This window comes from Cervus elaphus, chromosome 10 (assembly GCF_910594005.1).
Source record: "Cervus elaphus chromosome 10, mCerEla1.1, whole genome shotgun sequence".
Lineage (NCBI taxonomy): Eukaryota > Metazoa > Chordata > Mammalia > Artiodactyla > Cervidae > Cervus > Cervus elaphus.
In genome coordinates this window covers 51864931-51934283 of record NC_057824.1, presented here as the reverse complement: position 1 = coordinate 51934283, position 69353 = coordinate 51864931, and the positions used below count along the sequence as shown (strand labels likewise).

General features: G+C 53.6%; 2 protein-coding genes across 5 annotated transcripts; both read left to right on the top strand.

The window, feature by feature from the left end:
- Positions 1–12326: 12326 nt before the first annotated feature.
- Positions 12327–39357, top strand: LOC122701912 (Grid2 interacting protein). Of its 4 annotated transcripts, none has more exons than XM_043915347.1 (21): positions 12331–12396; positions 19133–19381; positions 19601–19686; positions 20403–20472; positions 20930–21024; positions 21306–21489; positions 24355–24509; positions 25908–26045; positions 26280–26377; positions 26529–26646; positions 27394–27752; positions 28121–28540; positions 30693–30780; positions 31535–31612; positions 32434–32630; positions 32947–33102; positions 33228–33314; positions 34100–34229; positions 34323–34441; positions 35144–35308; positions 35511–39357. In XM_043915347.1, exons 1-21 carry the CDS (start codon positions 12383–12385, stop codon positions 35580–35582), a joined length of 3078 nt encoding a protein of 1025 aa, XP_043771282.1. In that variant the 5' UTR covers positions 12331–12382; the 3' UTR covers positions 35583–39357. The 4 variants fall into 4 exon arrangements, with proteins under 4 accessions (XP_043771284.1, XP_043771282.1, XP_043771283.1 ...); XM_043915346.1 differs by lacking the exon at positions 12331–12396 and adding an exon at positions 16486–16594; XM_043915349.1 differs by lacking the exon at positions 19133–19381 and having other exon boundaries at positions 12327–12396; positions 19601–19672.
- A 12665-nt stretch (positions 39358–52022) lies between these two features.
- On the top strand, positions 52023–68497 carry KDELR2 (KDEL endoplasmic reticulum protein retention receptor 2). Its single transcript, XM_043915343.1, has 5 exons — positions 52023–52253; positions 60574–60674; positions 63681–63839; positions 64823–65075; positions 66428–68497. The coding sequence occupies exons 1-5, from the start codon at positions 52163–52165 to the stop codon at positions 66460–66462; spliced, it is 639 nt and encodes a 212-aa protein (XP_043771278.1). The 5' UTR covers positions 52023–52162; the 3' UTR covers positions 66463–68497.
- Positions 68498–69353: the final 856 nt, after the last annotated feature.

Genomic DNA, 69353 nt, shown 5'->3' with positions numbered 1-69353 from the left:
CCCCTGCTGGTGATGACCTTGACCACCTGACTGAGGTCATGTCCATCAGTTTTCCCCGCTGTAAAGTACTGTCTCCGAGCCCCGCATCGGTCCTCTTTGGAAGGAAGCCACCAAGCACAGCCCACACTCAAGGGTGGGAGTTCCCTTTAAGGAGAAGCTTGTCCAGGTGATTGTCTCTTTTCCTCACTTATTTAACCCATTATTTATATTAGTGTAAACTTGTTGATATTTATTTTATACTTTAGGTTACAACCCAAGTCTATATGATTTACATTCTTGCTCAAATTGTTCCAGTTTTGACTATGGGAAGCACTTTCCTTTGGCTTCTGTGTCCCTCTGACAAACCCCATGGTGTGTGTGTGTGTGAGTGTGTGTGTGTTTGCACGCACATGTTTAGCCCTTCCTTACTCTCTGGCACTAGAAGATGGTCCAGGCTCACCTCCTGTATTTCCCGCCCCAGCCCTGAAATCAGCCATTTCTCCAAGGAGCCTGGGCTCCTTGTTCTGGGCAGAGATCTTAGAAATCAAGTTCTCACACTGGATGTGCTCATTGCTGGGGGGACCGTCCTTGCTTCTAAGCCCTCTCAGCTGACAGAGCCAGCGAACTTATGTGCAGATACTAACCTCTGTGGGCTTCCCAGGCTTAGTGGTAAAGAATCCATCGGCCATGGAGGAGACCCGGGTTCGACCCCTGGGTCGGGAAGATCCCCTGGAGGAGGAAATGGCAGCCCACTCCAGTATTCTTGCCTGGAGAATTCCATGGACAGAGGAGCCTGGTGGGCTGCTGTCCATGTGGTTACAAAGAGTCAGATCTGACTGAGCGACTAAGCCCTGCCACTGCCACTAAGCTGTGTCTATGTGCATATCTAGAAACGTTTCTGTTTCTGCCTGTCTGCTGTAGGCTCGTCTGTAACCTCCCGCTACAGCAGAGAGAAATCCGGCTCCCATGATCTACTGACTTAATTGCTCAATGCCATTGTGCACATATAGTGTGATTTCAGAATTGTTAACCTGAGCCCTTGTAGGGAACAGCTTTACCGACTAGAGCACAGTGTTGCGCATGGTTCCTTTTGCCTTTCGTTTCACAGACTCCGCTCCTTTCCATAATTACGTAAGTCAGCATCTTTTCTCCCATCCCAAGCTCTTTTTCTGGCCTGGGTCTCCCCTTCTCCCGCCACTAAGCCTGTCCTGTGGGGCTCAGGCAGTGGTGTCCTCTGTGGGGATCAGATCATGCCTCAGTGAGTCTCAGTGGTCCCCTCTGCCATCACTGGACTGAGTGAACCCCCCCACACACACCCCAAAACAGCCCAGCTGAATCCTCCTGACCCACCTGCCAAGCTCTGCAGCCTCGGGGTGGACCCAGCCCCAGGCCCAGCTCCCGCCAGTCTTGGCTCCCGCCTGAGGACCACTGTGCATCCCCCCAGGACCGTGCAGCAGGAGCCGGCCGCTCTGGGCGCTGGCCAAGCTGTCCAGCCATGCTGCTGGTCCGCCTGGTAACGGGGGCCTTCTCAGGTTACTCGGAGGATCACTTTGCCTTAGAAACTCCAGCTGTCACCTCCGATGCATCCGTAACCGACGCCAAGGCGCTGAGCAGCAGAGGGCTGGCAATAAGCAAGTGTCCCCAGGCGTCCCACCAGCGCTGTGCTCCGTCACCGCAGCCACTGCCGTCACCAGGGAGGAAGGTGAGCAGACCTGGAGGGAGGTGCGGTACCCAAGATTCTGGGACGGGTACCCTGGGATGCCTCCCCTGGTAAGCCCTGTCGGGAGCCTGGATTGCTGTTTCCAGGTGAAGGGGAAGGAGGGGAGCTCTGCATGCGTGGGAAAGGGCTGAGGTCAACCTGCAGGGCTGAGGACGCCCTGGAGGGCTGGACACCTGAGGGGTTCGAGTGCCGGCAGCCTCTTCGGCTCTGTGGCTTCCCAGGTTGGGTGCAGACAGGTTAGGAGCACGCTGCTCTGGCCTCTGATCCGCAGCCCTGCCACAGGTCGCTGGTCAGAACCGGTATGCACATGGAAGGGGAGCAGGTGCCTGGCCCCGGATCAGTTTCCAGCCGTCCCGTCTTTGATTGTGCACGAGCTGACTGCTTGACTCAAGGGGCAAGAACTGATCTCAGGCCCCTCCAAGACCCAGGGATGCCCCCACCCCACCTGGGCCCAGTGGACCCAGGAGTCCCACGCTGCCGCCTTGTGACAAGCTAAGTGTCCCTGAGGCTCCATGGCAGCACCACTGCCTGGCAGAGGAGGACCAGGGCCCCCACGTGGGCCTCAGGGTGTGGCAGCCCCACCCTACCCAGTGTGAGGAGTTCTCACACCGAGCCCTCTGGTGGCAGGTGACAGGTCCCACTGGATGTCACTCGAGGACTTTCCCACCCAGTCCATGATACTCTTGGGGGCCCCCTCCCTGCCCCCAACTCCAAGAGTGTCTTGGGAGAGGCCAGCTCCTGGGAGACGGCGCCAACAGGAGCATGACACCCGCCGGGTGGGTGGGAGGGCTGTCTAAACATCTTCAGAAGGCTGAGGGGGACCAAATCCAGGGCCTTCAAAATCCAGCCCCCAGAGGTTCGTCTAAGCCAGGGACGAGAATTCTTAGAACTACGGACTCTCCCCCAGAAAACGAAGCCTTTACATCATATCTTACCTACAGTTTCAGAGGCCATCCACGGATCCCTGCTCTCATCAGACATATGGAAAAATATACACATAGACTCTTCCATCCAGGACAGTCACCCTTACCCTTACCACCCCCCCCACCCCCCCCCCACCCCCCCCACCCCCCCCCCCCCCCGATACGTTTGTGTCTCCAGCCCACGCCACCATCTGCTTTCGGAGAACAGAGCCACCTCCCCTCCCCTGAGCCTGTCCTAAAGCCAGGAACCCAGAGACCACCCCCCCCCCCCCCCCCCCCCCCCCCCGCCACAAAGCAGCCATATCATGGCTCCTCAACAAGGTCAATTCAAAGGGCAAATAACCCCCGAAGTCTACAGGGGTTCGTGAACTCCTAACTACCAAGGGGAAGTCCTTTTGTCACATGGAAGCTGGTGAATTTCAGGCACAGCTCAATCCAGGAGGTCAGGCGATATCCTAAGAACCGATCGTCCGCATAGAGGCAGAGGATGACTAGCAGCTCAGACTGGCACACGTGTTGAGTCTGAGCGGCATGCCGCCCTGCGGCAAGGCCGCAAGGAGTCCCCCGTGACCTCTCTCTCCTCCAGCTGCACCGCCACCACTGCCATGCCGGCCACCAACCAGGGATGGCCGGAGGACTTCGGCTTCCGGCTGGCGGGCTCGGGTCCCTGCTTTGTCCTGGATGTGGTGGAAGGGAGCAGTGCGCACGTCGGGGGTCTGCGGCCCGGGGACCAGATCCTGGAGGTGGAGGGGCTAGCCGTGGGCGGCCTGAGCCGCGAGCGCCTAGTGCGCCTGGCCCGGCGCTGCCCGCGCGTGCCGCCCAGCCTGGGCGTGCTCCCCGGCCCCATCGGCTGCCCCGGCGCGGGATTCGGCTGCGAGCCGCTGACCACAGCCTTGCGGAGCCCGCGCTCAAGCCGCAGCCTCTATCTGGGCCGCGAGTTGCTACGCCTAGCCGGCCGCAAGCGCCCCGACGCCGTGCACCGAGAGCGTAGGCGCAAGGCCCAGGAGTTCAGCCGCAAGGTAGGGCGCGCAGGGCGGAGCAGGGCCGGATGGGACAGGGCGGTCTGGGGTGAGGCTCTGGGGGCGGTGTTCTGGGGTGCTGGGCACTGTGGGCCCGGAGCATCAGGAGTCGGGCAGTCACTCCTCAGGCCAGGAGTGGGAGCCTGGATCTAAGGAAACTTCTAACGAAAGATTCGTCAGAAATCTAGTGATGCTCAAGCTTCCAGTCCTGTCCTTAATTTTCGTAATTTTTGTTTGCTTGATTTGTGGGAGTTGCTTTTCTTTTTCTTTTTTTAATTGAGGTAATACAGATATACAGTAAAACACATTCATTAAGTGTACAGTTTAATGAACTTCACATAAGCATACACCCTTGTAACTGCCAGCCTGATCAAAATGTAGATGAATAGAATAATAATAGTAGAATGCAGAACATATAATGATTCCTTCAACCCAGAAGGTTCTCTCCATCTCAACATGAAGCTCCAAGATTCCCCGTAGAAGAAGAGAGCCTAGAAGATTGTGCATCAACTCTTAAGGACTCTGAGGGGGAGAGGGGGGTGGTGCTGGGAAGCAATCCCTGCATTTTCAGTGGATATTCATTGCCCAGGCCTAATCACACCACTGCTCCCAAAGGGTACTGGGAAATGTAGTCCTCTGTGTGTCCAGGAAGGCAGGAAGACCTAGAAACATTGGTGAGCCCTAGTGCTTATATGCAGAGTACCTCTCGAGAAACGCTGGCCAGGAAGAAGCACAAGCTGGAATCAAGATTGCCAGGAGAAATATCAGTAACCTCAGATATGCAGATGACTCCACCCTTATGGCAGAAAGTGAAGAGGAACTAAAAAGCCTCTTGATGAAAGTGAAAGAGGAGAGTGGAAAAGCTGGCTTAAAGCTCAACATTCAGAAAACTAAGATCATGGCATCTGGTCCCATCACTTCATGGGAAATAGATGGGGAAACAGTGGAAACAGTGGCTGACTTTATTTTGGGGGGCTCCAAAATCACTGCAGATGGTGACTGCAGCCATGAAATTAAAAGACACTTATTCCTTGGAAGGAAAGTTATGACCAACCTAGATAGCATATTAAAAAGCAGAGACATTACTTTGCCAACAAAGGTCCATCTAGTCAAGGCTATGGTTTTCCCAGTGGTCATGTATGGATGTGAGAGTTGGACTGTGAAGAAAGCTGAGTGCTGAAAAATTGATGCTTTTGAACTGTGGTGTTGGAGAAGAGTCTTGAGAGTCCCTTGGACTGCAAGGAGATCCAGCCAGTCCATCCTAAAGGAGATCAGTCCTGGGTGTTCACTGGAAGGACTGATGATGAAGCTGAAACTCTAATACTTTGGTCACCTCATGCGAAGAGTTGACTCATTGGAAAAGACCCTGATGCTGGGAGGGACTGGGGGCAGGAGAAGGGGACAACAGAGGATGAGATGGCTGGATGGCATTACCGACTCAATGGACATGAGTTTGAGTAAACTCTGGGAGTTGGTGATGGACAGGGAGGCCTGGCGTGCTGCGATTCATGGGGTCACAACGAGTCGGACACGACTGAGCGACTGAACTGAACTGAGTGCCTTAATCTGTTCCAGCTGCCATAACCGAACCACCATGGACTGGGTGGCTTATAAGCAACAGGAATTTCTCTCTCACAGCTCTGGAGGCAGGAGATTTGAGAACAGGGTGCCAGCATGCTTGAGTGAGGGCCTGCTTTGGGTTGCAAACTTCTGGTTTTGTCCTCACGTGGTGAAAAGGGCAAGGAATCTCTTTGGGGCTCTTTTTTTTTTTTTTCAAAAAAAAGTTTTTTTAATGTGGACCATTTTATTTCTAAGTCTTTACTGAATTTACAGTATTGTTTCTGTTTTATGTTTTGGTTCTTTGGCTAAGATACATGTGAGATGCCTTAGCTCCCCAACTAGGGATCAAGTCTGCACCCTCTGCATTGGAAGATGAGGTCTTAACCACCAGACTGCCAGCAAATCCCTGAGGCTGTTTTAGAGGGGCACTAATTCCATTCATGAGACCTCCACCCTCATAACCCAATCACCTCCTAAAGGCCCAACCTCCTAATACCATCACCACCTGGGGCATTAGATTTTCAACACATGAATTCTGGAGGCAGGAGGACACAAACATTCAGATCATGCAACTGGTAAAGTCTGCTGTGATCCCAGATGACTCACTGTAGACCCAAAAGTCTGCCCCAGACTCCATCCAATCCCTGGGGAGTCAGAAGAGAGGAGGTCAGAGCCCCCAGATGGGCAGAGTGGACTTGGTGAGGAAGCAAAATCAGGGTTGTGACCTAGGGAGGAATCTGACCAGCTTCCCAGGTCTGCTTCGGCGCATTTTCTGACAAGGGGGAACAGGGAGTGGTGGATTCTGATTAGAGCTCGCCAAGCAGCTCCACAAATCCCCAGAAAAGACCACCTCAGGACGATCAAGGGCAGCCGTGGAGCCCCCACCGGCTTCCGACAACCAGCTCTCGGGTTCTCGCCAGCACTCTCCCTGCCCCAGTTTTTCCTCCTTGCAGAGCCTGATATTTAATAGAAAATCCATTAGTGTCCGTGATGGTGCCTCATGCTTCGATGTAGGTTGAGAGCGTCTGGGTAATAGCTGAACCAAAACCGCACTGTGGTGGGGCCCCAGGAGGGAGGAGCTATTTTTTCCTCTTTCTTACATAAAGCATCTTTCCAGAGAGCCATGTTCTCCTTTGAATCGAGGCTGCAGCTGGCTTTGGCTTCAAAGCCGCGAACCTTCCTGGGCCTGGTGGGTTGGAAGGAGGAGGGGGTGACTGCTACTGCAGCCTGCCCCACGCACCTTGAGAACGGCCGGCCGCCTGCAGCGCTCTGGTTCAGCTCTGTAAACGCCCCCTGAGTGCACCAGGCCCTGTGCTCGGCCTAGACAGGAGTAAGATGTCAGGTCGCGTCTCGGGCCGTCTCGTCTGCTGAAGGAGATCTGGGGTGCAGGTGATCGGGCTCAGGCGTGCACAGAACGTGGCCTCGGCCCGGGTGCCCTCGAAGCCGCCTGCTGATACGTGCTCGCCCTCTGTGACGTCACCCCCTCTGCAAAGCCTTTCCTAATCCACCCGTGCTGCCTTTTAGGAAGCAGTTGTGCATACAGTTCTGAAGTTCAGGGGCAAACCGTGGGCTGGAGATCACCATCAAGGGCCGTCTGGGGTCCTCGGCCAGAGCAGCATCAGGGAGCACTTGTGGCAAGGGGTGGGAGGGATTGCAGCGGGTCAGCGCCATTGTATGAAAATAGCCAGGATCCACAGCTCTGGACAGAAAGAAGAGGCTGATAGGGTTGTGGAGTCAAGGGAGGAGTTCACTGATTCATTTATAGGCGGGAAGAGAGGTGAACAGTTTGTATGAGCCGAAGGGAAGGAGGCAGCAGAGTCACTGAAATCCATGCACTTTGCCGTTGTTGCTTAGGGCCCTCTGACCAGCAAGGACTGGGGAGACAGCTATGCACAGGACCAGGAGGGGAGTCTGCTGTCCCACCGTTGTGGGAAACAAAATAAGCACGTGGACAAAGCAATGTTGTTCAGCCGCTCAGTTGTGTCCGACTCTTTGTGACCCCATGGACTGCAGCACACCAGGCTTCCCTGTCCTTCACTATCTCCCAGAGTTTGCTCAAACTCACGTCCATTGAGTCAATGGACAATTCAATAAGCTAGCTACTTCAGATGATGATCACTGAACGGAAGAAATAAACAGGGAGATGAGAGAGTCATGGGGGCCACTTGATCAGAGTGGTGAGGAAAGGCTCCCTGAGGAGGGAACTTTCAAGCTGAGAGCTGAGTGACAAGTAGGTGGCAGGAAGGGAAGGTGGGGGGGACTCTGGTGACTCGGTGGCCTTGTGGGTTGGCCTTGCCCAGGAAGGGGGCCGGCTCTTCATCATCTGAGAGTAGGGGTTGGAGGGGAAAGAGGCGGGGCATGTTGATACATTTGGAGGTGAGTGGAAGAGGTAATAAACGCCCCGGCTCTGGCTGAAGTTGGGACCCACATGGGTCTGAGAGAGATGCTGGGCCATCTCCCGGGCTCATTCAGCCGCCCAGCCTCCCACCCCCACTTCAGGGTCAGCTCAGGATGTCGGCACCCAGAGGCACCCCCAGACCCTTGACTAACAAGGCAGGGAATCTGCTAGAGTGTGGACAGACAGTGGTTAACTGCTCCATCTAAAAAAGTAACAATGCCAGACAGAAAAGCCCACATAATATAAGATTTCAGTCATGAGAGATATTCAGTATAAGCAAATCCAAAGAAGCTGAAAAATAGATTAGTGGTTTCCCGGGGCTGGGGAACCGGGGAATGAGGAGTGACTGCTGAGTGGGAGCAGGGTTTCCATTTGGGAGGATGAGAATGTCCTGGAACTGGAGAGTGGTGATGTTTATACCACATGGCGAATGTACTTAATGCCACTGACCTGTACATATTAAAATGGTTGCAGTGATAAATTTTATCTTCAGTTCAGTTCAGTCGTTCAGTTGTGTCTGACTGCGACCCTATGGACTGGAGTACACCAGGCCTCCCTGTCCATCACCAACTCCCGGAGCTTGCTGAAACTCATGTCCATTGAGTCGGTGATGCCATCCAACCATCTCATCCTCTGTTGTCCCCTTCTCCTCCTGCCTTCAATCTTTCTGAGCATCAGGGTCTTTTCCAATGAGTCAGTTCTTCCCATCAGGTGGCCAAACTATTGGAGTTTCAGCTTCAGCAGAAGTCCTTCCAAAGAATATTCAGGACTGATTTCCTTTAAGATTGACTGGTTGGATCTCCTTGCAGTCCAAGGGGCTCTCAAGAGTCTTCTCCAACACTACAGTTCAAAAACATCAATTCTTTGGCCGTCAACTTTCTTTATAGTCCAACTCTCACATCCATACATGACTACTGGGAAAACCATAGCTTTGACTAGACGGACCTTTGTTGGCACATAAAATTTATGTTATGTGCATTTTTACAACAGTTAAAAAATAAAGAGGGAAAGGGAACAATGAAAACATGCATGCCTTTTCCTCACTGTATAAGTCATATAAGCTCACTGCCTAAAAAAATAAATAGGAAACCTGGGGACTTCCCTGGTGGTCCAGTGGTTAAGACTCCAAGCTTCCATGCAGGGGGCACAGGTTCGATCACTGGTCAGGGAACTAAGATCTCATATGCCAAGTGGCCAAATTTAAAAAAAAAGGAAACCACTGACGTAAAAATAATCAAAATCACTATAAACTTCAGTGCATATTCCTTATGCAGACATATGCATAATTATCTCTGATAAAAATGTAACACTGTGTGTTCCATTTGAAACCTTGCCTCTCATAAACATTTTCCATTATTTTATAACAGCTCTATCAAGATATATTCACATACCATACAATTCATTCATTTAAAGTGTGTTCAATGGTTTTTAGTATATTCACGGAGCTGTGCAACTATTACCACAATTTTAGAACATTTTCATCATACCTAGAATGGCTTCCCAGGTGGTGCTAGTGGTAAAGAATCCACCTGCCAATGAAGGAGACACAGATGAGGGTTTGATCCCTACGTCGGAAAGATCCCTTGGGGTAGGAAATGGCACCCACTCCAGTACTCTTGTCTGGAAAATTCCACAGGCAGAAGAGCCTGGCAGGCTACAGTCCATGGGGCTGCAAAGAGTCAGACACGACTGAGCATAATCATAATTACCCCAGAAAGAAGGCCTGCACTCATTAGCAATCACTCCTCATACTATGGTCTTTAAATAAAGACCTACAGCATCATTCTCTCTGACCAAATGGGACCACACTGTGTCAAACCTTAGACACTGTCAATTGCAAGGTGCACTTGTTTTATTTACCACTAAGAAAAATTCTAGCCACCTAACCCATGACACGTGCTTCCTCATCTTCTTGTCACTTAATTTGTAGTTGGTGATAGAGGGCTTTTAGACTTATTTGGACATATTTAGCAATGTATGTAACTCTGTGGAAGTAACAATATGAGACCTATGACCAAATTCATACGTGCACAAGAATAACAGCTAGCCACAGGACTCAAGGTGATCTCAGAGATGCTAAAATTTAAAATACAGGAACTTCCCCCAGCGGTCCAGTGGCTAAGACTCCACCTTCCAATGCAGGGGGTGTGAGTTTGATCCCTGGTCAGGGAATTAAAACCTGACCACATGCCCCACGGTTTGGCCAAAAAAAAAAAGTGCTCACCCTGGAATCAATTGTACCCAATATTGCAGAGTATGGAGTGAACTTGGCTACGAAACAACAGAAGTTGACTCTACTCACTTAGGCAGAAAAGGAATTCGGGGGAGGAACAGTTCAAAGGGTCAGCACTGGGAGACCTCCTCTTGTCCAGTTGCTAAGTCATGTCCAGCTCTTTATGATCCCATGAGCTACAGCACGCCATGACTCCCTGTCCTTCACTGTCTTCTGGAGTTTGCTCAGACTCTTGTCCATCGAGTTGGTGATGCCACCCCATCATCTCATTCTCTCTCGCCCCCTTCTCCTTCGCTTAGAAACAAGAAAGAATGTGCAGCCTAGAGCACAACTGTCCTAATCAGCCTTCAGGATGAGTCTGCTCAGGGCGAACTACAGGGCTCTGTCACAACCCTGCATCAGCTCCATGCCTCCACATCTCTGAACCATCCCTTCAAGAACCAAAGCTCTGGGCAACAGCCTCCAATTGCCCGAGGCTGCACCATTAGGACCAGGGTCTTGTCTCCCACCTGATTTGGGACTTCCTTCCATCTTGGCTGCGTAGCCAAGGAAAGACAAATATCCCCCAAGTGGATGTGCTACAATTGTTTAGCCCATAATGTCAGATATTTATACTACTTCCAACATCTCAGTATCATAAACCAGGCAAGGGTGAACCTCTTCACTCATACGTCATTGTGCGATTGTCAGGACACATCGAGATATGTTCCCAGGTGCAAGATGGTGGGGGTAAAATGACAGGTGCATTTTTAGGCTTTGGACACTGTCACCGAGGTGCCCACGTCCAGTGGTAGCACAGGATCCTCTGAGTGGATGTGCTGTGTTGCTTATCAGCCAGTTTGTACAGAAAGATGAAGAAAACAAAGGCCCGGAGGGAGCATTAAGGGAGTCAGAATGTACAGCGAGGCGTGCTCCAGCACTTTCTCGTGGCGCCAGAGCGGTCTCTGTGTGATCTCTCCGCTCACAGTGTGGTGGAAGGGAGTAGAGTATTACAACAACAGCAACTAGCAATTACCGACCGCTTGGCACGTGTTTAAGCTCACGGATGGATTCCTTTGATCCTCACAAAAGTCAGTAGATGGGCCGTCTCTGGGTCTGGGTCCTGACCCTATGGCCTTGGCCAGGTCACCTTACCTCCAGCGGCCTCAGTTCCCTTAGATATAGAAATGAAGACGCTGGCCTGGCCCGCCTCGTGGGGCCTGCTGTGGGGTCTGACGGGGTCTGGGTAAGGAGTGCGCAGGGGGACCCAGGCGGCATTGCCACGACGTCTGCTGTCCTGAGGGAGGAAGGGAGCGGGGGACTGATTCCCCAGCATTCTGCCCCAGCGCCCTCTTGGCCACTCATCAGACCCTTCCCCGCAGGTGGACGAGGTCTTAGGGGACCAGCCGACCGCCAAGGAGCAGGTGTTCGCTGCTCTGAAGCAGTTCGCGGCAGAGCAACGGGTGGATGAGCTGGTGTGGGCGCTCACCCTGGCGCTGCCCCCCGAGGCCCGCGAGCCCCTCCTGGAGAACCTCAGGTACTCGTTCGGGGTCGGGATGGGCGGGCCGGGGTGTCCGTTCTCCCGCCTCCACCCCAGGTGCTGCTGCTGCTGCAAGGTCAGCCCTTGAGCTGGACCCCAAACCCCCGTTGCCCCAAAACCAGGGTTTTGGGTCAGTGACCCCAAAGGCTGACCCTGGAAAGGGCAGCTGTTGGTGCTGCCGCTGCCAGGATGAGAAGGAAGGGCTGCTAACTGCTGGCCTGGGACGGGCTGCAGAGAAGATCCGCCTCCTGCTGGCCTGCTCTGTCCCAAACCCAGAGCGCAGAAGCCTCCAGCTCTTCACTGAGAGGGAATAATGGCACAGTTCGAGGACTGTGCTGCGCCCATCCTGATCCCCGGTACCCCACCTCTGCCCCCCGAATCCTATAAACAATATGTTCGCTCTGCCCTTTGATGATGCCAGCCAGGTGCCAAGAACCTCACCAGGGCACCCTTCTCACCGGGTGATTCAGTGATTTCTCACTGAATCCCACCAGTACTATCATCATCCCCATTCCAGAGGCAGACTGTGACTCAGAGAGGTTAAGGGACTGTCCCAGAGTCACACAGCACATGAGTAGCATTCACAAGAACATGAACCAATTGACAGCACTTTCTCCTCAGCTTTGGACTCTAAATTCATCCTTCAGGGGGAAAAAAAAATCTGGTAGGTCCTATGACACCTGAAATGGCCCGGGAATCTCCCCACCCCCCTGACCTCCACCCCCATCCTGCCCCGCGCTGCAGGGCCTTGATCAGACCTCCCTGGGCCTGAGTGGAGTGTTCCCCGCACATATACTGGGGGGCTGGCTCTGCAGCCCCTGCCTCCAGGGCGGGCGGCGGCTCCCCCAGCCCGCCCCTCCCCCTCCTGGGCTCAGCCCGTCCCCTCCCCTCGCTGCCATTCACCCCGCGGCCTGCCCCTCCCTCTGGGCCTGGCCAATGTCAGGGACCGGGCTGGCCACCCCCACTCCCCAAGCCGGGTGCCGCGCCTCCGCTCTGCAGCGGAGCACAGAAGGCCACCGAAAGAGGCCACCATGAGCTGCCTGGGGTGAGTTAGGGGTCTGGCCCTTGCTAGGAAAATCCGGAGAGGAAAAAAGAAAAAAAAGTTATATCTAGAAACAAATTTGCAGAGATGATGCGCTGGGGCGGAAGGGCTCCCTGGGGAGGTGATGGGCCGACAGCCCCGCCCCTCCGCTTCAGAGCTGGGCCAGGGGCCCGGCGGCCAGGCTGTCCCCGGGGAAGTTGGCACGCGTGTCTGACGGCTCTCAGCAGCCGGAGGCCCTCTCGGTCCGCCTCATCGGTCCTCCCTTCGGCGCTGCCCGGGCTTCCGTCCTCGCCGCCTCTGCCGGGCCAGCCGGTCTGCCTCCTGGGACAGCCCCCGTGCCTGCCTTTCCCGTCCACGGCTCGTCCCGAGCTGCCGGCAGCGGGTCAGGAAGAGCTGGGGGAGCGGAGGAGGCGCCCCCTTGGGCGTGCTCGATTGAGAGCCTGGGAAGCGGGAACGCTGGACACCTGGGGATGCCGGGTCCCCGCAGCGTCCCCGGGGCGCCGCTGGGGGAAGATGAAACAGCAGCCTCTGTTGTCAGCGCGTGTCAAGTGCGACAGGAAAATTGGGGAGGCTGCCGGAGGAGGAGGGGGCGGCACCCAGCTGGGCTCTGCAGGGAGAGGGGTCCCCTGGCAGCGTGGCTTCCGCCCCCATCCCCCCACTCCCCACCGCCACCACCAGGCTCCAGGGGCTGATGTACTGGGTTCTAGGGGTGAAGTGGTGATCCCCACGCAGCCCCTTCCCGAGAGAGCTCGGATAGGGCCCGGAGGAATAGCACAGGCTCAGTTTTCTGTGATTCTGAGAGCTGAGCGCCAGCCGAAGGGCAGCACCGGGCAGTCAGGGCAGGCTGCCCAGAGGAGGCGGCAGTTCCAGGGCTGCAGAGCGGCCAGTGGGGTGCAGCCGTGTGTCCTGTGGAGGAGGGAAGACGGCTCATCAGGGCCAGGCATCCAGCTACAGAGGGGAACCTCGGAATGCCCAGGTGAGGGTGCTGCCTTGTAGAACCCAACCTCAGCTACCAACCGTGCCTAGCTGTGAGTCACCCCGCCTTGGCAGGGGGCTGTGAAGGGCTCTGGCTCTGGGACCCTGCAACTGAGGGGAATGAAGTGAGACAACCTGGACACCTGGGGACGCAGGGGGTAAAGATACATGTGGGCAGGTGCGTGGGCACGCTTGACTGAGGCTGGAAACCACTTCAGTCACCGTGCAGCTTCTGAGGGTGGTCCAGGGGCCAAAGCAGAGGATTTGAGGAGAAAGAAGAAGGAGCAGTGAGACCGTGAAGCTGGGTCAAGCCAGAGCAGTAGCCACTAGCCACATGTCACTCTTTAAAATGAAACTTAATGAATATAAAATGCAATTTAAAATTCAGCTTCACAGTCTCACCAGCCACACGGCAAGTATGGAGTGGCCCTCTCTGGCTGGTGGCCGCCCTGCAGGACAGCGCACACAGGGAGCATGTCCATCCGCAACTTGCATCAATCTTGGCCAGCGTGGCCTCTGCATCTTAGCGTGGCCGCGAGGGTGTGATTTGGGTCAGTGGCAGTGATGGAAGTAGAGGGTCTTATCTTCCTTTACGACAGCAGTTACTCCTGTGGCTCAGAGCCTGATTTGGGTCTGTCCCCAAAGGGATCCCAGTTTGATGAAGTGATAAAAATGACTTTCTAATTAGGACAGGCCAGGGAGTTTGGAAAGTGTGACGCGGTTGAGAGGGAACAGGCAAGCGAAGTGGGCTTCGTGCCCTGCTGGTGTTTCAGGAAACAGGCAAAGAAGGGAAGGATCAGGGGGAGGGCAGGGGAGAGGGCAGCCACGGAGGTGGTTGGGGAAGCTGGGTTCTGAGTCCTGCCAGACTGCGCTTGACCCCCCAGTCCACTCATGGGCTCTGTGACCTTGAGCAGATTCACTAACCTCAACAGTTTATCCATAAAACGGGGTCGATCATTTCCATGTGTTCCCAGCAGGATTCTTGGTGGGAAAGCATGTAAACAGACTCTGCCAACTGCCAGCATCCAAGAGATTCATTGAGAAACTGGGGTTTAGGGTTCGAGCACCTCTTTCACCCTCCTCTGCTTTAATGACAAATGTGAGAGACAACATCACACAAAGTTATTTGGAAAGTTTGGTGACAGCATGTCAGAAGCAGTGCCAGGCATCCAGCACATGCTCGATGAAACTGGCTTACCCCAGGGAAGGTCTCTTTCTCCCTAGAGAGGTCTCTCAACCACAGCACGACCAACATTCAGAGCTTGGTGATTCTCTGTTGTTGGGAGCTCTCCTGCACTTAGCTTACAGCATCCCTGGCCTCCTCCCACCAGATGCCATAGCACACCCCCCTCTCGCTTGTCATTTTATGACAACCAAAACTCTCCCCAGAGAGTGCCGAATGTCCTCTGAGGGGTAAAGTCACCCCCGATGGAGAAGCCCTGCCCGAGTGTGATCTGCCCTTTGGCGGTGCCCTCCTGCTGGGGCAGATGCTTCAGCAAAGGCCAGTCCGGCCCACCCACGCTGCTTGGGTCAGAGGCACAGCTCTGAGGTGGCCCCATGGCAGCGTGTGCATGGCGGGCTGTGTCCGGATTCAAGCAGGAGCATCTTCTCCGTGGTCACATCTCCAGTGCCCACAGACACGTGGAGTCGTCACTGTCCTCGGGCGGGCCTGGTTCCGGGTGCTGGGCTGTCACAGCCGGCGCATGACCCCCGGGAAGGGCTCTGTCTTGACGGGACGGTGAGTGCCCTCGGCCCGTGGACGCAGGGAGCTGCGCTCCCTGTGAGCAGGGCTGAGGCCAGGCCCCGGGCGACCCCGAGTGAGGACAGGCTCTGGCTTCCTGCTGCTCCAGGGAAGAACTTCAGCCCAATGAGGTCACACCAGGCGGGGGGAGGGGGGAGGTGGGCCTCACTGGGGCTGGGCTTGGGGACCAAAGTGTGCTGGGCAGCATGGCCTGGATGGAGCAGGGAGACTGACCGTCGGGTCTGAAGGGGCCTCCTTGTGACAGGCACAGGACCCACAGGAGGACCATGAAGGGTGCTCCCCACAAGACTGAGATGGAGGCTGAGTCCCCAGGGCTGCTGCCTCTGCCGTTCCAGCCTGTCTAGGTGGTGACTGCCTCCTGGTGAGAGAGAGCCTCGTGATGACCCCCGCACCCCGTGCAGTGGTCCTTGAGAAGCCCCTCCCCAGGATGCCCTGGGCGGCTCCGGCATCTACCCTTTGGTCCTCAGAACTCAGATTCTCACCCTTTCAACCTGAAGCTAGGGCTCATGACCATGAAGTGGGGTCCCTGGGGTCTGCTCCTGCTCAGATCCCAGAGAGTGGCAGGCCCAGAAGCAACCTGATGCCTCTTTCTTCTTAGCTCCGTCTCCTCCCTTGCTGGTCCTCCCCTCTCCTTTCCAGTAGAACACATTCATCCCAGGGAGACCCCCTATTCCCCCACCATCACCCTCACCTGCCCCCTCCTCACTTGCCCCCAGGTCTCATTAACTCTACCTCCTGTGTTTTAGAAACTGGCTGCTTGTCCCATCCCAACATCCTTCACTGTGCCCCTCCCAGCATCACCCCACCCCTGGTGTACCAAAACCTTCAGAGTCCCTTCACCTCCTCTTAAATCCTTAGACCCTCCCATGGCTCCTCTCTGTTCTCAAGAGTGTAGGCTGAACTTTGCCAACGGCATTCAAGGCTTCCCTCTCTAGCCTCTTCTTTGGAGCTTCCCCCCGGGTGAGTAGGGAAGGCCGCTCTGGCTGACACCGGCTGAGTCCTTGAGTCCCAGCGTAAAGGCCACCTCCTCCAGAAAGCCTTCCCAGACTCTACATAAGGCAATCGGAGCTTCCTTTGAACTGTCGGGATCGGTCTCGCTGCCGGTGCTGGGGACTCTCCGGGGCGCCGCAGCCCGAGGGATCAGAGGCGAGGCGCCTGGGGAAGGGCTCGTGGACGGGGGCCAGAGGAGGCCGAGGGGCGGCACAAGCTGCCCCAGCTCGCGAAGGGCGGACGGGAGAGTTCCCGGAGGGGCGGGGCGGGGCGGGGCCACCCGAGAGGGGCGGGCGCGGGGCCGCGGGCCCAGCCTGCTCGGGAGGGGCTGAGCGCGCTCGCCCGGCAGAGGCGCGTGGAGTCGCCGCGCCCTCGCTCCGCTCCGGGCTCCGCACCCCCGGGCCATCGGCACCTAGCTCGCCGCCGTCGCCGTCTCCAGATGGGGAAGGACCAGGGCTTCTCTCGGCACTTTCGGTAGTTTCCCCGAACCGCGCGTACCGAGCCCGCGGGAACCGCGCGCCCTGGTGCGACGGACCCGCCTCCGGCTGACTTGAAAAGGGGTGGGGCTCGGGCACCGAGGGGCTTCCCTGCTCTGGGTGCGTACCCAGCAAGTCAGCCTGACTGGGGGCAGGGGCTTGGGAGGGTGGACATAAACCCGAATGGTATTAAAGAGGGGGTTCCCCGCGGTGGGCACTTGCCTGCCGCCCTAGGGGTCGGGATGCGGGGTGGGGACCAAGAATGGGATTGAAAAGTCCTCTTTCCTTCGTGTGACTGGACAGATCCAGGGAGCTAGACAGAGAGCGAGGCAAAGACGGTGATGGAGAGAGAGGGCCTTGCGGGAGCCCCCGATGGGAATCTGGACTTGGATTTGGACCCGGCCCCCTAAGGGAACAGACCAACTCTTGAGTGCAAGGTCACTGGATAGCCTCCCAAAGAGCCCCGTGGCCACAGAGAAGCCTGCTGGCACAGCAGGGACCTGGGAGTCTGAGGACAGCGATAGCCAGGCCGTCAGTTCAAAGGGCGTCCGTCCATCAGCCACAGTGGTCTATGAGGCCCCACTGCACCTAGATCTGCCGGGGCTATCGGCTCGGAGCAGACCCAGGGCTGGAGTGCGTAGGCCAGACTGAGGCACACGGAGGGCCCACACCAGCCGGAAGGGCGTCTGGCACACCAGGCGGGCTAGGCTTCCATCTCAGCTCCACGGACACCAAAGAGGGCAGAGGGCACCCAACCTTCTCCCGCCTGGGCAGTTGGTGACTCACCCTGGTTCCCACTGTGGGGTTGAGGGAGGCCCTTTCTCATTGCTGCTAGAGGGTTGGACCTAGGGGCTGGGGCTGTTGGGCTGATACGTTCTGGAGCCTGAGGCCGGAGCCCAAAGGGTAAAGCAGATGCTTTCGTGCCTGTCATCTCTGCTTTGCTTGGGCAGGAGACAGGCGGGGACCATGCAGGCCAGCAGACGGAGACGTCTGGCTCTGCATACCTTGGAGGACCATCCAGGGAACGTGGCTAAGGCCCTGGATTTTCGGAAATCGCTGGGGTGGGCACAGATGAGTGTATTGGGTGACTGCTCTCCTGGCAGAGCCGAGCAGGCCATCATTCTTGCCTCCCGCTTGCCTGGAACGTCCCGATCTGGACCAGAGCTCACGGGGTGGGGCGGGGGGGGGGGTGCACCCTCCTCCCCAGGGATGTACATCCCTTCCCTCCCACCAGGCAGCCACCTGGCCTCATTAAACCTACCCACAGAGATCAAGGGAACTAAGTGGGGGCCACCAGGCGACCTCAGACGGATTGGATGTCCGCTGGCTGCAAGGCCACTGCTCCCTGCCCTCCCCCATGCCCTTGGCGCTGGCTCCTGGTCCAGAGAATAGGGAAAGGAGCCTTGGGATGCAGCCAGGGAGGCCTCACTAGCAAGCAGAACTTCAAGGGCCCTCGATGGAGCCCCGTGACAGTGCGGAGGCCAGAGCCCAGGTTCCACCTCAGCCACGGGCAGCCGCATAACCCTGGAGTGTGACGGACCCCCTCTGAGCCTGAGAATCCTCTGCCAGGGGCCAGGGAGTCCCCAGGATGTTGACCAGAGGTGTGGGGGGGCCGCTGCTGGACCACCCTGTCTGCTGCGTCACTGAGTCCTAACTCTGTGCTCAGCCCTGGCCGGTCACCGTGGCTCACCCCCAAGCTACAGTAGACCCAGTCCTCCGAGAGCTTCCAGCCTTGTAGAGGAGACCCAGGGGCCCCGCGGAAACATCCCAGGGTGTGGATGAGCCTCTCAAGGCACTTCCAGGTCTGAGAGCAGGAACCACAGTGCCTTCAGCTTTGAAGCCCAGCGCCTGGCTGGCACTCATAGCAGGGACTTCCTAAAACATGTTGGACTAAACCGGGGGAAGGCCAGGGTTGGGTGTCCAAGGGCGAACCCAGGTCAGCTAAGGGAGCAGAGTGTGATGGGGCGGTGGGCACAGGCTGGGCCAAAAGGGTAGGAGCAGGACTGCATGCCGTGGTCCCCACCCACACTGGGGGTGCTGGTGGGAGACCCAGTGCAGGACTGGGAGCCTCATGAGGGTCTAGGCGAAGTCTGACCCCAGCGCGGATGGCGGCTCGGTTTTCTGCAGCAGAGTTTTCTCCTGGAACCAGGCGGGGAGAAGGTGGGTGGGGGGGACCCCTGGCTGAGGTTTGGCCTGGCTGGTGTGAGGGCATGAGAGGAGGGAGTCCGGGGAAGCCAGAGACGGGAAGACAAAGGCTAGAGGAGGAACAGGTTCACGGAAGGGCTTGGAGGGCACTGAGGCCAGAGTAATGGGGACCTGGGGAAGGAGGCTTTCCCGAAGTGGAGCGAGCTGGGCGCCGCGGCCTTCGTGTGACCCGGGCCCACTAGGGCACAAGTCCAGGCCCCGAGGGGGACACTGATGCCCCAGGCCACTGCTGGGCGGAGGAGCGGGCCCAATGCGGAGCCCGCGAAGTTTGCCGGGGTCGGGGCGCTACCAGGGGGCGCGCCCCGATTCTGTGGTCCTCGCCCGCCCGCAGGATCTTCATCCCCAAGAAGCACCGAGCGCGCTTCGACGAGGTGGTGTCTCAGGGTCTGCTGGGCAAGCTGTGCCGCGCGCGGCGGACGCAGGGCGCGCAGCGGCTGCGCCGGAGCCGCAGCGAGGAGCGGCCAGAGCGCCTCCTGGTGTCCACGCGCGCCAGCGCCGCCCCGCGCCGCCCCGACGAGCCGCCCCCGCGCAAGGCCGCCTCTTTGCTGGGCGGCCGCGCGGGCCCCGGGGGCGCGCGCAGGTACCCGGGACGGGCTGCGGACGCCTCTCCGTCGGTGGGCTCAGGAATGGAGACCCGGCCGAGGGCGCGGGGGAGAAGCGGGGGCACCTGGGGGTTGGGGTCCAGGAGAGGTTAAGGGGAGTGGGACGCGGGCCCTTGCCATCCCATGCTCCCCGCAGGCTCCTCTCCCAAGAGAAAGGCACGTTGAGCGACCCCACCCCACCCCTTCTTTCTCCCCAGGACAGTCCGAGTCTACAAGGGCAACAAGAGCTTTGGCTTCACGCTGCGTGGCCATGGACCTGTCTGGATCGAGTCTGTCCTGCCTGGTGAGGGGTGGGTGGGTTGTTCAGAATGAGGTGAAGGAGCCTGTGAGGTCGATGGTCAGCAGCTGCTCCCCTCTTCAGGTCCCAACCTTGAGGAGCCTGTGTCCTCTAAGTGTCCCAGCAGCCGACCCAGATCACCCATCTTCCCCAGTCCGGGCAAACCCCCTCCAAGTGCAGGGTCACCTTTGAGCCAGACCCTCCATTCAGACCTTTCCTGCGCCGGCAGGGAGGACCCGGGGCCCTGCCTGAGACTGCAGCAGCCAGCACAGAGCCGGCGCCTGCCCTGATCGGGCCCCAGACCACCCTCTCTGCGCCCACTGCCCACTGAGAACTGTGCATTTGCTGGGCAGGCTGCAGGGCTCCAGGGCCTCTTCCCAGTATCCAGTCTCCAGGGACTCCCCTCGTCCACCCCTGGCCTGCCCCTTCTTGCTCGTGGAATGGTGACATCTGGAGGAGTTCCTCCTTGCCGCCCCTCGGAAGTGCATTCCGTTGTGGAAGCTCTCTGCAGGCGGAACGGCTCCATCCCCATGGGTTCACCTGCTGATGCTGAGTTCCTTCTGCCCTTCTGCATCTCATGTCCCCAGTGCATGGATCTGTGAGAAAAGCTCTCCTGATCTCTGCCACCCACCCCTCTTCTCACCTGTAAAACAGGACAACGACTTGGGGCTCCCCGGGGCGGGTCCCTGCTCAGCTGACCCGCCCTCTCGCCTTGCTTCCAGGGAGCCCGGCTGACAATGCCTCCCTCAAGTCAGGCGACCGGATCCTCTTCCTCAATGGACTGGACATGAGGTCAGAGGCAAACAGCCCCCAGGACTCCTGACTCTTGGGACATCCCGGCCCCGGGCGTCTGACCAGTTGGTCCCCTGTTTGTCCCCCCTCCTATGGGAAGTCTTGAATCTGCCCTCCCACCCTCTCCAGGATGTCAAATCATCCTTCCAGCCAGGAGACACCCAGACTCCGTGCTTGGGGCAAAGGGTTGACTGGATCATGCGTGTCGTTCCCTTGGGGGGGACCCTACAGGGAGGATGGGGGCATGACGCCTTCTGTACCCACAAGTGTCCAGCTGGCCCTGGACCTGGAGCTTCTCCTGCAGAGAAGGTCAACGCACGGGCGAGGCAGGGCCCTGGCTTCGGGCCCGCCTGTGGCCTCGCCGTGTGGCCTCCACCAGCAGGACAGGGGGGTCCGGGGGGTGGTGTGCGCTCGGGTCACGCTGGGCCGGCCCTCCGGGGCCCCCTCTGCTCGGCAGGAACTGCTCCCACGACAAGGTGGTGTCCATGCTCCAGGGCAGTGGCGCCATGCCCACGCTGGTGGTGGAGGAGGGGCTCGTCCCGTTCGCCAGCGGTGAGCCGCCCTTGGCCCTGGGCCGCCTTGGCCGCTGGAGCCCCTGCTTGGGTCACCAGGGGTGGGATTCCCGAGCCTACCGAGGCCTCTGCTCTCCCCGCAGACCTGCAGCTTCCCTCCCCAGGTTGGGCAGCCTCAGAGCTCCCCCTCCAGCCCCGTCCTCATCTCTCACCCCAGCTCGGGAGGTCCCCCGGCCCTAGCAGCTGGGCAAACCTTGCCTAGCCTGGGGACGCCAGCTCACTCGTGTTTCTCCTTCCTGTGACCCCCCCCCCCCACCGAAGATTCCGACTCGATGGATTCCCCCAACCCGTCGTCGGCGCTCACCTCCCTGCAGTGGGTGGCAGAGATCCTCCCGTCCAGTATCCGAGTTCAGGGGAGGACCTTCAGCCAGCAGCTGGAGCACCTGCTCACGCCCCCTGAGCGCTATGGGGTCTGCCGGGCCCTTGAGAGCTTCTTCCAGCACAGGTGGTCACCCCAGGGTGGCAGGGGTGGGGGGGATCTGCCGTGGGTGGACTCCAAATCCTGCCCAGACTCATCACCACTCACCTGCCTGAGCTTCTGAGAGCGTCTCAAAGGGGTCCCCGAATGTGGGGGCCGCTGGGCTGCCCTAAACAAACCCCCGCTCTGACACCTCCCAGCCACGTGACCTGGCCAGGTCCCAGCCCCGTCTATAAATTGAAGCAGACAGTGAGCCCCTGCAGTGTGGTTGGCAGGACCCTCGAAACACCCACCCTTGGGCACTCACGACCAGCCCGACCCTATTTGGTTGGAGTAGCATCTTTCTTTTCCCACCTCAGCAGCAGCAGGAGCGTTATCACACGCCTCAGCCCAGAGGGTCATTGTCTTGGTCCATGCAAAGCCAGTTACTTCTCCATCCTCTTTTTCTGTTTAAACAAAAATGTATGTGTTTGTTGAAATATAACTCACATACCATACAGTTCGTGCATTTGAGTGTACAACGCACTGGATCTTAGTATGTTCACAAACGTGTTATAACCATCACCACATTCAGTTTTAGGACATTTTCATCACCTCAAAAGGAAGTCCCAACCGTTTCACAGTTGTTCCCACCCCCCCAACCTCCCCCACTCCCCCTTCACCTTAAACCACCAGTAATCCACTTTCCTTCTCTGTAGGTTTCCCTGTTCTGGAGACTTCAAATGCTGGAACCATACGATATGTGGACTTCTTTATAACTATTTTCCCACTTTTTAAATTTTTAATTAATTTATTCTGGCCGTGCTGGGTCCTGGTTGCCGCGCACGGGCTTCCTCTAGTTGCGGAGAGCGGGGGCTACTGCAGCTGCAGCGTGTGGCCTTCTTGTTGCCGCGGCTTCGCTTGTTGCAGAGCATGGACTCAGTCATTGTGACTCGGGCTTAGTTGCTCCGAAGCATGTGGGATTCTTCCTGCACCAGGGATCGAATCCATGTCCCCTCCGCTGGCAGGCAGATTCTTAACCACTGGACCACCAGGGCAGTCCCAATATGTGGACTTTTAGCCTGGTTTCTTTCATTTAGCATGTTTTCAACATTCACATGGGCTTCCCCGGTGGCTCAGTGGTAAAGAATCTGCTTACAACGCAGGAGACATAACAGATTTCTGATCCCTGGGTTGGGAAGATCCCCTGGAGAAGGAAATGGCAACCCACTTCAGTATTCTTGCCTGGGAAATCCCATGGACAGAGGAGCCTGGCTACGGTGCATGGGGTCCAGAGTCAGACATGACTTGGCGACTAAACAACAATAGCATTCATCCAAGTTATAACACCCTCAGTCAACCCTCCATATCTGTGGGTTCTGCATCTCCAGATTTCACCAGCCATGGAACAAATATATGTGGTAAAAAAAATTACAGGAAGTTCCAAAAAGCAAACCGTAAAATTGGCTAGAATTCCCTGTATGTTTCAGATACCGATTCCTTGTTGATTTTAAACATTGTAAGTATCTTCTCCCATTTGTTACTGTCTTATTGCTTCCGTTCTATCTAGTATTGTCAGCTCCAGGTTTTCTTGACTTTGTATCATCACATTCAATGCATATGGGGCCTTATGGGTTTGGATTTTGAATTTTTATTTAACAAGTCCTTCCCTGCTCCTTGGTCAAAAGAAATCTCCTGCATTATCTTCTGTTAGTTCTATAATCATACCTTGCACAGTTTGGTCTTTTATCCACCCGGGGTTCATCTTTATGTGTGATGTTACATGAGGATCAGTTTTATTTTTTTCCATACAATGCAGGGATCAGCGAACTTTCTGGAAAGGGCCCGATAGTAAATACTTTAGGGTTTGCAGGCCGTACAGCCTCCACTGAAAGCTGAAACCTTCAGCTCTGCTGTTGTCACTTGAAAATGGTCAGAGACAATACACACCAGTATGGATGGCCATGTTCCTGTAAATCTTGCTTTACAAAAACAGGTGGAGGGCCAAATTTTGGGCCTTGGGCCATTATTTACCAGTCCCTTGAGTCAGTTTTCCAAATATGTTCTATACATTTTTTTTTTAATTTAAATTTTTGGCCCTGGAGCATGGGGGAGTTTAGTTCCCTGACCAGAGGAACCTGTGCCCCCTGCATTGGCAGTGTGGAGCCTTAACCACCAGACCGCCAGGGAAGTCCCCATTCTATCCATTCTAATCGTCACAACAGCTCTGTGCGGTAGATGCTCTCCCCTCACCACCCCCATCCTCTCCGCCTCCCCTCCCACCCACCCCTCACCCCCCAGCCAAGCAACCCAGCTTACAGGATCTTCAGTTCAGTTCAGTTCAGTTCAGTCACTCAGTCGTGTCTGACTCTTTGCAACTCCATGAACCGCAGCATACCAGGCCTCCCTGTCCATCACCAACTCCCGGAGTCCACCCATACCCATGTCCATAGAATTGGTGATGCCATCCAACCATCTCATCCTCTGTCAGTCATCCCCTTCTCCTCCTGCTCTCAATCTTTCCCAGCATCAGGGTCTTTCCAAATGAGTCAGGATCTTAGTTCCCCGAGTAGGGATTGAACCTGGGCCACAACAGTGAAAGTCTAAAGTCCTAACCCCTGAGCCGCCAGCGAACGCTCGGTAGATACTATTTTTGTCTCCCATTTTACAGAGGAGGAAACTGAGACACAGAGAAATGAGTAACAGGAGGAGATCACTTGGCTGGCAGGTGGCAGAGCTGGGATTTGAATCCGGGCAGGCTGTCCGCAGAGCCTGCCTTCCCGCCCGCTTCTCTGTCTGGGGAAGGAGGGGAAGGGCGTGAGGACCGGAAGTGCCCCCCAGTCCCCGACCCAGCCCGCTCTGGTGAACCCCGGAGTCATGAACTCCTTGATCTGCACCCCCCTCCCCCACCAGGAACATTGACACCCTCATCGTCGACGTCTACCCGGTGCTGGACACTCCGGCCAAGCAGGTCCTCTGGCAGTTCATCTACCAGCTGCTAACTTACGAGGAGCAGGAACTCTGTCAGGAGAAGATCGCCTGCTTCCTGGGCTACACGGCCATGACCGGTGAGCGGCCCCGCCCCCTGGCCCGCTGGCCCTGCGAAGAGCCAGACGCCTGTTCTCACCTGGGAGGCTTTACAGCCGGCCTGGCCCCTCCCACTCACAGATGCACCCCTGTGCTGGTAGCTAGCATCTTCCCAGGTGGCCCAGTGGTGAAGAATCTACCTGCCAATTCGGGAAACACAAAGAGTCACAGGTTCGATCCCTGGGTGGGGAAGATGCCCTGGAGTAGGAAACAGCAACCCACTCCAGTAGCCTGGAGAATCCCATGGACAGAGGAGCCTGGTGGGCTACAGTCCTTGGGGTCGCAGAGAGTCAGACTTGACTGTAGATACATGCCCAACACTCCCGGGCTGGTCCCTTGCTTGGCTCCACAGATGCACTTTCCCAGTTTGATCCTTAAAGCAGCATAACCTTAGACTCTTTTTTTTTTAAATATTTATTTATTTGGATGTGCTGGGTCTTCCCTGTGGCATGTGGGATCTTTGGTTGTGGCATGTGAACTCTGAGTTGGAGTATGTGGAATCTAGTTCCCTGACCAGGGATCGAACCTGGGGCCCCTGCTTTGGGAGCACAGAGTCTTAGCCCCTGGACCACCAGGGAGTTCCCACCTTAGACTTCAAACACCCCACCTAACGCCGGGGGTCTCGGGTTTCTCACCCACGTAGTGAGGGTGAGCACAGTGGCTGTGCTTTGCACCCCAGGGAGGGTGGCACAGATCAAGGGGTCCATGTGGACGCTGTTTACAGACCTGGGTGGTGAGCACATGGCCAGCTCACCCTGCCTGATGGGCTCTGAAGCCCGCAGACTCACACGAGAGCCTGTGGGTCCCTGTGCAGCCTCTGACCGCCCGCCCCCCGCCATTCCACTGCTGTGTGTCCACCTGCCCACACACACCTCAGCACGTGGGCTGCGGGCACCCAAAGGGGGCCAAACCTTGGGCACCTGCTCTGGACCGCCTGCACATCCCCTATGTGCTCCCCCAGGTGCCCATTAACCCTCGTCCTGTGGACCCACAGGTGGGGGTTGGGGGGAGAGGGTTTAAACTCAGATGCAGACTGGGCAGCAGACATCCCTCCCACACTTCTGCCCTGACCTGGAATCTTCCATCTCACCCCTGTGGGCAGCGGAGTCTGGTGTGCAGACCTTGGACTCGCGGGGTCCTAGGCTGTCGTCCTGAGAAAGGACCTGCTGGGTAGGGAGGCTGTGACCCCTCCGCGTGGCCTGCGTCTTCAGGCCGGCACCACCTGGGGCCCCTCCTGCGCCGGGCACCCCGCTTCCCATCCCAGGGCTCCCCCTGAAAGCAGGGCCGGACTCGTGGGTGGTGCCCTCGCCCTCCCTGTGTTCGGAGGCTCCTTGTCCGGCTGAGAGGACAAGCAGCCCGTCTCCCCGTTGGTCCCACAGCCGAGCCCGAGCCCGAGCTGGAGCCGGAGCTGGAGCCCGAGCCGGCGCCCGAACCCCAGATGCGGAGCTCCCTGAGGGCCTCCTCCATGTGCCGCCGCAGCCTCCGCTCCCAGGGCCTGGAGGCCGGCCTTGGCTGTGGTGAGGCCCGGGACCAACAGGCCGCCAGTGGGGGGAGGGTGGGGCCAGGGCTCGGTTTTCCCACCTGTAAAATGGGCTTGGCGAGATGAGACATCCCCGAATGGGCTGAGCGGGTGCCTCCTCCCCCTGGGTCTGCAGGGCTTGGTGCTTCTTTCTCCAGGGCCTGGGCTGGGGTCTAACCCTTAGAGCTCAGAGGAGGTCACTAGACCCCCCGCCCTCTGGTTCCCCCGGCAGGTCCTGGCGACTGTCCGGAGATGCCTCTTCCTCCCATCCCAGGCGAGCGGCAGGCGGGCGACGGCACATCCCTCCCCGAGACGCCCAACCCCAAGATGGTGAGACCTTCTCTCCACCCTGCTCCTGGTGTCAGCGGGGAGCTGGGAATGGGTGGCCCATGGAGCTGGGGCAGACCCTGGCCTCCGAGACCACCCAGGCCTGCCTCTGAGGGCCAACCGGACTCACCCGCACCTCCTCCTCTCCCGGAAGATGTCAGCCGTCTACGCGGAGCTCGAGTCCCGCCTGAGCAGCAGCTTCAAAGGGAAGATGGGGACCAGCTCCCGAGCCCGTGCCTCCCCGCCGCTGCCCAGCGCGGCAGGCCCAGCAGGTAGGGGCTCTCCAGCCCCGGCTCCCAAGGGCCATTTCTGCCTCCTGGCCAGCTGGCTGGGTGTTGCCCCCACCCCCAGGCATACCCCCTCGGACCCCCTTTTTCCTCCGTGGCCGTGGGACTGAATGCTGGGGAACCCGGGCAACCTCCATGGCTAGGGGCCATCAAGATCCGCCTTGTCCTGGCCGCCTTCCCGTGTCCCCTCTCTGATCCCCGCCCCCACTGTGGATCTGGAAAAGCGGAGGGCTGCTCCCAAGGGATGGGGGTGGTCCTCAGTGAACGTGTGGCTGTTGCATAAACTAGATAGCGTGCGTTACTCTGTGAATGGCTCAGCTGCGCAGATGGCTGCCTGCACAACAGTTTCTCTGCCGTTCTGAAGGCAGGACCCCTGGGCGATACTTCTGAGGGCCAAAGGCTTGCTGGGTACCATGACTTTGGTCTGGAGACCCCCTCGCCCTTGCCTTGTGTTCAGTGGGTTCCGGGTGGGACCCTGGGATCCTCTCCAGGATGAGCAGGGGTCTGCCTGTCCTGGGCCCAGCAGCACGCCCTCTGTTCACTCTGGCCTCCAATCATCCTCAGGGAAGACCTGGAGAGGTTACCAGAGTCTTCCTGCGCTGTGTCCAGAGAGGGAAAGAGAGGTGCCCAGGGGCTCAGAGCCCACCTGCCCTGGCACCCTCCCCCCAGCCTGTGCTGGAACCCAGGCACTGACCCAGGAGTGGTCCTCACGGCCCGCCCCCCCACACACAGGGCCCAGGACCCGGTCCAGCATCTCGTGGCCCAGTGAGCAGCTCCTGCCCTCCCCCAGCTACTACCCGCTGTGCTCAGAGGGCCTGGCCTCCCCCAGCAGCTCCGAGTCCCACCCCTACGCCAGCCTGGACAGCAGCCGGGCACCTTCCCCTCAGCCGGGCCCCGAGCCCGTCCGCGCTGAGAGCCCCCCCAGCCCAGACCCCAGCCGCCGCCCGTCCAGCCGCCGGAAGCTCTTCGCCTTCTCCCGCCCTGTGCGAAGCCGGGACACCGACCGCTTCCTGGATGCGCTGAGTGAGCAGCTGGGCCCCCGGGTCACCATCGTGGAGGATTTCCTGAGCCCCGAGAATGACTACGAGGAGGTGAGCACACAGGCACGTGTGTGGGGGGGAGGCGGGCAGGGGGCCTATAAGGCGCCTGGGGTCCCGGGGCTCCTGCCAGAGGTCTGCTGCCCCGAGGGCCGTGCCCCAGGTTCCCCCTCCCTGTCTCCCAGCACACCCCGCTCCCCATCTGGAGCTGTCCCACCCTTGGCTCAAGCTTCAACACCTCCCTACCCAAGGCCACCCCATGTACCGGGTCTCAGGTTCCTTTGCCAGCTCAGGCTGACCCCATTCAGCCCCTGGGCCGTGCCTCCGCTGCCCCGGGCCTTCCGGTCCTCCGCACCTCGGCCCCTGCCCCTGTCTCCCCCGGGCCCCCACCTGGCCCTCCCCTCGCCTGGCTGTCTCCCCAGATGAGCTTCCACGACGACCAGGGCAGCTTCATCACCAACGAGAGGAGCAGCGCCAGCGAGTGCATCAGCAGCAGCGAGGAAGGCAGCTCCCTGACCTACTCCTCCCTCTCCGACCACATCCCCCCGCCCCCCCTCAGCCCCCCGCCCCCGCCGCCCCTGCCCTTCCACGACCCCAAGCCCAGCAGCTCCCGCACCCCGGACGGGCCCCGGGGCCCCGCTCCGGCGCTGCCCAAGCCCCTCGCCCAGCTCGGCCACCCGGTCCCCCCACCGCCCCCGCCGCCCCTGCCCCCGCCCGTCCCCTGCGCACCCCCCATGCTGCCCCGGGGCCTGGGCCACCGCCGCAGCGAGACCAGCCACATGAGCGTCAAGCGCCTGCGGTGGGAGCAGGTGGAGAACTCAGAAGGCACCATCTGGGGACAGGTAGGTGACCTGGAGACCCGGAGCGCTCTGCACCAGGGGAGGCAGCTCGGGCAGCAGCAGTGAAGACAAGGTCCACCTCTGGGGCGCTTCCAACATCAGCTGACCGCCCCCGGGCCCTCCCCATCCTCGGCAGACGATGAACGAGAACTCAGTCCAGGGACACGCTCACCCTCAGTGGTCAACACAGGCGCCGGAGCCCAGTCAGTGTCCCTGAGCTGGTGACATGCTGAAGACACCCAGAAAAGGCACCGCTCTCACCCTTGAAACCTATCACCCGAGATGTGAATGGTCCCCTTAGGCTCTTGGAGCTGAGAGAAGGACAGCTGGTTAGAGAGTCACAGACGTTTGAGCTGTCTGACAGTCTGCCGTGCGGTGTGTTCACAGGAGCGAGACCAGAGGATTCTGAAAAGGGCAGCTGGTCCAAACCCCCACGCAGCAGCCTCTCCCCTTTCACTTTTTGCAGTTTCTTTCTTTCTGGCTGTGCTGGGTCGTCATGGCTGCGTGGGCTTTTCTCTAGTTGCAGAGAACGGGGGCTCCTCTCCAGTTGCGGTCCGTGGGCTTCTCATCTCAGTGGCTTCCCTTGGGGCGGAGCACAAGCTCTGGAGTGTCCTGGCTTCGGTCATTGCAGCAGATGGGCTCAGCAGTTGCGGCTTCCGGGTTCCAGAGCACAGGCTCGGTAGTTGTGGCGAAAGGGCTTAGTCGCTCTACAGCATGTGCGGTCTTTCCCAATCAGGGATCGAACCGTGTCTCCTGCATTGGCAGGTGGATTCTTTACCACTGAGCCACCGGGGAAGCCCCCAGCCCTTCACCCTGATGCTCGAGTTTCCTCCCAAACAGCACTGCCAGTATTTACTTGGTCACCTTCACTGATGGGGAGCTCACTACCTGCCGAGACATCCCTTTCCTCCCTGGACAGTTTTCACCAGCCATCCTTGCCTTGCTCTGGAATTTCTGTCTCACCGGGATTCCCATGCCCTACTTTCTGTCCCGCCCCTTGAAATCAGGCAGAGCAGGTATATTTCCTTATCCACAGGCCAACCAGCCCATTGGATGAGCAAGGTTCACCCCATCCCTGTTCTTTGGGTCACTGCCCTAGAACATGGTTCCTAGCCCCACAGTCTGTCAAAGGGCAGGCCCCAAATGGAACTCCCAGAGGGGCTTCACCAGTTCAGAGGAGAAAACATGGCCCTCACCTCCTCTGACCTGGACATCACACTCCTCATTTGGCCGAGGAACCCTCCGGTTTCTGGGGCTGCCCCATCTCAGCACTTGTTCCTGCCATCATCCTCCACCCTAGTCCTCTCCTCTTCCTGGGACGCCTAATAACGTGTCCTCACTGCAGCCACTCTCCATTGGAGCATGCTTGTCATTTTTTTTCCCATTGCCACCTCTTGGGTCCCAATTCCATCTCCTGCCTTCCCAGCCAAGTTGGCATCAGCCCACATCTCCAGGGAACCTTCTCATGTTACTAATAAGGATGGTCAGCAGGACAGTCACGAACAGGGACCTCCTGGGTCCCCTAGAGACTCCTACCAGCCTCAGATGGTCCTTGCAGCCTTACTCTGCAGAATGATCCTTCCCCTGATTTACTGCAGTGGACACAGGGACACGGGTCAGGCATCTGGCCAAGGCCTTGCAGCCATGGGCCTTCTAGAGTGTCACCTCTCATCCGGATCAGTCATCACAGCCGCCCAGCCAGTTCCTAGCCTCTGGCACTTCCCTGCTTCCATTTCCCCAGCTTTGGGGACCCAGGGCAGCTCTGGTGAACTCACTGCCAGCAAAGGACACCTCAGAGCAGACCCGGACCCCTTGGCCACCTTCTGAAGCCTCCTTGGGTGGCTCCAGCCCCTTTACAACCCTTGTACCCCCTGCTCCCGTGCAACTTGCTGGCTTCTGCGTGGAGAGTGTTCCAGGTCTGAGTGTTGTTGACCACAAGAGGAGCCGGCTCATCGCCCGATGATAACTTGGATGATTTATCAATGGCTCCTCCTGCAGTCTCCTCCCGTCCCGTCCCCGGGTTCATGCCAGGGGCTTGGTGGAGGCTCTCCCTCCGGGAGCGCCCAGGGCCGCCCTCAGAGGGTGGGGGGCAGTGGGGGACCACAGTCCAGCTGCCAGTACTGTTGCTCACTCTGAACCTCCCCCTCCCTCGCAGCTCGGGGAGGACTCTGACTACGATAAGCTGAGCGACATGGTGAAATACCTCGACCTGGAGCTCCACTTTGGCACCCAGAAAGCTGCCAGTGAGTGGCCCCAGGGGCCGAGGGGAGCCCTGATGCCGGGTTCTGTGGCAGCCCACCCACTGCCTTCTGTGGGGGTCCCAGGGCTGAGAGTCCCCGAGGTCTGAACAAACTGCCCTTTACTTCCTGGGCCCCTGAATTAGTTAACGTCTCAGAGCCTCAGTTTCCCCACTTCAATACTGGAGGTTGTCATAACTGGCACGTATCACATGCTTACCAAATGCCACACACCCTTGTTCCTACATTAATCCTGTGACAATCATGTAAGGTGGGGGCTGCGATCACCCCAGCTTCCTGATGAGGCAGCACGTAGAGGCCAGGTAATTTGTTCAAAGTCAGAATCAGGTAGACAGATAGCCCATCCAGTCTCTCTCTCTCCCCTAGCCCCCCTCTGCGTGTCTCTATGCCGTTGGGATACTGTGTGTGTGGAGAGTGGTCCTAGGGTGGAAGAGAGAGACTGTTGTCCTTCCAGGCAGCATCTACAGTCACTAGGTGGCCGGTTCTCCTTATGGGGCCGGCTCAGGCCCAAGAGCCAGGGGAGAGAGGACAGGGGAGGTACATACACACATCATACACACTAGGTGTGCACGGCTGGACTCCAGAGGCCATGAGTGAGGAGAGTGGACACCTGGAGCTGATTCCGTCAAGTCCATGGTCAGGGACCTCGGGACTGTGGGTGTGGCCACACCCCTCCTGGGCCCTCCCCCAGCAGCCTCAACCTAGCCTCCTGTCCCTAAACCATCAGTTTCCCTTCCAGAGCCGGTGCCGGGGCCTGAGCCCTTCAGGAAGAAGGAGGTGGTGGAGATCCTGTCCCACAAGAAGGCCTACAACACCTGTGAGGGGCTGTGGAGGCCCAGGGGTTGGGGGTGGGGGGTGGGCTGGACACGACCCCCTCGGGCCGCAGAGCCTCGGATCCACCCCAGTGGACAATAGAGATCGGGCCGTGTGGGCCCCCAGCACCTGCCACCGGGCTCTGTGAACGCTCCCTCCCAGGTGCGGCTGCCAGCCAGGTCCCCTCGGCGCGAGTGCCGGCCTTGGCTCCGCCCCCATCCTGTGATCTGCTCCCACTTCTGGCCCTGCCTCCAGCCGCATCCTCTGCTTGCCCCTTTAAGACCCTCGCTAGTTCCCTGGCCCCAGCTCCACAGTTCAGTTCAGTTCAGTCGCTCAGTCGTGTCCGACTCTTTGCGACCCCACGGACTGCAGCACACCAGGCCTCCCTGTCCATCACCAACACCTGGAGCTTGCTCAAACTCATGTCCATCGAGTCGGTGACGCCATCCAACCATCTCATCCTCTGTCGTCCCCTTCTCCTCCCGCATGCAATCTTGCCCAGCATCAGGGTCTTTTCCAATGAGTCAGTTCTTCGCATCAGGTGGCCAAAGTATTGGAGTTTCAGCTTCAGCATCAGTCCTTCCAATGAATATTCAGGATTAATTTCCTTTAGGATGGACTGGTTGGATCTCCTTGCAGCTCCACAGGCCCTACTCAATCTAGGTCTATCCCCGGAGAACCCTTCCCTTGAAGGGTCGCAGGACGGATCCTCTCGTCCTCTGGACCGGCTCCTGCCCCGCCCCCGCCCCGCTCACCCCGAGGCCCCGCCCCGGCCCCGCCCAGCAGCTCCGGCCCCGCCCCGCTCACCCGCGGCCCCGCCCACAGCCATCCTGCTGGCGCACCTGAAGCTGAGCCCGGCCGAGCTGCGGCAGGTGCTCATGAGCATGGAGCCCCGGCGCCTGGAGCCCGCGCACCTCGCGCAGCTGCTGCTCTTCGCGCCCGACGCCGACGAGGAGCAGCGCTACCAGGCCTACCGCGAGGCCCCCGGCCGCCTCAGCGAGCCCGACCAGTTCGTCCTGCAGGTGCTGCGGCCGGGCCCGTCCCCTCCCGGGGCCAAGGGCGGCCGCCCAGTGGGCCTCGACCTCCTCTATCGCGGTTCTCTCTCTTTCTGTGCGTGCGTCCCGCTCCCCTGCCGGCCCCGCGCTCACACCTCTGAGTCTTACACCTTGAATGGCCAGGTCTCACTCGGGGTCCAGGGGAGATGGGATGAGGGTGCGCCCTAGAGGTCGTACTTATTTTCCTAAGGGGATGCCGGCCGCGCGCTGAGCCCACGCCAGGCTGCCCTGGGGCAGGGTCTCCCGGCGGCATGGATGAATGCTGGCCGTGCCTTTCTGGTAGATGCTGTCGGTTCCCGAATACAAGACCCGTCTGCGCAGCCTCCACTTCCAGGCCACCCTCCAGGAGAAGACGGAGGAGATCCGGGGCAGCCTGGAGTGCTTGCGCCAGGCCTCCCTAGAGCTCAAGAACAGCCGGAAGCTTGCCAAGATCCTGGAGGTCAGGGCCACCCCCTCTCAGATCAGTCTGCCTGCCCCTCTGCCCCCTGGGGCTTCCAGCCTGGAGGCCCATCCCCGGAGGGGCCAGGCAGTGAGGAAGGACCTGCCCTCTGGTTCTCTCCCCAGTTTGTGTTGGCCATGGGCAACTATCTCAATGACGGGCAGCCTCAAACCAACAAGACCACGGGCTTCAAGATCAACTTCCTGACGGAGGTGAGGGGGCCGGTCAGGCAGTCATCCATCTGTTTGCTCTGCCACCGAGGCTCCCCGGCAGGAAGAGCAAAGGCTGAAAGCGTGGGGAGGCAAGGTGGCTTCTCCAGGCCTTGGAGAGACGGAGTGGTGGGGGAGGAGGGGGCAGGGGAGAAGGCTCCAGGAGGAAGGGGAGAGTCCCACCCAGTGGATTCTGTGCCCTTGACACCAGAACCACCGTCAGGCCAGTCCTAGCCCAGAAAGATCTAGAACCAGAGAAAGGACAACTCAAATATCCAGCCTTCCCCCTGTGTGTTTGGGACTTTCCACTGCAACACCTTTGGTTGCTTTTTAAAAGAGGAAGGACAACTCTGTTTATAGATATGAATGGTTTAGGGTGTCTGAGGCTCAGCTGGGCCACAGATGGTTCCAGAAAACCACAAAAGGGAAAAACCTTGAGTGATGCTCCCCACTTTTGCTGGGGTTAGAAAATCTTGGGCTCCATCTGCTGACAAGAACAAACTCACAAGGACCAAAAAGAACCTAGGTGTCACCCCTAGCTGGGGATGGGGAGGACTGGTTCCTGGGGGGATGGGTCTCAAATATCTGGGCCAGGGGACAGGCTCATGACATCCCAGCAGATAAGAGCTTCAGAGTAAGGACTACTAGCTGTTGGTTTATAAGCTTTGGAGTTGGCGAGTGTCAGGGGTGGGCAACTGATGCCACAGGCTGGGGAAGCAGGGCTGAGCCCCTGTGATCAGGAGTCAGACGGGGTCCTGGAGGAGGACGTGTGTTGGGGTCACTTGCAGCTGAATTCCACCAAGACGGTGGATGGGAAATCCACCTTCCTGCACATCCTTGCCAAATCGCTGAGCCAGCACTTCCCTGAACTCCTGGGCTTTGCTCAGGACCTGCCCACCGTGCCCCTGGCTGCCAAAGGTAAGCTGGGTGGGCGGGTGGGGAGGCAGAGCCCCCACTGTCCTGGGCTGGCCTCATGGGCAGCCCCCATAGGCTCTATCCCCTTGCCTACAGTGAACCAACGAGCCCTGACCAGCGACTTGGCTGACCTCCACGGCACCATCAGTGAGATCCAGGCCGCGTGCCAGAGCATGGCCCCCTCCAGCGAGGACAAGTTCGCTGTGGTCATGGCGGTATCCTGTCCCAGGGCCACAATGCACTCAGGGGCGGGGTGGGGGTCAGGGAGAGCTGGCCATCGCTCCAGCGACTGCTGCAGACCCCTGTGTGCTGGCGGAGAGTCTGGGCAGAGGCTGACGTGGGTGCATGGCTTCTAGAAGAGTCCATCTTAGGTCATCTAGAATCTAAGCGCTTATGCCGAGGCTGTGTGTAACTGAGAAGGAGCTCTTCTGATTGGCCTAAAGCCACTCCCTTGCCCTGTCTGTTTTGGGGGGCGGGGGGCGGGGGGCAGGCAGCAGAACCCAGACTGAGGTCACAAGATTCAAGGAGAGGTTTGTCATGCCTGACTAGCCAAAGGCAGTCAGGAGAGGAAATGTAGTAACAAATGCTATAGATTTTTTTAATAAAAAGGACAGAGAGGGAGAACAGCCTAGAGAGTGATAAGGAGCCTGTCTCCGTGGGTGGTCGGGTAAGAGAGGGTGGTAGCCTCTGGGCAGAGCCAGGAGAGCAGAGAGAGCTGCCCAACAGAGGGAAGCAAGTGAGTGAGTGGCCTGAGGCCGGGCTGGGTGTGGCGGGTGTCAGGACAAGCCAGGAGCCTGTGACGGCGGCATGGTGTCCAGGAGAGCAAAGGGCCCCGGGGCAGTAAGGCCGCTGGCTGGGTCACTGCCGGAGTACCTGCCCCTGGGGCCCGGAGCCGTTTCCTTAACAGAGGCCGTCAGTCTTTCCTGGAGACGGCCCAGCCATTGCTGCGGGCGCTGGACGGGCTGCAGCGAGAGGCCATGGAGGAGCTGGGCAAGGCGCTGGCCTTCTTCGGGGAAGATTCCAAAGCCACCACCTCCGAGGCTTTCTTCGGCATCTTCGCGGAGTTCATGAGCAAGTTCGAGGTGAGCCCCGGTGGGAGGCCCTGGGAGAGGGCAGGGCCGGAGGTCAGAGGAGGGGGCTCCTGTGTGAAGCCAGGAGGGGGAAAGGGCCCCTGGGGAAGGACACGCCCCCAGCTGGGCGGGGCCATAGGGGTCCGCCCGGGCCTTGGGCGGGGGGCGCCCGGCAGCTGACCGAGCGCCTCCCCGCGTGCTCCTCTGTCCCCAGCGAGCGCTCGGCGACCTGCAGGCAGCCGAGGGCCCGCGCAGCTCGGGGATGGTTTCGCCCCTGGCCTGGTGACGGCGGCGGCCCGCGCGCGGAGACGGACGCCCGAGGCGGCGCCCGAGAGGGTCGCGCGGACGCCGCCCCACGTGGCCCCGAGCGGTCCGGGTGCGGAGTGGCGCCCAGCCACCCGCGCGTCTCCAGCTACCTCAGCCGTCCAGCTCCAGCCGCCCGCGAAGGTGCGGGGACCCCTTCTCAGGGCCGAGCCGGGGCGCCGAGAATTGAGGGCGCGGGGCCGGAGCCTGTGCGCCGATTCCCGGATACGGGTGGATCACCCGCCGACTTCCCGCGCCCCCTTGTTCACCTCCTCCCGCCCCGCCCGTCCCCGCCCCGCTCTCGGCCCTCTGGACATCAGGGTCCGGGGAGGTGGGGACACCGAGAGCGGTGTCCGCGCACTAGGACAGCCTCTTGGCCTGACCGTGCCCGGCCCCAAGCAAGGACGTCTGAACCTTTCCTGAGCCTGCTCCGAGCGCGCCCAGGAGACTTTCTCACGGAGCACAGAGCCCGCAGACCTCGGACTTTGGAGGAGGAGGCAGACGCCCTTGAACAAGCCACACCTGGGGCTGCTTGAAGAAGGCTGGAAGGGGATCCCCAAGTGCAGGGACCTGGGGGCGAGGGGGAGGAGGAGGGGAGTGCGCACCTAGGCTCCGCCTCGAAAGCCGGAAGGAGCTTGAGTCCACTGCAGCCCAGAATCAAGGCAGGCAGGCTGGAGAGCAGCTGCGCAGAGATACAGGAAAGGATTCAGAAGATCCTTTATGGCAGGCTGCAGGATTGAGGTTTTAGCCCACCGAGAAACTAAAACCCAATTTAGAAGTAGGGAGTCTGGAAGCGGGAGGGGGTCGTCAAGTAAGGGCTGAGAGAACAGGGAGGTGTTTAGGTGATGGATAAACAGGACTTGGCTGGTTGCCAGGCTCCTCTCCTGGGTGGGTGGTGGTGATGTTCCCTAGAATAGGACGCATTCAGGCAGTAACCCCATCTGGGACAGATTTGGGGGCCCCAGAGTCTGTTTTACATGTGTATCTCGGGATGCAGGGAGGCGTTGCCTGGATGCTGGGAGCAGGGCAGGAGCTGGGGGCATCCTTTTTCTTTCTTTGTCCCATCCTTTCCATTCTCCAGTTGACAAACCCTGGGTCTGGCAGCTTCCAGCTACCTCTTGCCCTGACTTTCTTCCAGAGAAGCCTGGAATGGGCTTTAGAGCCCATCCTTTGGGCTGTTCTTTCTTCCACGGTGACTGAGTAACTGGTGTTGCCCCCGGACAGCGTTGGGGACCCATTCAGTTCTTCCCAGTCTCCCACCAGCCCCTCTTTGAGACCATGTATGTTCTTTCTTTGTTTCCCACTCACAGCCACCATATAGAAATATCTAAACCGAACTCTGTGATTCAGGTGGGGGATATGCGCCCAGATGTGGCTCGTGGAGGGCATTTCTCCCCAGCAGCTCAAGCTGGATAGGTTTCATAAGTTCCCAAAGCCTTTGTCTATGGGGAACGTGTCGGAAGGTGCATTAAAATCCCTGTGTGAGGTCTGTAGAGACTAGAGACTGCACTGGCTATGAACAAGCATGACCCTCCAGCCCCTGTATGGCATTTTTCCTGCAAACTAGAAACCTCTCCAGGTATATCCAGCCCCATGCCAGGGGACCCAGGTTGACAAGCCGATCGCTAGCTGGGTTTTCTCCCCATAAAGCCTTGTGTGGGCGTGCTCAGTTGTGTCCGACTCTTTGCCCATGGACTGTAGCCCGCCAGGCTCCTCTGTCCATGGGATTCTCCAGGCAAAAATACTGGAGTGGGTTGTCATTCCCTTCTCCAGGGGATCTTCCTGACCCAGGGATCGAACCTAGGTCTCCTGCATTGCAGGCGGATTCTTTACTGTCTGAGCCCCCAGGGAAGCCTATAATGCCTTGTAACTGTTACCTATTTCCCACACAATGCTGTGTAACAAACTGTCCCAAAACTCAGTGACTTAAAACAGCGGCCACTACCACTCTTGAGTCCACGGGTCACCTGGGCAGTTCTAATCTGAGCTGGGCTCAGTGGACTCACTCATGTGTCTGCGGTCCTCTGTGGGTCAGTGGTCAGCTTTGATAGTCACACAGGGCTCTTTCCACGTCCGGGGCCTTGGCTGGGACCATGGAGATAGGTTCGTGTGGTCCCTTATCCTCCAGCCAAAAAGCCAGGACCCTTCACATGGTAAAGACAAGGGGAACAAGCAAAGGCAGAGAAAAACCCTGGAAGCCTAAGCTCAGAACTGTCACACCATCCCTTCTGCCACATTCTATTGTCAAAGCAAGTGACGAGCCCAGACCAGCTTCCAGGGGAGGGGAAATAGACTCCCTTCTTAGCGAAAGGGGGTGGGTGGGTAAAAGTTGCTCAGTCGTGTCCGACTCTTTGCGACCCCATGGACTATATAATCCATGGAATTCTCCAGGCCAGAATACTGGAGTGGGTAGCCTTTCCCTTCTCCAGGGGATCTCCCCAAGTCAGGGATGGAATCCAGGTCTCCCGCATTGCAGGCGGATTCTTTACCAGCTGAGCCACAAGGGAAGCCCCTCTTGATGAGAGATGCTGCCAAACCGCAAGGCAGAGGGTATGGGCTCAGGGTCAGGTAGAGTCAGAGCCATTGTCGCCATCCGTCTGCTGTTTGCATCCACGGCCAGGCGTCCTGGGGAACCTCCCAGCCTCCTTGCAATCCTCAGAGGCCCCTGTCCTCCCTGGACCCAGCAGAGCTCTGCTCACCCTCCTCATGTGTCCTCCAAGCACCATGCATTTCCTTCTGTCTCACATCGTCACCCTTGAGTCACCTGACCCCTCTCCAGATGCTCTCAGTCTGGGGGCAACAGCTATCTACGCCTGCCTAGCAGCCAGTGTCCCCTCTGCTGGGGAAAACTCCCTATTTCTCCTTTGGGAAATTATCCCTCCTCTGCCCCCAGGCCTTGGAATGTTGCTGAGTGGATAAGACTGGTTCTTGGGACTCTGGCCAGGCGGCTCAGAGTCAATTCAAGACTCAAGTTAGAAGTGTTTGGAAAGGAGGCCCCTTTCTTCTGGATGAATCATGGGGTGTATAGAGGGTGGGATCCTGGAAGGGGCTGCCAGGACCACCACATGAAAGGCACCCGCCTAGGTGTAAACCAATATGGAAGAAAAGGAGAGAAGACCGCTCCGGCCATCTCCTTGCCCCTGAATCCAACTGTGCCTGAAGCAGACACCCTGACTTTCCACTTTCCAAGCTGACAAATTGCCCCCCTCCCACCGTTGGTAAATTTTTAAAAATTTTCTTTTAGTTTTTTGGCTTAGGCTGGTTTGAATGGGTTTCTGTCACTTGCAACACCAAGAGGGTGAACCAATCAACAGATGGTTACCGATGTTCGGTGTTTTCACCTTCTCTTCGTTCACAAATGCATTCACCAATACAGTCTGACTGCCTCCCACGTTCCAGGCGCAATGCTGCATGCAGATGTCGGCCTCTCTGAGTTTGGTTTCCCAGGGTCGTATTTCACGGTGATTCTTCACCTGAGTCAGCACGAAGCCCTATATGTGAGCTAATTTGTGTGCCATTCCCCACTCCCTGCCCCCCTTCCTCACCAGATGACGAGGTGTGACAAGCAGGAATGGATTTCCCTCTCAATAATACTACAAAATAGTGTGGCCCAATCACACACCACCTTCTCTAATAACATCTGTTAATGTTTACTAGGTAGCGAGCTCCATGTTTCTACATATATCACTTTACGTTCACAGTGACCCTCTGAGGTGGGTTTTGTTATCTTCTTTTTACAAATAAAACATCTGAAACTCAGGAAGGTTATGTGACTTGCTGGATGGAAAGTCAAGTCTGTCTAAATCCCAAGCCCATCCTCTGAGTGGAAATAACTTCTTTGTGGTGCTTAATGTGATTTTTCAAAATGTCTATGAGTGTTCCAAGGGCCACTGATGCTGGTAACTTCAACAGAAAGACAGCCCTGCCTCTTTTCCCAGCCCATTCTGTTCCTCTCTGCTCAGGCTGACACAGCAAAATACCATAGGCTGAGTGGCTTGAATGAATGCACGCGTGCATGCTTAGTTCTGTCCAACTCTTTCCTATCCCATGGACTGTAGCCCCCAGGCTCCTCTATCCATGGGATTCTTCAGGCAAGAATACTGAAGTGGGTTGTCATTTCCTTCTCCAGGGGAACTTCCTGACCCACGGACTGAACCCGTGTCTCCTGTGTCACATGCAGACATTTTTTCCCTCCCAGCCCTGGAGGCTGGAAGTCCAAGATCAATGTCTCAGCAGGTTGGGTTTCTCCCGAGCCTGCTCTCCTTGGCTTGTAGGTGGCGGCTTCTCCGTGTCCTCATGTGGCCTTTGCTCTGTGCGTTGCCCGTGTCTCTTCTTATAGTGACCCCAGTCCCACTGGATCAGAGTTCCATCCTTAGGACTCCTTTAACCTTAAATATTGCATTGGCCAGAAAGTTTGTATGAATTTTTCTGTACACTATTATGGAAAAACACCAACAAACTTATTGGCCAACCCAATACCTCCTTAAAGAACTTATGTCCAAATGCAGTCACCTTCTGAGGTGTTGGGGGCTAGGACTTCCACACAGGCACTTGGGGAGGGAGACACAGCTCAGCCTATGTCACCTCCGTATCAGGTGCCACGGATCTAACTGCTGCTTCCAAGGAAGCCACGGAGATCCGAGTTCAGCAGATGCTCCAGAGAGAACGGATTCGGGCGAGCAGGTTTTCTCCCCTCCTCCCCCATCTACACTCCTCTGTGTCCCTGCCCTCACCTTCATCCCATACCGTCCAGGCCTTGCTCCAAATGCCAATCAGTCACTAATTCTTTGTGCCATATCCCCGCCTCCCCAAGCTCCCAGGGGTTCCAATGCACCTGAGACCACAAAGCATCTTCCACTGGCTCTTTCCCCCTCACCAATAAACACCCCTCTACCTGCAGCCCTCAAAGAAGAGTCTAGAGCCCCGTGGCTTGGGTCCCCTCACTCCCTCCTTTAGACCAAATCTTGCAGAGCTGTTGAAGCATCTTGTCTACACTCACACCTCTGCATCCTTGCCATCCACTCACCGCTCAGCACCAGGCAACCTGGCTTTCTCTCCCATCACCCTCTGCAGCTGCTGTTGCCCCGACCAGGAAACCACAGGAAGTGCCCAATATCCCTATCTGCACTGACCTTTATTTAAGCAGCAGCGGGCACTGTTTGCCCTCCCTTGGCAAATTCTCACACACCCAGGCTTCAGCTAGCAGATGTCTATTCACTGATAACCCATTCGTCAGCCTGACTTCCCATCAGCCTGGCTGCTTCTGGCCTTTGCCTCCAGCAAGGGTTCGATAACCGCCCATTAAATTAAATTGAAGTAACGTCAAGGTGGGGGCGACCAAGCTGTTCAGGAAAACCGAGCGGTTCCTTTCCTTGAAACATTTCGGATGCGTGGATGCAAAGCCCTCAGGCCAAGGTTTGCGGAGGGAAGGTCCACAGAGGCTGCACGGGGAATGCAGCCTGCGGAGGAGCAAGGAAACAACGCCCGGCCAAGATGACAGGTGACAGACGTGGAGGAGCAGGCAGGGACCACAGGGAGGACTGGAGAGCAGGTGCGCTGTCTGCCCACGTGGGGTGGGGGACCCGCCCCCTCCAGCCAGTGGACTTCCGTTTGGGAAGGCAAGACTTGCATCACCTGGTCTTCAGACTTTCTCAAAGGAAGATAGAAATCCAGATTGATTATTTCAAATGTCCTAATGAAATGATGACAACCAATTCAAAATTTAAAGGGAGGTGATCAGTTATGAGCCGAAGAAACCATTTCTGTTGAGCCAGGTGGAGCCCAGCTGAGAGTTCGCAGCCCCTGAAATTAAGCATCCCCGGAGTGGAGGGGAGTACTCCCTCAAAAGGGACTTGATTCACTAGTAAATGTTAGCAAGGGAGGTGTTTGAGGCTGGTTGGCAATTCTGGCTTCTGGATGGAAGAGTGCTGATTATTTGGAAGATGCCCTTTGTTTTAGGAAATTCACCCAGATTATGGGCCATTTGGTTACAGACCCCTTGGGTCAGGAAGATCCTCCAGAGAAGGAAATGGCAACCCACTCCAGTACTGTTGCCTGGAAAAGCCCATGGATGGAGGAGCCTGGTGGGCTACAGTCTATAATGGTCGCAGAGTTGGACACGACTGAGCACGCATGCATGCAGAGGCAGGGCCCATGCAGTGTTTGGTGGCAGAGTGTGGGGACTGTGATGTCACCATGAAGCCAAGTGCTATGACACAGACCGTTGGCTTAAGGGTCTGTTTGGTTGTACAAGTTATCAAAATCTTTATCTTGATTGTGCTCTAAGAGGTAGTGGAAATATTTTAAAGAGATTTTAACTGGAGTCCTGATGCCCCCATCATTGAATAAAAGCACTGGTTGTGTGTTCTTGGACTTTGCGGAGTTAGTGGGGAGGTTTCCACAGGAGGAAATGGCTGACCCCAATGTCCGGCACCTAGGAGCGAGAAAGCCTGGAAGTACAGAAGGGGACAGCCCACTGGGGTGGAGCTGGGGTCTCCCCCACTAGCAGGAAGTACGCCGGGCCCTGAGGAAGAGGCCCCGACATGGAATTACAGCTTCAATCTGGAAGCCCTGCCCTCCTGCTCTGGGCTTTGGGCAGACACCATCAGGTGTCCTGACTTGTGTCGGCAGGACTTGTGTGTGCGTGTTGTATCGAGTGATTCAGAGAACACAAACAGGACAGAAGTGATGGCTCTGAGCACAAAAACTGGGACCAGTGTCAGAACAGATTTCCAGCACATGACCACATCCTCCAGGGATCCCCCAGAAGCTCCTTAAGGAGGGGAACCCCAGGAGAAAGACTGGATTTCCTGCCAATGAAAGCCATTTCATCTGTTTTACCATTTCTAAGTGTCTGTTATCAGTCGTTGAATCTGCTTCATAAGAAAGCTATCCTTAGATCATCAAGGGTCTTTAAGCAATCATTCATCCTGACTGGTAAAGGCATTTGGTGGTGCTAGTGGTAAAGAATCTCTCTGCCCAAGCGGCAGCCTCAAGAGACACAGGTTTGATCCCTGGGTGAGGAAGATCCTCTGAGTAGGAAATGGCAACCCGCTCCAGTATTCTTGCCTGGAAAAAGTCCATGGGCAGAGGAGCCTGCCAGGCTACAGCCCATGAGACTGCAAAGAACCGGACATGATTAAGCACTTGTCAACAGCAGAACTCTCTTCAAATAATTTTATACTGTTCAAAGGTGTGTATCTGCATATGTGTGTGTATCCACACACAGTCTTTCCATGGGCTCAGATACATAATATGCAGAAATAAATCTCAGATCTGACCTCATACCTATTCAGAGATGCACATTATCACCACAAACTTACATGCAAAAGGAAGAAGAGGGGAATCCCCTGAACATCCAGTGGTTAGGACTTCTCCTTCCAATGCAGGGGGTGCAGGTTAGATCTCTGGCCGCAGAGCTAAGATCCCACATGCCTTGAGGCCAAAAAGAAAAAAAAGAAAGTAAAGCAGAAGCAATATTGTAACAAATTCAATAAAGAATTTAAGATGGTTCACATTTTAAAAAATGTTTAAAAAAAGAAGAGAAAAAGGAGTACAATCTCATGTCATTCTGTTACACAGCAAACTGAAATGTGTACAGAGGTGTGGACAATGCTTACTTAGGACTGAAAGCTTATCTCCAAAGCTCAAGGAAAGGGTGAAAAGAAATTACAAATCTCTTAGATATGACTCTGTCAATACGATCCAACATGCCATGATTTTTTAGCCAAAAAAAAAAAAAAAAAGCTCACAAAGTCTACTCTGTATGTACTAATAAAAATACACACATAACTCTACCCAAAACGCAGGAGAGATGGAAAGAGGACAGTGTTCTCAAAGCATCTGGGTACTTTCAGTGTTTACCTTTGTATTGCTCTGATAGAATATCATTTTATGCATTTATCTCTAAGAATGATAAGTGGTTGTGTGCTCTGAATCTCTTTTGCTTACAGAAGAAAAAACAAAGAATAAGTGACAGGACCCCAGTCACTGACAAAATGCACAAGTATGTGAGGTATGTAAATGTTTACACAATCTGGGAACTTCTAACTATACAAACCAATTGGTTTTACAATGGTCTGGTTGCCAGAATGTGGCCCCCAATATTGAGTAGTCTCAGACTTTTGCACTTACCAGTCAGTGGAAGTATTTGAAATACAAAATACCTGCAGTTTTGGTAACTTACACATTAGTTACCCAAACCATTTAAGAGTCCCCCAAAATATCAACAAATTAGCAGATGTACACCTGTATCAAGAATATAGACCCATTTCTCATTTGCTCAAGAAATTCATTGCAAAAAAAAATTCATCACAAAATCTCAATTAGCTTTTTCTTATACCAAGTGATATTTCTCAAAAATGCTATGTAAATGGACACTAATAATGAACTAATAATGAACTCTAATAATAATGCTGGTTCAGGAGCCAAGTTACTGAGTCATAAGTCGTGTGGGAGACATTTTTTGTCAGTTTCTTTTCATGCCTTGGAAAACTCCATCCTGGCCCATTGTCCCCTCACTGCTGAGTTTCTGCCTAACGGCAGGCTGGCTGCTGGGTTCTTGTGCTTTCCTGGGACTCCCAATGTCTCCGCCCCTGCAGAATTCTTGTCTTTACATCCTCTGAGCTGCCATTCTGTCTTGCTTCTCCAGCCTTCCTTCTGGGATCCTTTTCATTCTTCCTCAAGTCCTTTTTTTTCAACTTTAGATTTTTTTTTTTGTAGTGAGGATCTGTTGGTAGTAAATACTTTCAGATTTTGCACCTGTGAATGCCTTTGTAATCAGTTCTTGAAAGATAGTTTTAGTGGATATACCATTGTAGGTTGACAGTTGTATTTTCTCATCCATTTGAAAGTGTTATTACACTGGCTTCTGACTTCCAGTTTTGATATGGAGAAGTCAGCAGTAAGTCTAATTGTCATCCCGTAGCAAAAGGTAGGTGTACTCGTTTCCTAGAACTGCATCACCAAACTCCCACCAACTGGGTGGCTTGAAATAACAGAAGTGTGCTCTCTCGCCGTTTGAAAGACCAGAAGTCCAAACTGAAGTCAGGAGGGTTTCCTCCCTTCTAGCCTCTGATGGTTACCAGCTCACCAGTAATCCTTGGCATTCCCTGGCTCGCAGATGCCCCACACCATCCTCCAGCATCACGTAGTATTTTCCCTGCCTGTCAGTGTCTTCACGTGAGTGTGTGTGTGTGTGTGTGTGCGTGTGTGTGTGTGTGACTGCATCTGTGTTTTCTTATAAGAGCACTAGTTACTGGATTAGCACCCACCCCAATCCAATGTGACCTCACCTTAACTAATTATATCTGCCAAGACCCTATTTCCAAATGACGTCACACTCTGAGGTTCCAAGTGGACAGGAATTTGCGTGGAGGAGGGAGTATTATTTGACCCAGAGCAGTAAGTTGTGCGTCCACCACAACTGTATCAGAGACACAGACAAACCTCTGTGCTCGATTTCAGAGCAGTCTCATTGCTCTTGACAGTCTTCTGTGTCTAGAAAGGTATTTCATTCTCTTTATCTTTAAAAATTTAAAAATGTTTATACAATTTTAATACTGATGGTTTTTTTTTTTTAAGCCACAATGCATGGCATGTAGGATCTTAGTTCCCCAGCCGGGGATCGAACCCATGCTGCCTGCATTAGAAACATGACATCCTTGCCACTGGACCGCCAGGGAAGTCCTTACACAATTTTTAAAGGTCGCTTTCCACTTATAGTTATTACAAAATATTGGCTGTATTCCCTGTGTTGTTCAATACATCTCTGAGCAGCCCGTCTTACACCAGTAGTTTATACGTGCCCCGCCTGTCCCCCATATTGTCCCTCCCCACCTCTCCTCACTGCTAACCATCTCTAGCTTGTCCTCCATGTCTGTGAGTCTGCTTCTTTTTTTTGTTATATTCACTGGTTTGTTGTATTTTTAGATTCCACATATAAGTGATGTCATACAGTATTTGTCTTTATCTGTCTCACCTTTTCTTTATTTTTTTGGCTGCACTATGCCGCTTGTGGGAATCTTCGTTCCCATACCCGAGATTGAACCCGGGCGCTGACCGTTAAAGTGACAAGTCCTAACCACTGGACCTCCAGGGAATTCCCTGTCTGACTTACTTCACTTAGCATAATGTCCCTGGTCAGGGAACTAAAAATCCCACATGCTATGTGGCGTGGCAAAGCAAAAACAAAAAATGTTTAAGTCCCATAGAATGATGACATTCAGAGAGTTAATGAGGAAGAAGAATAGTTGTAATTTTTAATTGTTTAAAACAAAGATGCAAATTTACATCTTAGTATAGAGAGAGAGCGCGTGTTTTTTTAAATGCCGGGACAACAGACACTCTAACAGGCTGTTCACCATGAAGTGAATGAAGCTTCAGCTCCATCACTTGCCACTCGCACAGGTTGCTTGGAAGGCCCTGGGAGGGGCTCTGACTAGGCATTCCCAGCATCCTGTGTTTTCACAAATTTTGCAGAAGTGAGATATTTGAACCACAATCGGTTAAGACCCCTGACTCCCCTCCACGTCCTGCTCGCTCCCAGTCTACATGTCCAGGGAGAGGGCCCCGGGCATTTCCATGCTCCGGCAAAGGGGAAGCTGCGTGGACGACACTTGCCACTTAGGTTTAGCCGGACACATTAGAGGACCACAGTCCTGTCCACGTCCAGCCCCGTAATTGCTCGCTGTCTCCGTGTCCGAATGGCTCCCAGGCATGCCCGTGCCATCTCACCTGGGGCAGGTGCGGGGTCAGAGGTCAGATCAGATACAGACCTGTCCCCCAGCACCCCACCCTGGAGGTGTCCCAGCTTGGACTCCTTGGAGGCCGACACTGAGACAGCTCCTGGGGTGCGAGAGGTTGACTGGGGATCGAGGCCTGGGAGAGGAAGGCGCGAGAACGTGAACGCTGACACCGGCCTGACACAGCCTCAGCCCAGCAGGTGGGATGTCCTGGAGGGGGAACGTCCACTGGAGCGTCCTCTGTGAGCCGAGGGGCAGCCTCTTTACGCTCACTGGCTGAGGATGGCTGCCTTGCGATGGGCAGGACCTCCGATGAAGCAGCTCCCAGTGGCTGAGTCAGACTCTGAAGTTACAGACGCCCCAGCCTGACCTTGCTCTGCATGACTGACCACGTGCCCCACGGCGGCACGGGCGGCTCCTCCTCCAAGGGGATCCTGGTGTTTCACAGCCCATGGTGATCAAACACGCACCTTTCTCCCCACCCCCTCATATATTAGGGAGTTGTGGTCCTCCAGGATTCCAGTTGGCCTTGCTTCTCATTTTTATTAGAAAGAAGAAATCACAGAATTCCCTGGGGGCATGGGTTCCATCCGTGGTTGGGGAACTAAGGCTCCCGCAAGCTGAGCACTGTGGACCCCCCAAAATTTTTTTCTAATCAAAGAAAAGAAGAGGGAAGTTAGCAGGATGAACTGTTGCCATGGCTGCAGGCATGCCATCCTGCCTCTCCTCCACTCTAGATGCCCCTCGCCTTTGGTTACTGCCTCTGCTGGCTTTGGTGGCTTAGCTGGGGATAAGATCCAGATCGTCATCTCCCAGGCACATGCCCTTGTCAGGCTGGGGTTACTGTACCCATTCGTTTGTGGCCTTAATTGTGCAAAGGACTCTCAGGAAGCTCTGAGTGTTAATAGATCACCTGAATTTTATGGAGCAGCAGCTGACCTGCCTCCTCTTGGCATTGGGGTCAAGTTCCCCGTCAAAGTGGGGACTCTTCTTGCCGGGTGGTCCCTGCACACAAGAAGCCCAAAGTGCCCGGGCAGCAGCTGTGGCTCCCCATCTCACTGGACTCTTTCGTGTCCCTTGGTGGACGTGTCCCCACTTTGGGGATCAGGACTCTAGCCCCGCAGAGTCCAGAGTTCCAGCAGCAGAAGTGGTGGGATGTCCCTTTCCGAGATCAGGTGACGGAAAGACCGTGGCTTCCACCTTGAGCATCTCCTCTTACTTTCTCGCCTATGTGCTCGACGGGAAGCCAGCTAGCTGCTGGAGGGTGAGGCCCACGTGGCAGAGGACAGATGTTTCCTGCTGTTAGGTAGTTAGAATAGGGAAAAGGAGTCCAGAATGGCAGTGGCTAAAAGACCTGGGAGGGAAAAGCCCGAGAAAATAGAACAAAGGAAGGTCTGAGGACCAGAGTGAGAACCTCAAGTAAAACAAACAACACTCCTGGCTGGCCCAATTTACATAGGACAGGCCCAGGGACAGAGAAACATATAAAAAGAGGAGCCAAAGCTCGCTCGCTCGCTCTCTCTCCTGCGCGATGGGGCGCCCTTCTCGTCTCGTCTTTGGATCGACGTGCCCTCACGCCTCGAGGATGGATTTTCCTGCTATTATCTAAATAAAATAGAGCTGCTACACTGATTTATTTAAGAGCTATAATACGGTCCGTTCGAGACCTGAGAGCTATAACACGGTCTGTCCTCCGAGAGCTGTGACCCGCCAAGGGGGCTTTAATGTCCATCACTCCAAATTTTTGTTGTGACGAGACAAATAACCGAGGAGCATACACTCGCCTGACACTGCCAACAGCCAGCGGGGGCCCAAGGCCTGCCGACGACCGCATCAGTGAGTTTGAAAGCTGATCATCCCCAGTCGTCCTCCACTCAGGCCTTAAGATCGTCACAGCCCTGATCAATGCCGTGATCGCTTGAGTCCCTGACCCAGAGACCCTCAGCTGAGCTGCAACCAGACTCCTGACCCACAGAAACTGTGAGAGAATGAAGGCTCATTGTTTTCAGCTGCTAGATTTGGAGGTAATGTGTTACCCAGCAACAGGCATGACACACGGGACCGCTCCAGCTTCCAACCCCTGGTGCCCAGCTCCACACACTCTTCCTCGTGAGGAACAGTGCCAGGCAGAGGGCTCTGGGCCTGCACTGTCCTGGGGGGTGGCGCCCCGGCTTGCCGAGCACGAGCTGGCGTGTCGGCTGTGCCTTCCACGGGCTGTGCCATCACGTCACTCCTAGCTGGCAGCATCTGGGTGGTGTGGCGTGTATTACTGCCCGCGGGTTATGGGCCCACTCCCCAGCACCTCCTCTGCTGAGGAGCAGACCCTCCATCACGCTGTAGTATGACGTGGAATCCCATGCTGGTAGATCAAGCGCTCAGTCAGCTGTCAGCATGTGGTGTCAACAAAGCTCTGCGGGCAGGAAATGTGGGTGTAAAGCTGACTTGTTGCCGAGCATGGGCTCTAGGTAGACGGGCTCAGGAGCTGCAGCTTGTGGGCTTAGCTGCTCTGCCGCCTGTGGGATCCTCCTAGACCAGGGATCAAACCCATACTCTCTGCATTGGCAGGCAGATTATTATTATCTTTTTAAATTATTTTTGGTTGCACTGGCTGTTGCTGCTCGAGGGCTTTCTCTAGCTGCGGTGAGCAGGGCCTGCCGTTCACTGCGGTGCACAGGCTTCTCACTGTGCCATTCCAGTGGCTTCCCCCGTCGTGCAGCACAGGCTCTAGGCAGGCAGGCTTCAGTAATTGCACACTTGGGCTCAGAAGTTCTGGTGCATCGGCTTAGTTGCTCCACAGCACGTGGCATCTTCTGGGACCCGGGATCAAACCCGCGTCCCTTGGACTGGCAGGCAGATTCTTATCCACGGGACCACCAGAGACGTCTGGGAGCACCACATTCTTGAATCGTCTCCATAACTGCCTGCGGATCAGGCCTCTTGGCCGCCACACCAGCCTTGATGATTTGATCAGTTGTGATGCTCATGGTGACCCCCTGGCTTTTGGCCTCTCTTGCCAGACCCTACCATCCCCGTCGTTCTCTAAGAGCCAAGCTCTGTAACAGCGCCTCCTGTCGTTAGCCCAGCCAGCGGAGGAGAGTCACCACTGTGAGGGGCCCTGGTGTCCCTCTGGCAGGGTTCTCAAAGCGCCATCCCTGGGCCAGCAGGAAACCGATGGCTTCACCCCAGACCCACTGAGTCAGACGCTGGGGATGGGGTCCAGCCATCTGGGTCTCAGCAAGCCCTCCGCAGGCTTCAAATGCACGTCCGAGTTTGAGGACAACTGAATTCGGGCCCCAGTGGAGGGTGCATCCTCTGGGTGCTCCTGCAGGACAAAATCCCATCCCCACCGTGTGCCCTGATGGTCCGGGAGTGAGTGACGAGAACGAAGACAGAACACGAACCCTGCTGCCGTGGGTCAGGGGACCTGCAGCCTCTACTGGACTGCTGTGCAGAGTCTGAGTCCAGCTTTGGTTCCTCATTCTAGCTACAAGAATTTCTTTGATCTTACCTTTCTCAAGACACTACACTGACATAGTCCAGCTCTCCTTGTTTTTACCCCAGGCCGTCCCCTTCTGGGCTAGTCTCAGGAACAATCAGCAAGCGCATGGGCAGCGTTCGTGCCAGACCCCTGACCCACTGCTTCAAGGTCCAGGCTTTCATGACCCCAGTCATACTCCCTTCTGGGCCTGGGGTTTTGTAACAAGGCTGTTATTCTAAGAAACACATGAAAGGTAATAATCATTAACACAGTTTCTTAATATATGCAGTTTTTCCAGGTGCTATTTCTGCGGAATTTCTCAAGGCTGTGAAAGTACATTATTAGGAATTCCCACTACACCCTGACACCCTAGCATTTCGACCTCATTCACCGAGAGCCATCATTTTCTCCAGGCTTCTGGAAGCCATCTTAATAGTTCACACCAACTGGGTGCATCGAAATTTTCGTTCAAGTTCAGCCCCGGGGCTGGAACTATGAAAGTTCAGACTTGAGCCTGACTCCCCCTCCTTCTGCAGGGCAGGAGGCCTTCCCTGCAGACACTCAGGGGGGCCTATTGGCCTCCTAGACTGCCTTTAAGGGACTGTTGCTTGTCCTGAACGTTTCATGAATGACACTCATGTTTAGTGTCGGTACCACTTGGGAGCAGCCAGACCATTCCGTTGTCCTCGGGTCCATCATCTCCTGTATATGGTTCACCGACTGATGCGTCTTGCGCTCACTGGTATCTTCTCTCCCACTGTTACCCCCTCCCAGTCCACCACCAGTGAGAGTTTTCATAATTTGATCACTACTTTCTGCCAGGGGGTGTCTGTGCTCCCCCCACTAATGGGGCCTCCAATGCCAGGTCTGCCGCGCAGGATCCAGGTCCAAAACCAAAGCTAATCACGGGCTTTCTTGGACCCACACTCCGTTCTGCATCCATGTTGCATGCTCTGATATTTGCCGTCAAAAATGATACAGTACAATATAAAGACAAATGGTAAAATTCATGACCATGATTTAAAATTTTCTTTTTTTCTTTACTTAGAATGACATTAAATAGCAAACAGAAACAAGTCGAGAGAGAATGCAAAATAAAGGGGAAAGCTTTACATTTTAGTACCTCTAATAGCACTTTTTTTCCTGCTTTTGAACAATTGAGGAACCCACGTTTTCATTTTGCGCTGGGCTCTGTAAATTATGCAGCCGTGTCCTGTTTATCAGCTTCATCCCATTAGAAATTTCTTGTGATTTTCACATCCTACAGAAATGCTCATTTTCTAACCTAGTTTTACACACTTTCTCAGAGTCTTCAGAATAATAAAATCTTTAGACCCTTGCATAAACTGCACCCTTCCCAATATCCCCAATATACACCTTATCTTTAGTGATGCAGTCACATCAATTTTCCCCCTCTTATACATGTTTATACAGTAAACCTATAGAGCATATTAAAAAGCAGAGACATTACTTTGTCAACAAAGGTCTATCTAGTCAACGCAATGGTTTTTCCAGTAGTCATGTATGGATGTGAGAGTTAGACTGTGAAGAAAGCTGAGCGCCGAAAAATTGATGATTTTGAACTGTGGTGTTGGAGAAGACTCTTGAGAGTCCCTGGGACTGCAAGGAGATCCAACCAGTCAATCCTAAAGGAAATCAGTCCTAGGTGTTCATTGGAAGGGCTGATGCTGAGGCTGAAGCTCCAATACTTTGGCCTCCTGATGCGAAGAACTGACTGATTGGAAAAGACTCTGATGCTGGTGGGGGGGGGGGGGGGGGGGGGGGGAACTACAGAGGATGAGATGGTTGGGTGGCATCACCGACTCAATGGACGTGAGTTTGAGTAAACTCCGGGAGTTGGTGATGGACACGGAGGCCTGGCGTGCTGCAGTTCATGGGGTCAGAAAGAGTCGGACACGACTGAGCGACTGAATTGGACTGAACTGAACTGATAGAGCTCTTAAAACCAGTGGGGGGGGGGGGGATTCCTCACAGGGGAGTGTCATTTCAAAAGTTAAAGGAAATCGCTGGCACCCCTGGGGAAGCCGGAAACCCGGTGGGGGGAAGTTGGCAAGGAGTCAGGGTCCCACGGAAAGAGCCCCGCAGCCGCGCTGTAGCCCGGCCTGCACTCGGCGCGTCCCCTTTAAGGGGCGGGGCCGGGGCGGGGCCTGGCGGTCGCCCGCTCTCCCAAGCTGCCCTGCGCGCGCGCCGGCAGTTCGGCCACGTCCCTGGCCACGTCGCGCCCGCTCTCGCCATCTTCGCCGCTTCCTTTCAGGGGCCGCCGCCGCTGCCGCTGCCTGAGCCGCCGAGCCTGGGGCCGCCGCGCAGACCACCGCCGCCGCCATGAACATCTTCCGGCTGACCGGGGACCTGTCCCACCTGGCGGCCATCGTCATCCTGCTGCTGAAGATCTGGAAGACGCGCTCCTGCGCCGGTGAGCGGCGGGCGAGGCCCGGGAGAGGTTCGGGCGCGGGGCCGGGTCCCTGGGAGGACCGTGCGACCTCGGCCGCTCCAGGGCCCGCGGGCCTACGCCGGCCCGACACACCCCCCTCGGCCGGGCTGGCGGGCGGCCGGCCCCCGGTGGGAGCCTGCGGCCCCTAGGGGTAGGAGCTCGGGCCGGGGCGCGGTGTCGGGGCCCTGGGCCCGGCTCTGCACTTGGTCGGCTGCGAACTTGAGCCTTCGGGGGCCGGGGAGGCGCCAAGTGGACCGCGCGGGGCCTTATTGGATCTGAAAAGTTTGGCTGCGGGGCGGGGGCTCCAGCAGGCCGGTCCCCTGCGCCCCCGGCTTCAGTGGGCGCTATTCCGCGTGCCTGGGTAGGAGGCGGGGGGGTCCCGAGGTGCAGGGAACCCGCGAATCAATGGGACGCGCAGGAGGAGGATGGGCAGGACCGCGGCGCTGGGCCTGACGTGGCAGCCGACCCAGCCCGGGAGGTGGGACGGACGCGGGGAGAGGTCACCCCGCTCCCCACCCTGCCCCTCGGAGGACTGGCCTTTCCGTGAAGGTGCCCCGGCAGGCCTGTCCTTTAGAGTCTCGTGGGCTTCAACGCAGCTCTCGGGTCCCGGATCGCGCCTGCCGCGGGAGGGTCCTGTGGGGAGATCTCTAAGCGAATTTCTTGGGGCGGTTAATGCTGCTTTGAGGGACGATCTAGTTCGTCAAAACTCCTCTGAGCGCCTCCATCTAATAACGGGTTTTCTTAGACCTGCGTCGCGCCGCCGGGTACCGCTGAGGTCTCCTGTGGTCTCCTGTAATTCCTCACTCCACGTCACCAGTGAGTTGGCGGCTCCTCGCGAGTACACGTTTCATGCACACGCTGCTGGGAGGCAGTGAGACCCATCTTTCTCAGCTAGTCCTTGCAGGGTTTTGCGTTTCGTTAGCGCTAAGAGCTTAAGAACGGCGAATTTTTAAATGATTTCTTAAGTGCAGAGTCTTCCTTACACATATTTTTGATGCCATGTCTTCAGTGTAATAAACGTTTGGAGAATTTAAGAACTTAATTTTTGCAGAGACAGTAAAAGATGGAGTCCCAAATGATCCGGGTGGCAGAGAATTCCATGTACCTGATTGATTTCTCCCTATTTTCTCCTCTAAAGTAATACCACCTTCTCTTTGGCTGTAGTCTTTAGGCCTCACCTGTCTCCCTGGAACACAGCTGAGATCCAGGAAGTAAGAAGAACCAAAAAAGACCTTTGAGCAGTCAAAATGGATGTTACAAAGTCCATGTACTGAAACCAGTGTGTTTGGCTTGGAGATGATCTCAATTTATGCATACTTCCAAGAGGTTCAGTTGTACCATTTCCAATGACAGCGAAGTAATTTCAGCCAATGACTGCGAAGTAATCTCAGTGATTGTGAGAGCTGATATTTAAGTGCTTGCTGTGTGTTAGGTAGTGAGGTAAATGCCTTATATGGCTTATACCACATAGTTCTTGGTGGCTCAGACTGTAAAGAATCTGCCTGCAATGCGGGAGACCTGGGTCTGGTTCCTGGGTTGGGAATATCCCCTGAAGAAGGGAGTGGCAACCCTCTCCAGCATTCTTGCCTGGAGAGCTCCATGGACAGGGGAGCCTGGTGGGCTGCAGTGCAAGGGGTCGCAAAAAGTCAGACATGACTGAGTGACTAACACTTTTACATAGTCCTTGAAATAACCTTATGGAGTACCCTTGCCCCCATTCTGCGGAGGAGGTAACTGAGGCACAGGGAGGCCAGATTACTGTTGGGGCCAGGATTGGTGCACAGGCAAGGGGTAACTCACAGTGAAAGATTTGCATAAATGTCTATCTGGTCTGTGTAGTTTTGGTTTAGGCATTTGATGCCAGGTCAGTGGTTCAGGTCATTTCTTGCTGTACTCAGAAAATGTTATTTTATTTTTAAGATTTTTTTTTGATGTGGACCATTTTTAAAGTCTTTATTGAATTTGTTGCAATACTGCTTCTGTTTTATGTCTTGTTTTTTTCCCTGAGGCATGAGCTCCCTCACCAGGGTTCACACCTGCACCCCTTGCATTGTTAGGTGAAGTCCTGACCACTGGGAAGACTGCACTTTCCAGGGAAGTCCCTAGGAAATGTTATTTTTAATCCGTGCTTTATCAAGATATAATCGACATATAACATTGTATTCATTTTAGGTGTACAACATACAGATTTGATATATGTATTGGGAGATGATTACCACAGTAAGTTTAGTTAACATCCATCACCACACATAGAGACTTTTTTTTTCTCTTGTGATGAAAGCTTTTAAGATCTACTCTTCTATTAACTATGCAATACAGTCTTGTAAACTGTAGTCCCCATTGTATGTTACATCCCCAAAGTTTATTTATCTTCTAACTGGAAGTTTGTGCCTATTGACTACCTTTACCCATTTTGCCCACCCCCTCACCAGAAATGTTACTTTTAATCTTTATTTTTGCTTCAAAGTCTTTGTATGAGTCTCTTAAACTTTTATATGTTCCTCGGAATCCTATTCTCTGTCAAGGCATTAAATATTGAAGCACACTATCTCCTAAACATGGATCTAAACTAAGATATTGGGGGGAAGTTAGTGCAATGCTGAATATGGAATTTTTGAGGAACCACTGAGTAATAAGAGAGAGTGAAAGGGTTTGCTGTTTCTTGACATTCACTATTTTCATTTGGGAGATTTAGGAGTATTTAGAAAAATATAAAATACTTAAGCCAAAAAAGCAAGGAAGATAAATGGGTGAGTTAAATTTGTGTATGTTTGCTTGGTATTTCAATAGTTACTAAACTAGCCTCGTTGTCAGACTTAGGATCATTTTAGTTCTTACATATGAGATTTTCTAGCCTTATAAAAATCAAAATCACCAAGATCATTTATTCAGAATTAAATTCTGAATTTGACTAGCTGCCTTGTTTTTCCATCCTAATTTAAAGTTGTTAGGGACTTTTGAAAGGGTAAGAATTTGATATGAGTTTCTCAAATACCTAGAATAGGAGAGAGGTACATTCAGGTTGTGTTTCTCACTTTGAAAATAACTGGTATTGGGATTCATTTTAGGATTTTGGCCCTTATTTGGAACATAGGTGTAACTGTAGAACCACGAGGCTTTTTCCCATTAGGGTAAAGGATGAGCCAGTTTAGTGGAAGATTCTGCTTTCTTGACCGTCTAATTCCAGAACAACAGCCATAAAGGACCTTTTAAAGTGGAGGCTGGGGAGTTGATACTGGTTTTGTTAGAAATGGCATTCTCCGGTGTCTGCGTTGTCATGACGGAGGGTGAGTGAGATGTGAGCTCCTCGTCGTCCTGCACCGAGTGCCGCTGGAGCCACAGTGTGCCCAGGCTGTCACTTCAGTGTCCTAAACACGGACCTGGGGAGTGTTGGGGAACACACCTTGGTTTGTAGGCGAGGAGCTTCCTGTCTGCCTTTTCCTGTGGGCTGATAGCTATTAGTACAGCGTCTAGTGGGCTTAAGCTACTGGTGGCTTCTTCCGAGCTCAAGGCTCCCAGCCTTCCTCCCTGGTCCTTCCCTTCTCTCCTCCGCCTGTTACTTAGGTTGTTGTTAGCTGTTGTCTTGTAAGTTGCAGGTTTTTCATCCTAAACTTGACAGCAATGTACCGTGTCCCTGCATTTGTTGTAATTGTACAGAGTATATGTGTGTGTGGGGGGGGAGGCCTTTATATTTTGAGTTTTATTAGGAGATAGTTTATTTGCAGTGAATATATCTGATTTACAAAAAGCAGCCATTTTCTTGGCTCTTAAATGTGCTTAAGTTTTAGGTTTTAATATATTTCCTCTTAAATTGTCTTAAGTAGTATGCAGCGTACTGGCATTTTGTTTGATTTATTTGTTTATTTTGTAGTGGCTTCTCCAGATTGGGGGAGATTCCTCTCTTTGCTGTTTATTGAAGTGTGGTTGATTTATTTACAGTGTTGGGTTAGTTTCAAGTGTACAGCAGAGTGGTTCAGATGTGTGTGTGTGTGTGTATTCTTTTTCAGAATCTTTCCCTTATAGTTTACTACAAAATATTGAATATAGTTTCCTGTGCTGTAGAGTACGTCCTCGTTGTGACAGTTTATATTTTTGAAGCACAAGGAGAATACCTCTCCTTTTATTGTCTTTGAATACTCCAGGAAGCTTTTGCCTCCCATTCCCGGCTCCCTCCGTGTAGCAGCTGTCACCTCTGCTCTTTGGAGTGCCCAGCTCCTGAGTAATCATGGCTCTTACTTACTTACCACCCACTCCGTGACCTCAAGGCACTGGGGACACAGTTCTGAGCAGCAGCTTGCCACTGTCAGAGTTTCTGTTCTCAAGAAAGCTGCGATTGAGTTGAAATAAGATATATATAAAAAATAAAAATACAGGATATCAAATCACATAGGTAGTAAACCCTATGGATGTGAAGTGGCGAGAAAGACCCTGGGGAAGGCTCCCCTGATTTCACAGCAGGGAGGGTATAAGACCTCCTCAAGGAAAGTATGCAACTTCGCTGATGGATGTAGAAGAGACCCGAATGTATGTTCATACCATACCTGGTCCTGGATAGGACCAGGCAGAGAAGAGGAGATAGGATGATTCGTCTCCCCTAATTACCTTCCTAATTCAGAATATCATCACAATCAAAGGACAATAAACTGAGAGAAATAATCTGCAATATATCTAAGTGGCAAAAGGTTAATAACCACCATAAAATTAATTTTTCATTTTAAACTAATTTTAAGTTAAATTAATTAATCCTCCAAATTAAAAAAAAAAAAAACAAAAACACCCTGATAGGTAAATGAGCAAAGCTGGCAGTTTATAGAAGAATAACAGAAGGGCAGTTAAAAATGAAAGAATGCCCTGCCACTAGTAGTTAGAAGCTTGGGTGTTAAAAGAGCAGTGCATGCCATCGTTTGTCACTAGGTGGGAAAAAGTCAGAGGTTTACAACATCTTGATGTAAGCAGGGATGTGAAGTAAAGAGTATTCTCATCTGGTGTTGTGAATATGTAAATTGGCACAGCCTATGTAGGAGAAATTTGACAATATTTCAAAAGTTAAAGTGTTCATATATTTTATCCCAACATTTCTAGGGAATTTGAACTGCAGAAATTATCATGTAGGTGAACAAGCTAAATATATAGATATAAAGATGTTTGTTGTACCTAAATATATACAGAACTCTATTTATAGGTACAAAGATATTCATGGAGCATTTACAAGAACAAAAATTGTACACAACTCAAATGTCCACTTGTGTGGAGTAGTCACACAAATGTTCGTATGTTCACGCTGCAGAACACTATGCAACCATTAAAAAGAATAAGGTAGAAGTTAACAGGAGAAGATACGTCTGAAATACTAAGTTGAGAAAGCAAGTTTTAAACGAAGAGATAGTATGGCCCATTTTAAGGTGCAAACGTGTGAGTACACATACAAATACACATACGAGACAGGGGCTTTAAAAAAGCCTGGAGCATCACATTTAAAAGGGAAGTGGGAGGGGTGTTTACAGGTCCTTTTGCTTTTTATTCCATGTATGTTGGCCCAGTTGGTATTTTTAATAAAATAGCATGGATTTCACTGAAAACAGGAAAAGCAGTACGTAGTAAGAGCTGTCACTAAGCAGCCACAAGCATGGCAGGTATCGAAAAAACACTTTTCCCAACAGGCCCATAATTTGTCCCCGTTTGGCGGGTGCAGAAAGTGAGGTTTGGGGGGCCGAGTATGTAACGAGCCTGTCTGACTTGGTGCATTCGGCGCTGAGCTTGAACCCAAACCTCTGGCTTCCCAGCCTCTTCCCCTGCTCACAGGGCTGCGCTGTGAGCCAGCTGCTGACCCCGGGGCTCCAGGGCGTTAGTGGCCGTTAGGAGAGCGTCCGGGTCCTTGGAGACTGGGTCGGCGCATGGTGCCCGGGGCGCCGGGTGAGCGCTGCCCGTTCCCATTGCTCTGACCTGTGGCACTTGGGTGCATCCAGTGTTGGCAGGAAAAAACAGTTCACGGAAGGCTTGTGCGTCTGGATGAGGGTTTTGTTCTCTAAACCAGTGTGAATATGAGAAATGCAGCTTTTAACCTGCAGCTGAACTTAAGGTCAGGAACCCTGGAATGCTTAGTTGGAGGTGTTCATTAACCTTCACTTGGCCCAGTGGGAGAAGATGGGAATGGTGGTGGGTGTAATAATTGGTTTCCGTTTTACGAGTTGTGCTCCCTAGTCTGGAGGTGCTCCCTGGTGTGGAGGTGTGGTACATTTGTTACAGAACCGCCGAGAGTGAGTGGTCTGCAGAGCTTGTTACCCTGGCCTTCGTGTCCTTCAGTCTCAACCTGGAACCTGACTGTGGGAGCGCCTCCCGCTTCATAGTGAGTGTCCCCGGAAGGAGATTACTGCCCCGCCTGCTCTGTCTTCAGCTGGGATCCCCACCTTCCTTAGAAGACAGACTTCCTTCTGTGTTAAAGGGAAAAGCTGCTGCCTGCTCATTGGGGTCCAGGCCAGAAAGAATCAGGCACAACTGTGTGGGCACACAGTGCCCAGGTCTCCAGCATGGTGGTTCCTGCCCGGGTTCTACACCACAGGACAAGCTGCAGGCCACACACCGCCTGTCCCCGTCTCCTCTGCCCCACCCTCTGGCGGGCAGTAAATTAGGGCAGAGCATGCACCTGTTTACAGTCAGAGACGCAGTATAACCTGAAAACTCTTTGGAAGTCTTATCTCAAAATAACCACAAAATGAGTTTACCCCCATGACATGAAAATAAATTGAATTACCGTTTCTTTTTTCCATTTGTGCATTCATTCAGCAGGTATTTTCTGGGCCCTGCTGTGTGTCAGACCCCGTGCTGAGCACGGAGAATACAAAGTGGGGATCTCCCTGTGTGCTGGGGCTCTGAAGGGGAGGGAGACGGGCCACCAGATGACCACAGGGCGCTTTGTAAGCGCTGCCGCGGGAGCGGGGCAGCAGCCTGATGAAGTGGGTCTTCTGTGCTTGCTGGATGAATAAGCAGCACCGAGGGAGGGTGTCTTCAAGGATGACTTTGATGGGAATTGGGTTGCAAAGGGGGGTGGTAAAAGCAATATGCCAGTCCCTGATTTTTAGTATAGGGTCTGAAAACAAGGACAAATTTCAGTTTACCTGGCTTCCAAAATTTCAGGAGAATAAACCCTTTACAACAAAACTCGCCTATATGTATTCTGTCATTTTTTTTATTTAAAATATGGGAAAGAACCACATAGAAAATAAACTGGAAATTTCTCTCACGAGGCTTCCACAATCATCAGACGTGAACTGCGTGCTCCCTGTCCTTTTCCCCAGCTTGTCTTCTCTCGTGTGTTCTCTGTGTCAACAGCAGTCTCACTGATTCTCCTTTGGAACATTGATCTGTGATAAGAAAAAAAGAAACTTCCCTACCACTGGGGAAAAGACTAAAAGGGGCAAGCTTATTCTCTGTATCTGTATCTGCACCTTTGGCGCTTGAAATTGGTCACTACTGATGGATCCAGAGGGATAGAGGCAGCTGTTCCTTCCGTTTCTCTTAGGTATTTTGTGAATAGGCTGGAACTGCAATTATTCCTCCACAAAAATAACATTCTCAGAGCTAGACTTTTTGCTTCAACAAGCTATAAAATTGCTTTGGACAGTAGGGTTGTTTGTAAAATATCATTTAATAAAACAAGGTGATTTCCACCTTCTGGAAGAATATTGCTAATGATTTGGGTGCAGTGACATTTCCACTAAACACAAACTTGCTTAACTGTCTAATGATGTGAAGTTTACAATGTAGGTGAGGGTGGGTGGGTCCTGACACCTAGTGAGATTCACTTTCCTCAAAAAATCACTCTTTCTCCAGCAGCTGAAGCCCACGGTGCACGTCTGTTGTCACAACTGTTTGGCCAAATCCAGATGGCAGGGTACCGTCTGGTCGTCCCAGCTGAGCATCCCCGTGCCCCGGCAGGGCTCGGGAGGTGGTGGTGACTGGAGGGAGAGAGAGTTTCAAGATGTTAAAACAGGAAAAGTTTAAAGTTTTTATTTCGTCCAAGTAATGCTCCCTCCCAAAAGCAGTCACTATAAGAGGCCAAGCCAGGGGGATTACTCCTCAGACTTTTCCTTGATGCAAGGCCCCCCACTTGGTTCCTCGTCGCCTTGTCTGTTCAGGGATGTTGAGGGAAAGGAAGACTGAAACTGCTGTCATGCGTTAGAGTCATCCCAGCCCTTGGCTTTGGTGCCTGGTGTCCCGAGTTCCTGCAGTCCCTTCGTGGTATTGACTTCAAGAATCACAGAGCTCTTGGTGTATTTCTAACACTTTCCTTTTGTTTCTTCAGGTATTTCTGGGAAAAGCCAGCTTCTGTTTGCACTGGTCTTCACAACTCGTTACCTGGATCTTTTTACTTCATTTATTTCATTATATAATACGTCTATGAAGGTATGGTGTGGCACACAATGGAGTGTTTTGTCCATAATTCACAGACCTGTGGAAACTGTTAAACTTATGTCACCTCTGCACTTAATTAAGCATCTTCAAGAAGAATGTCTAGATGTACTGTTGTTGACGTAAGCCTTTTGAGACCACCTAGTATGTAAAGCTCGGAATAGTTATCATTAAGCATATTCTTTCTTGTATCAAAGCAGTATCTATTTAATTAAAGCTTTTTGCACTTAGAGATTTCTTGGTCTTAAGTTCCTCAACTGTGATAAACTTCTGAAGCTCTGGAAAACCCTCGAAGAAAGAGGAGTGACTGTTAGGTTTTCAAGCAGTGGGAGATTACAGGGTCCCTGGGAAAGGCCAGCAGGTTGGTTCAGGACGAGGAAGGGCAGGCGGGCTCCCGGCTGCCCCGCCTTCCCCCGCCTGTCTGCGGGCCTGGGCGTGCGTCTGCCTGTTGCCTTGGCCGTGCTTAAGCAACATCTGCACCGTAGCTTACTTAATACGGTTTCTAAGCCTTTTAACTCGCCCTAAGTGCTAGTATCCATGCCACCTTCCGTGTCACAGTTTTCCTAACTCACAGGAAGACAAGTGTATGGCTCTCAAAATGCAGCATAATTGCATACACTCTTGTGCGCCGCGGGTAGCACGCACGCCACGCTCCAGGCAGCCTGGGTCCGCTCTGCAGGCATTGAACTTGCACGTGGTGAGCACCCCCGGGGCATACTGAGGGCTGGCAGACGGCAGGCAGCACCCTTGGTTCTGGCAGGGGAGCAGACGCTCACAGCAGCCCTGGACAGATGACTAGTTTGGAGTTGCTGCCGTGATTGCAAGCCCGGGCTGCTCAGGGTACTCGCGGGATGTCAGATTCCACTCGTTCCTTCCTCACAGGCTCAGCGGGCAGGTGTGTGCTGGGCACTGTGCTTATGGGCGCCTCGGGAAGTAGTATTTAAGCTAAAGTCATTGGTATGGTATTTAAAGCAACTCCTGCAATGCTTTGTGTTCAAAAGCATTTTTATAAGCACAGTTCAGAGTAGACAAAGCAATATTCAAGCCCATGGCTTTCACTAAGAAGCACATTCGAGTTACCTAGAGTCATTCCATTCTTTGTTACTCAGTGATGGGAACTCATCAGGAATTCGCTTCCTTAGAAATGGCGTGTCCTTGCTTATTGTCCAGGCAAGTTAAAACTGGCGCTGTCAGAGCTGTGTGAGCAGGAATCCCCTCCCCTCCCTGTCAGGACACCCGGCTTTCAGGAATCCTTACTTGCTTAATTGTTGCTTCCAAACATAATCCTGAAAATCAGGGGCATGAGAGCCGGGTTTTATGTGCTCATGGCTTCTTACTTTAGATGGCAGGCATGGGTGAGAGAAGAAAAGGAGCTCCTTTGTTCAATGGCTGCTAAGCCTTCATGGATGCACTGGGGCTGGTTGTGGGTGGGGGACTGGGGAGCGACCCCCGGCCAATTTGTGCCTCCACTGGATGTTCTGCTGGGGGCGGGGTGGGGGAGACTCTGTCCATAGATGTGTGTGTTTTGTGTATACATACAGATTATGTGTTTATTCACTAGCATATATACATGTATTTTTGTGTGGAGAGAATGCCTCTAACAGTATAAGGCGTTAATCTTCCTTGATTTTGCATTGAGAAGGGGTATATATGTGTTGCTTCTTTAGTATTATGGGTATAGTGGACAGTTTTGATATTTTGTTGACTATTTGCAAATATAACTTCAAGATGCCTAGGACAGTTCAGGTCTTTGTTTTGAAGTATATGAGGACTTGATGATTGCTCTCATTTTCCTCTTAGGTCGATTGACCCCAGTATTTTCTGAATCAAATTTTGCAAGTCGACTTGGCTGGCGCGAAGTAGGACCAGCTCATGTGGCTGATATCCCAGCTGCCTGTGTTTATAGGTTCTTGACCCTAAAATTCTGCAGTCTGGAAATTGGTGTAATCTCAGAATGTCAGACTTTTTCTTGGGTTCAGATTAGTATGTAGTGTTTTTCCTTTTGAATGTGAAACACCATATAACTTAATTGTAAGCCCTTGAATAGCTATGCATTGTACAATTATCACTTACTTTTGGTTTTGCTTTTGTTGTTGCCAGACAAAATTTCATAGCAAAAATTTGAATGTTCAGTGTTAAAATAACATAAGTTAAAACTGTCATTGCACAGTGTAACATGAGTTCCTTGTCTATATTATCTTCTGAAAAGTGCTAGCTCAGAAATATCTTCATGCTGTAAGGAAGTGCCTTCGTTTTGAACTGTATTGAACTTGCCATTCACTTTCTTTTCTAAGGCAACTATCTAATAATTTACAAAGAGATTAAAAATACATTTCTTAAAAAAAAAAATACGTCTCTTGGCAGTCTCTTCTAAAGTTAAACTTACACGTAACACCTGACCCAGCAGTCCTGCTCCTCGGGCTTTACCCAGGAGAAAGGAAGGCTTATGTTCACACACGAGCCTGTGCACAGATGCTCGCAGCAGCTCCGTCCCCCGCCCCACAAGCTGTGAACAACCCGCCTGTCCTCTGACTGGTGGGCGGATGAACCTCTGTGGCTGCCTCTTCGTAAAGACACAGAGGACCAGTTCTTAATGCGCAGGGCAGCGCAGCTGGATCTCAGGTGGTTATGTTGACTGAGAAAAACCGGGCTGAAAGGTGACATACTGTCGCAGTTCCGTTTATGGGATGGGAGTCTAGAAGAGGCCAAAAGTGCAGGGACTGAGGACACGTTGGCACTTGCCAGGGCTTGGGCCTGGAGAAAGGCATGACTCCGCAGGGCAGCAGCAGGGAACTGGGCGCGGGTGTGGGTGTTAGGACTGATCTGTGTCTTGATTGTGGTGGTGGTTTTATGACGTATGAAACTGTATACCCCCCCAAAAGTGGATTTTACTATATTTAAATTTGATGTATATATATGTGGCTGATGTAGAAAACCAAGGGAATTGGAGCAATTGTAATATTGATGACCAAGCATCTTTTTTTTTTTTAATCTTTTTAGCTCATCTACATCGCCTGCTCCTATGCCACAGTGTACCTGATCTACATGAAATTTAAGGCAACCTACGATGGAAATCATGATACTTTCCGAGTGGAGTTTCTGGTGGTCCCTGTGGGCGGCCTCTCATTTCTAGTCAATCATGATTTCTCTCCTCTTGAGGTTAGTTAAGAGGTTACTTAGGTAGTCATGCTTGGTTCCCTAAGGAAATAGACCTGTTTGCAGTTAATGGGGTTCTGTCTTGTGTTTTGGGGGCATAGGTGGGGAGTGGGTTGGCAAACAAACGTAGTTTGATGTCAGTAAATCATAGGCAAGAATTAAGCACCCAGGTCAGACACCCCCTTGAATGTCTGCTGACTGTCCTCTAGAACATAAGCTTGGCCTCTGTGATACCAAGCTGCTGCACCCCTTGTCCTGAGGAAGTGCAGCCTGCACGGTGCCCAGCGCCACCACGTGGGGGGGTGGCCTGCTCCCAAGTGCTCCGTCCAGCCGCACGCGTCCCGGAGTTGAGTTGGTGGCCTCACTGACAGTGGTCGTCCCCTGGTGGCGGGGGCGCCTGGGTTTTAAAACACTCCAGGAACAACTCCTAGGCCCTTCCTCCCTAGGCGTGAATGAAGTGCTGGGTTGGGGAGAGAGCTTGGTGATTATGACTCTGACTTCTTAGCCCTTTGATTTAACCATGCCAAGAAAAGCCTAAGAGTAAGAAAAATGGTGAAATGATTTATATCACCTGGAAAGGAGAAACAGCAGTGAGGGAGTGGAAGGACCCAGTCCTTAGTCCTGTCAGCTCTGGGAGGAAGCAGGGTTGGTTCAGGGCCCCAGATCCAGAGCGGGAGAAGCTGCTGGTGGAGAAGCATCGTGTTTGAAAAGTCAGGAAGTTGCCCACGGAAGAATGCAGCGCTGGCGAGATTGGGGAGGGAGGTCCAAGGAGCTGGAGGTGCCCGGGAACCTTGCTTGTCCTGGGGGGTCTGCGCCTTTATATGTGGCTTAAGTTTCTGTGGTTTATTAAATTGCAGAGCTGCTCTGTCCTAGGCTCTGATGCCCAGATTCTGCTCCCTTTATGTTGCTTCACGGTGAAGCAGGAGTGTTTGCTGTGAGCTGACGGCAGGCACCGGGCGCTGATGGGGCTGCTATTTCTCTCTCAGATCTTGTGGACCTTCTCCATCTACCTGGAGTCGGTGGCCATCCTGCCGCAGCTCTTCATGATCAGCAAGACCGGGGAGGCGGAGACCATCACCACCCACTACCTGTTCTTCCTGGGCCTCTACCGCGCCTTGTACCTCGTCAACTGGATCTGGCGCTTCTACTTCGAGGGCTTCTTTGACCTCATCGCCGTGGTGGCCGGCGTTGTCCAGACCATCCTGTACTGCGACTTCTTCTACTTGTACATCACGAAAGGTGCGTCAGGCTGTGTCCTGCCCGCTTCCCTCTTCCAGGGCTCCCTTGGCCGTTGTGCTTATGCTCTGACGCTTGCTCAGAAGGCCAACTGGCTTCAGACCACATCTTAATGACCGTCAGGTAGAATTCTTGGTCAGGATTTTCAGTCTTTTTTTTTCTTTTTTTGCTATAATTTTATTGTTTTTCTACAATGACACATTTTCATTGTAAAACCAGTCAATTAATAATTCTGAAAACAATCACCCAGAATCCTACCACTCCAAAATAATCACTGTTAATGTTTCAGTAAACGTAAATGGTTTAATGATACATGATTTAAACTCAACATGCTGTTCTATAATTTGTTCTTTTTCCTGGACATCTGCATGATTTCTGATGGCAGCGGAGTCTTTTGTTATGTTTATTATCATAGTTGACTTATTCAGCCCCCTGTTCATGGGTGTTTGGGCTTAAAAATCCAGTGTTTAACTCAGTGTCCTTGTGTGTATATATATATATATATATATATATATATATTTGCTTTTGTATGAATAGAGTACATGTGAACTGGACAAAAATCTGATGAAAGCCATGGTCCTTGCTCAGAGAAAAATGCACAGTTACATGTATTCACACAAACGTGCACTTATAGTTTTAGGGAGTTCAGGGGCCCTGAAACCCAGCCACAGATCCCAGGCTAAGAATCCTCAGCTCACTTTAGTCACTCAGTCGTGTCCGACTCTTTGCGACCTCATGGACTGCAGCACGCCAGGCTTCCCTGTCCATCGCCAACTCACAGAGTTTACTCAAACTCATGTCCATTAAGTCGGTGATGCCATCCAGCCATCTCATCCCCTGTCACCCCCTTCTCCCGCCTCCCAGCTAGGGAATCCTGGCTATACAGTAAAGAATAGCTTACTGTATAGCCAGTAAGAATCCTGGCTATACAGTAAAATTTCTAATGGTGGAATTGCTAGATACAAGGGCATATGTATCTTAACTCTTTTTTTAACATCCAAAATTTTCATTACTGTTATATGTCAATATATGCAATTAGGGGATGAAGTCACGATGACAAAAAGCTGCCATGAATTAAAAGACAATTTCAGTTGAACTAGTATTTTTAAATTCAGTTGCTATGGCATCCAGATACATTAAGAAGATTCCAGTCTGTGTATATGACATTTTCTTACTTCAGAGGACTTTGTTTATTGACACCCAAATCAAATGCCTGGTGCTTGTCAGAAGTTCATTTCCTTCGACCTTACTCTGTGGTGTCTTGTATGACAGACTTCTAGGAATGGGAAGGAGGAACCTGAAGCTTGTCAGGATGAGTAACCTTTTGTTTTCACTCCCTGTCTTTAAACTTGCAGTTCTCAAGGGAAAGAAGCTCAGTCTGCCCGCGTAAGTGCCAAAGACCACCACCAGCATCTGTCCTCAGGGTGCTCGGACAGAATTCTTAACCGCAGCAAAGGCTCAAGATGCTTGATACGGAAAATTGGAAACTCAGCTCTTCTGTTGCAGACAGTCATCAGTGGCTCTGTGAGAACCCAGAGGGAAAGAACCAGAAGGTTTCTGTTTAATGCATCTTGCCTTATCTTTTTTTATTACTATGTACAAAGATTTTTTTACACAAAGAAACTTAATGCTGTATTAATAAAGTCAGTGTGTAGCTTCAATTGGGGGTAGTTCCAAAAGTGAAGATTTTGTGAGGAATAAGTGCAAACTGTTTTGGGTTTTTTTTAATTCTTTGAAATTGTTGATTCTTTGTGTCTGCAATGAAATTGTACTCCTTGACAGTCAGTAGATTATATATCCCTCCATCTATCAAACTTGCATTCCACTATATTTATTTGTTTTTTTTGCCAAAAGATGAGTTATCTTTGTTTGAAATCTGAGACACTATGTCCAGTTTGGTACACCTGTTCAAATTGCTTCCCACTGATGTGGAACTCCTTCCCTGGACGTCAAACACTACACGAGGATGGTAAGGATGACTTGCAAGTCTGAAGGGTTTCATAACCAAAATTTGAAGATTCTGAATGTAGATGGAGTCTCCTCTAAGAGTCACCAAAGGTGCCTGCCCTCCTCCCCTACGAAGAAGTGTCAGTTTGAAACTGTTCCAAGGGTGTTGAAAAGCTCGCTGGGGGGCGGGGGGGATGGCTCTGGGCTGCTTGCCATCTGAGTGTGACGTGCGAGAAACATTTGTGATTAGTTTGGACTTAGGACTCCTCTGAGGAATGGAACACAAGTAGTTACCTATCACATTAATTTACAATTCCCGAAGATTACTACAACCATGTCTGTTCTCAGATTCAAGTGGTTTTTCATATCCCTTTTGGATAGCAGAATGATTTACTTTTTTTTTTTTTTGATTGGCAGCACCAATTGCCATTCCTCTTACTCTTTTTGTTTTGTTTTGTTTTTACTGAGCTCTTGCATGATTTATCTTCTGTTACCATCCTAAATAAACATTTTATTAAACCTAGCATAAACTGTCTTTTTTTTCTGAATTAGGGTTTTGGAACATCCCATGTCAGGATGGGTTTTATTCTTTGTTTTTCAATTGGCAACAGAAGCTCTATATAGGGCCGCAAACATTTGTTCTTCCCTTAATCTAAAACCTCTTTTTTTTTTTTTGAAAAATTGCAGTTTTCCTCCTGATTTTGCCATTGTATTGATTTGCTGCATTTTTTTTTTTTTTACTTATGCAAAAACATGACTTAGGGTTTTTTTGTGATGCACCATAAATGTTAAAGTGTTGAATACTAACAGGGCTTACAACAAAAAGGAGGTAGTGGTCCTGTTGACTGCATTAAAATACCTTGTGAAGGAAGGGAACTGGATGGGTTTTACTTTTATCTAGAGTGTCTCCAAACATCTTTCTAAACAGGCAGTGTAACTGCATAGTTTAACCTCCTGTCCTTATTGCTCTCACTCCACCCCCCACCCCCACCTCATGTCTTTGCTTTTGTGTATCAGAGTTTCTTTCGGGCATTCTAGTTTAGTTTCTGTTTTCATCCTTCTTGGAAGATTCTAATGGCAAGGAAGAAGGGTGGGAAATCCTGGCCTAAGTGGAGCAGACCCCAGCGTTCCCACACTGGGGGTGGGAGAGTCTCCTGTTTTTGTGCATGTAAATCAAACACGAGCTGGGATCATTCTTCAGTGAGCACAAAGCATAGAGCAAGGATCTGGGACTTGAGGAAGCATGAAGTGTCGACGCCTCCATCAGCCATCTGCCCGAGGAAAAGTAAAGCTGGCTGAGATGCTGCCACCGTCTTGTGGTCCCCCAGGGTGACATCTTCACAGGTACCTTGGGGGGCGTGCGGGAACAGGGCGGCGTCCTAGCGCATGCTAGGAACAAAGGCATTGTCTGATGCACCTCACGAAGCACTGTTTCTGAATTACTCTCACTTCCTGAATAAAGGTTATCAGGTAATTAATACTTTTTATGGAGCTGTTTTATTTGTGTGAATTTGTGTTTTTTCTTTAAACATAAAGAACGATAAAGCAAAATTAACAGATTTGCTCACTAAGTAACTCTGAAAAGATGCTGGGTGTTGGCTGCTTTCAGACACAAATCCAACACTGTCTAGTCCAGTCACGGGGTTTGAAGGTTTCCCAGGGAATTCTCACTGCAGTAGCCCAGGTTCAATCCCTGCTCGGGGAACCAAGATCTTGCAAGCTGTTCTGTGCAGCCAAAAAAACAAGGTTTCCTGCTTCATTACAGCCTGTCAAAGAGAGAAACAGGTAGAGAAAAAGTTGCAGGTAGAAAGCCTTGCTAGGGAAGATCTAGCCCAGAGATACCAGTAAGTCAGACAGTTTGCTGGAATGGTCGAGCAAAGATTCGGTTTCAACAGAAATCATTAGTGATCTGTGGGAACGCTAGGAAAAGCACAGGCTTTGGGGTCAGATGTGTGGAGTTTTGGCCCCTCACAGTCTAGCCCTGACCTTGGAATTAATGCGAGCCGTGTTGCCGCTGTTACAGCAGAGACTCCACCGTAGGATTTACGTGAGGTGTCGAGGAGCCCTGTCCTGAAGCTCACAGCCCAGAGACTGGTGCACATTAAGTGCTGGGGACCTCAGGGACCCTCTCCCCTCCCTTTGTGCTCAGCTTGGGACAGCTTCCTTGAAAGCTGGCTGGAACCAGTTCAGCAGGAGTTCCCCTGATGCATTTGATCGCATTGGGTGTTTTGCCCTCGTCAGCCTGCATTATCTTCAGACCCTGACTCCCAAGTACCTTGCAAAACCACCAGTCTGAGTGAAGGCTGACTGAATTGGGGCTCCATGTGTGTCTTT

Excerpts from the sequence above, each read along its gene's own strand:
- LOC122701912 (XM_043915346.1), top strand. The coding sequence starts at position 16,560 with ATGGGGAAGGACCAGGGCTTCTCTCGGCACTTTCG. Across the intron at positions 21,490-24,354 it reads GAGAGCTTCTTCCAGCACAG|GAACATTGACACCCTCATCG; the intron begins GTGGTCACCCCA and ends CTCCCCCACCAG. Across the intron at positions 35,309-35,510 it reads AGTTCATGAGCAAGTTCGAG|CGAGCGCTCGGCGACCTGCA; the intron begins GTGAGCCCCGGT and ends CTCTGTCCCCAG.
- KDELR2 (XM_043915343.1), top strand. The coding sequence starts at position 52,163 with ATGAACATCTTCCGGCTGACCGGGGACCTGTCCCACCTGGCGGCCATC. Across the intron at positions 52,254-60,573 it reads GAAGACGCGCTCCTGCGCCG|GTATTTCTGGGAAAAGCCAG; the intron begins GTGAGCGGCGGG and ends TTGTTTCTTCAG. Across the intron at positions 63,840-64,822 it reads ATGATTTCTCTCCTCTTGAG|ATCTTGTGGACCTTCTCCAT; the intron begins GTTAGTTAAGAG and ends TTTCTCTCTCAG.